Below are 51975 nucleotides of genomic sequence, written 5' to 3'. Positions count from 1 at the left end.
CTAGCACATGACACAGTTCCCTAGCACATGACACAGTTCCCTAGCACATGACACAGTTCCCTAGCACATGACACAGTGTCCTAGCACATGACACAGTTCCCTAGCACATGACACAGTTCCCTAGCACATGACACAGTTCCCTAGCACATGACACAGTTCCCTAGCACATGACACAGTTCCCTAGCACATGACACAGTTCCCTAGCACATGACACAGTTCCCTAGCACATGACACAGTTCCCTAGCACATGACACAGTTCCCTAGCACATGCCACAGTTCCCTAGCACATGACACAGTTCCCTAGCACATGACACAGTTCCCTAGCACATGACACAGTGTCCTGTGTCATGTGTGGATGCACAGCACCAGGATGTGTCAACACAGTTAACACAGCACCAGGATGTGTCTAGAGAGTTAACACACCACCAGGATGTGTCAACACAGTTAACACACCACCAGGATGTGTCAACACAGTTAACACACCACCAGGATGTGTCAACAGAGCTTGACACATCACCAGGATGTGTCAACAGAGCTTGACACATCACCAGGATGTGTCAACAGAGCTTCACACATCACCAGGATGTGTCAACACAGCTAAACAACACATACACTAGTCTTCCTGAACACCCATCAACATAGCGCTGGGAACCTGGCCCCCAAAGTCTGGAACATTCGCGACTATTCCTTGCACTGTGTCTGCCTGCTCTCTCTCTCGTCACCAGCTCTCACTCTCCCTCTCACCCCCTTCCCTCTCCTCTCTCACTCCCTCTCCCACCAGCTCCCACTCTCTCTCTCTCTCTCACCCCCTCCCCTCTCCTCTCTCACTCCCTCTCCCACCAGCTCCCACTCTCTCTCTCTCTCTCCCACCAGCTCCCACTCTCTCTCTCTCTCCCGGGTACAATTCCTTCTGTTCCCTTCCACGTATAATTGATTTTGGATTTAATTTGTGAGTCTCGGACTGTGGCGGAGAGTTTTATTAAAGTGGATGCCGGCTCGGAAGTGGTCGCTGGAGGTAATTGAAAGTCGGCCGGGCGCTTTGTTAAGTCTCCGCCAGATCCTTGCCAGTTCCCACTCATAAAAGTCTTGTTTAAGGCTCGATTCCAGATATGAGAAATTCCATTATGTGTCTGCTCGCTCGCTCGCGCGCGCTCGCTCTTCCTCCCTGTGTCTTCTTTATTCTTTCTCTCTTTTTTTCTCTCTCTCTTTCGCTCACTCTAGTCTTGAGTCGTCTTGTTGTTGCCCTTGTTCTCTTCTCTTGTTGTGAGTCGCGTTCTCTTCTCTTGTTGTGAGTCGCGTTCTCTTCTCTTGTTGTGAGTGGCGTTCTCTTCTCTTGTTGTGAGTCGCGTTCTCTTCTCTTGTTGTGAGTCGCGTTCTCTTCTGTCGTTGTGAGTCGCGTTCTCTTCTCTTGTTGTGAGTCGCGTTCTCTTCTGTCGTTGTGAGTCGCGTTCTCTTCTGTCGTTGTGAGTCGCGTTCTCTTCTGTCGTTGCTCTTTCCACTCTTTCCTCCTCTCAACCCCCCTTTCCTGTGGCTTTGACCCTCATGTCCCTGTCCCCCCCCTCTGCAACGGGCTTTTTCCTGGGATGTGTGGGTGTGTGTTAGAGATAAATATATGTAATAGACACGAGGAAAAATAAATTGGTTAGAAAGGCGGGGTCCAAGAGCTAATAGCGCGATTCTCCAGATACAAATAGTAAATACACTGGCAGGACAAAGTTAGGGGGGCGGGGGTGGGAGTCTTGGGGCATGAGAGGGGGGCGGCGGGGGCATGAGAGGGGGGCGGCGGGGGCATGAGAGGGGGGCGGCGGGGGCATGAGAGGGGGGCGGCGGGGGCATGAGAGGGGGGCGGCGGGGGCATGAGGGGGGGCGGCGGGGGCATGAGAGGGGGGCGGCGGGGGCATGAGGGGGGGCGGCGGGGGCATGAGGGGGGGCGGCGGGGGCATGAGAGGGGGGCGGCGGGGGCATGAGAGGGGGGGGCGGCGGGGGCATGAGGGGGGGGGCGGCGGGGGCATGAGGGGGGGGGGGCGGCGGGGGCATGAGAGGGGGGCGGCGGGGGCATGAGAGGGGGGCGGCGGGGGCATGAGAGGGGGGCGGCGGGGGCATGAGAGGGGGGCGGCGGGGGCATGAGAGGGGGGGGGGCGGCGGGGGCATGAGAGGGGGGGCGGCGGCGGGGGCATGAGAGGGGGGGCGGCGGGGGCATGAGAGGGGGGGCGGCGGGGGCATGAGAGGGGGGGCGGCGGGGGCATGAGAGGGGGGGCGGCGGGGGCATGAGGGGGGGGCGGCGGGGGCATGAGGGGGGGGCGGCGGGGGCATGAGAGGGGGGCGGCGGGGGCATGAGAGGGGGGCGGCGGGGGCATGAGAGGGGGGGCGGCGGGGGCATGAAGGGGGGCGGCGGGGGCATGAAGGGGGGCGGGTGTAACCGGGGCCAGTCTTTAACCTCACCTACTGGTTAAATGCTATTATTAAGTCAATCCTACAGACCAGAGTTGTGTTGTGTAACCTTCAGTTCAACTCCTGGAGATCTAAACGTTTGGTCATTTAGATATCACGGTTCGAGGATAGTATATCTATAGATGCTACACTGTAAACTCTGAGTTAGCCGCCACCACCTGCCAGGTCTACCCACTGGGTAATCCCCCCAGTTGACGGTGAAGCAGGATGCCGTCACTCTCGCATAAACCATGAAAATGGATCCCCGGTTATCAGTAAAGGAAGGATAATACTTACGTTAAGTGTGGAATTAAATCAAAGAACAAAGGGATTATCTGAAGTGTTAAATAACTGCTTGCAGAGGGTGGTAGTCCCAAGCTAGTCCCAAGTATGGGGCTTGAGCCCATCAACAGCTCGCAGAGGGTGGTAGTCCCAAGCTAGTCCCAAGTATGGGGCTTGGGCCCATCAACAGCTTGCAGAGGGTGGTAGTCCCAAGCTAGTCCCAAGTATGGGGCTTGGGCCCATCAACAGCTTGCAGAGGGTGGTAGTCCCAAGCTAGTCCCAAGTATGGGGCTTGAGCCCATCAACAGAAACTATAATAACAGTTGGGGGGAAATTCTACTAAACACCATAAATTCTAAACAAAATTTATTAAACACAGATTATCAATGAAAATAAAAAATAACGCGCGCTATCTGAACACTTCCTGCAGTGAATATATTCCTAACTGAGACAATGGGTAATTGACTACAACAAATAATGTGGATTCTACAACTGCAATAACTCAGACCTTAAGATACCACAGCCAGGCCTGGATGTTGTGCCTCGGCTCCAGGGAAGCAGTCCGCCTCCAGCTGCTGACCAGTCCACACTGACTTAGTTCTCCACTGACCTCTGTGACGCTGACCTTAGCTCAGTTGCCAAATTAATCTTTGAGGAAGATTACTAACTAGAATCCTGTAGTCGTTACTGATGGTGACTTATTATTCCAAAACAGTTGGGAATTACCTAGATACTTGAGGCAGGCTAATTACAATATTCAATGGCACTGGCATTTCACTAATTTACCTCAATTAAGAAGCAAGCTGGTAGGTACATATGTTCCCAGTAACGAGTGACCATATTCTTACTAAAGTCACATGCTTCTTTGATAACATACCAGGCTTATTCTTTATTCTCAATTGACCTTACTTTTAACATAAGTAGTTAACCATGACTGATTATTCCTACTAATTCTTTAATACATGAGTGATCATCCTAGTTTGATGACGCCACACTCAACTACCAACTCCATTTTTTTTCAACGGGCGAATCTTCCCTTCTAGTGAACAACAACATTACATGTTAGATCTATGGTCTTCTATATTAATAGTTCTGCTGTTACACGGGGGCAGTCGTGGGGCATGAGAGGGGGGGGGGGGCGGGGGCATGAGAAGGGGGGGGGGGGGGCAGGAGTCGTGGGCATGATGGCAGGAGAGGGTCTGAGAGAATCACTTTTGGCTTTGTTGACCGTGTGTCTTATTGCCTGGTGGGGGAGGCGCGCCCCCCACGGCTTGTGGGGGAGGCGCGCCCCTCCCACCGCTTGTGGGGAAGGCGCGCCCCCCCCCCCACCGCTTGTGGGGGGGGGGACGCTGGGAAGAGGGAGAGGTGTAGATGGAGAGAGGGAGAGAGAGATATGATGGGAGGAGAGAGGGAGAAGAGAGGTTGGGAGGAAAGATGGCGATGAGATTGAAGCAAAGTGGGAAAGGATTGGTGGATAACAGCAGAGAGATGAGAGGGTAGAGTGAGACATAGAGGCCGGGGGAGGCAGAGAGGGACCCAACAACACAAGAATATAACAAACTGCGGAAGACCTATTGACCCATCCGAGACGGGTCCTAATTTTATCCACCCAGACTCGTCCACAATCCAAATCCACTCATCCACATCCACGTCTAACCTTCTCTTGAAACAACTCAGGGATGCCACGGATGTATCTTACCCGGTAATTGGTTCATAAATTAACAACTTCCTTGTTTCCTAACCAGTATTTACCCAGGTCTTTGTTGAATGTACACCTCCCCAATTTATACCCATCATTTAGTGTTCTATTCTGTGTATATTTTTAACATTTCTTTAATATCTCCTTTGTGTTCCTCTTTTGGGTCTTCGTATACTTGTCACGTCTCCCCTTACTCTTCGTTATTGTAGGAACAGGCTTCCTTCCCCTCGGTCATTCACCTGGGGTCTGGGAGACTCGAACCCCGGACCCCAGTCTTGTGAGGCAGAGGCTCTATCCACTCAGCCATGAGTAGTCTCAATAAGGAAAGATTTCAGAAGAAGCAGCCTGTTGCCAAACTGGAAATTTCTATTTTGTCCTCATTACTATTGAGGCTTAAAGGTGTTAGTACTCCACGCCCGCGTCATCCACGCCCGCGTCATCCACGCCCGCGTCATCCACGCCCGCGTCATCCACGCCCGCGTCATCCACGCCCGCGTCATCCACGCCCGCGTCATCCACGCCCGCGGTCATCCACGCCCGCGGTCATCCACGCCCGCGGTCATCCACGCCCGCGGTCATCCACGCCCGCGGTCATCCACGCCCGCGGTCATCCACGCCCGCATCATCCATGCCCGCGTCAATTTTCGTCACTTTCTCTTCATAAAGAAGGTTTTAATTGCGGGAACACTATGTGATCCATGTGTGAGGGCGTGCAAGTGAGGTGCCGCCCACTCTGTACTACACACACTCACAACCATCATGTCAATGGCGCCTCACAACCACACTATAAACCTCAATTATTATTATACGTCTTGTTGATAAAACTGTTAAACCCCCGCTATACTATTTGCCTTTTTCGGTACAATATATGCCTTGATATCTTGACTTTAGATATCAAATATTCTAGAGACCCCCCAGATCTTTTTTGCCATTAACATTTCACCATTTTAACATTGTCCAGCTGATGTTTGTTAACTATTACTATGACCCAAGTCCTCAACTCTACATTTGTTCACCATTAAACCACAGCTGTTAACTCGGAGAGGTTCTATATATAATGTTGTTGTGATTTTCACCTGAATATGCTTCCCGCCTTCTCTTTGTATCGTCTGCACGTTAATGGTATTGAGTAGTGTATGAAAGTTGTTCATCTGTATGGTAAACAAGAGAGGTGGTGGGAGACACTCCCCTACCTCGCTCTATTCAACCTGCCTCTGCCCCTCTCTATCCCACTTGCCTCTGCCCCTCCCTATCCCATCTGCCTCTACCCCCTCAGTGTTCACCCCCTCCACCTCAGTGTTCACCCCCCCCCCTCCAGCATCACAAGATGCTTCCTGCCTCCCAACAAGTATCACTCTCGGTTCCGTGACATTCAATTTCATATCGTTAGCATATTTTCTTGTTAAGTTCTCTCCACTGCAGTCATTGTCCTCGTAAAGTCTGGTATATATTGGCGGGCCTCTGGGCCCCTCTCTGCGGGCCCCTGGGGCCCTCTCTGCTCTCTTGGCCCCCCCACTGTAAATGGCAGTCATTTATACTCGATTTCAGTTCGACAGTTTTTGACTTAACAGCTTCCAATTCATTTTCTGACAGTTTTCAGTTCGATAGCTTTCATCTCGACAGTTTTCAATGCAAAACATTTATATATATATTTCTTGTGGTTTATAGTTTTAGAAATCTTTAGGTTCAGCTGTTATCAGTATAATCATAGACAGGTTGATGAATGTCAGTTTAATCTTTGTCAGTTTAGTAATTGTCAGCTTAATCTTTGTCACTAAAAAAGACCGCATTTGTATTGATTCTTATTTTTCTTTAATTTGTGTAATTAAACGTTTCGTCAACAATTATTGTACCTTAAATTTGGATATAATTATGAACTAAGGCGAGCTGGAACTAAGATAACCTGGAATTAAGGCGACTTAGAACTGAAAAAACTGGAAATAATAAAACCTGGAATTAAACAAACCTTAAGGTTAGGAAACCTGAAACTTGACAAACCTGCAACAACCCGGAAATTTCCAACTTAGGAAAAACTGGAACTAAGAACACTTTGGTCAAAGATTATTTCGAACTAAGAACAGTACGCACATCAACCGAAACTTTTCAATACAACTTAGTGACTTAATAATGTTCTTAATCGTCAACTTTGCAAGTTTCGAAGCTTCAGTGGTGTCAAACAAGTGTGCTTCCAGTTACAGGGGCAACATGACCACACTATTATGTATTTTAGGATAAAAAAACGACAAATTTGGTATATATAAACACACATATGGACGAGTATATTGGAAAACAAGATAGGGTTAGCAGGCTGCAAATTTAAGGTGTTAGTACCTATTGCTTTTCAAAATGGTGCCTTCTCCTCCTCCTTCCTCCTCTTCTTTCTCTTCTTCCTCCTCCTCTTCTTTCTCTTCTTCCTCCTCGTCTTCTTTCTCTTCTTCCTCCTCTCCTTCTTTCTCTTCTTCCTCCTCGTCTTCTTTCTCTTCTTCCTCCTCGTCTTCCTCCTCTTTTTCCTCCTCTTCTTCTTCCTCCTCCTTCCTCCTCCTGTTACTCCTCCTCCTCACCTTTTTGTATGATTCATTATTGCTCAAACATGTATATTTCGAGATAAGGGCTGTGTCCTGCAGTGTCCTGCTGTGTCCTGCAGTGTCCTGCTGTGTCCTGCAGTGTCCTGCTGTGTCCTGCAGTGTCCTGCTGTGTCCTGCAGTGTCCTGCTGTGTCCTGCTGTGTCCTGCAGTGTATTGCTGTGTCCTGCTGTGTCCTGCTGTGCCCTGCTGTGTATTGCTGTGTCCTGCTGTGTCCTGCAGTGTATTGCTGTGTCCTGCTGTGTCCTGCAGTGTCCTGTGTCCTGCAGTGTATTGCTGTGTCCTGCAGTGTCCTGCAGTGTCCTGCTGTGTCCTGCAGTGTCCTGCAGTGTCCTGCTGTGTCCTGCAGTGTCCTGCTGTGTCCTGCAGTGTCCTGTTGTGTCCTGCAGTGTATTGCTGTGTCCTGCTGTGTCCTGCAGTGTCCTGCTGTGTATTGCTGTGTCCTGCTGTGTCCTGCAGTGTATTGCTGTGTCCTGCAGTGTCCTGCTGTGTATTGCTGTGTCCTGCTGTGTCCTGCAGTGTATTGCTGTGTCCTGCAGTGTATTGCTGTGTCCTGCTGTGTCCTGCTGTGTACTGCTGTGTCCTGCTGTGTCCTGCTGTGTCCTGTGTCCTGGTGTGTCCTGCTGTGTACTGCTGTGTACTGCTGTGTCCTGCTGTGTATTGCTGTGTCCTGCTGTGTCCTGCAGTGTATTGCTGTGTCCTGCTGTGTACTGCAGTGTCCTGCTGTGTATTGCTGTGTCCTGCTGTGTCCTGCAGTGTATTGCTGTGTCCTGCAGTGTCCTGCTGTGTATTGCTGTGTCCTGCTGTGTCCTGCAGTGTATTGCTGTGTCCTGCAGTGTATTGCTGTGTCCTGCTGTGTCCTGCTGTGTACTGCTGTGTCCTGCTGTGTCCTGCTGTGTCCTGTGTCCTGGTGTGTCCTGCTGTGTACTGCTGTGTCCTGCTGTGTATTGCTGTGTCCTGCTGTGTCCTGCAGTGTATTGCTGTGTCCTGCTGTGTACTGCTGTATACTGCTGTGTCCTGTGTCCTGGTGTGTCCTGCTGTGTCCAGCTGTGTACAGCTGTGTCCAGCTGTGTACTGCTGTGTACTGCTGTGTACTGCTGTGTACTGGTGTGTCCTGCTGTGTCCTGCTGTGTCTTGGTGTGTCCTGCTGTGTCCTGCTGTGTACTGCTGTATACTGCTGTGTCCTGCTGTGTACTGCTGTATACTGCTGTGTCCTGTGTCCTGGTGTGTCCTGCTGTGTCCTGTGTACTGCTGTGTCCTGCTGTGTATTGCTGTGTCCTGCTGTGTATTGCTGTGTCCTGCTGTGTACTGCTGTATACTGTTGTGTCAGGTGTCCTGGTGTGTCCTGCTGTGTCCAGCTGTGTACTGCTGTGTCCAGCTGTGTACTGCTGTGTACTGCTGTGTACTGGTGTGTCCTGCTGTGTCCTGGTGTGTCCTGCTGTGTCCTGGTGTGTCCTGCTGTGTCCAGCTGTGTACTGCTGTGTCCAGCTGTGTACTGCTATGTACTGCTGTGTACTGCTGTGTACTGCTGTGTCCTGGTGTGTCCTGGTGTGTCCTGCTGTGTCCTGGTGTGTCCTGGTGTGTCCTGCAGTGTCCAGCTGTGTACTGCTGTGTCCAGCTGTGTACTGCTGTGTACTGCTGTGTACTGCTGTGTACTGGTGTGTCCTGCTGTGTCCTGGTGTGTCCTGCTGTGTCCTGGTGTGTCCTGGTGTGTCCTGCAGTGTCCAGCTGTGTACTGCTGTGTCCAGCTGTGTACTGCTGTGTACTGCTGTGTCCTGGTGTGTCCTGGTGTGTCCTGCTGTGTCCTGCTGTGTCCTGGTGTGTCCTGGTGTGTCCTGCTGTGTCCTGCTGTGTCCTGCTGTGTCCTGGTGTGTCCTGCTGTGTCCTGCTGTGTCCTGGTGTGTCCTGGTGTGTCCTGCTGTGTCCTGGTGTGTCCTGCTGTGTCCTGCTGTGTCCTGGTGTGTCCTGGTGTGTCCTGCTGTGTCCTGCTGTGTCCTGCTGTGTCCTGGTGTGTACTGCTGTGTACTGCTGTGTCCTGGTGTGTCCTGGTGTGTCCTGCTGTGTCCTGCTGTGTCCTGGTGTGTCCTGCTGTGTCCTGCTGTGTCCTGGTGTGTCCTGGTGTGTCCTGGTGTGTCCTGCTGTGTCCTGGTGTGTCCTGCTGTGTCCTGCTGTGTCCTGCTGTGTCCTGGTGTGTCCTGGTGTGTACTGCTGTGTACTGCTGTGTCCTGGTGTGTCCTGCTGTGTCCTGCTGTGTCCTGGTGTGTCCTGCTGTGTCCTGCTGTGTCCTGGTGTGTCCTGCTGTGTCCTGCTGTGTCCTGCTGTGTCCTGCTGTGTCCTGCTGTGTCCTGCTGTGTCCTGGTGTGTCCTGCTGTGTCCTGCTGTGTCCTGGTGTGTCCTGGTGTGTCCTGCTGTGTCCAGCTGTGTCCAGCTGTGTCCTGGTGTGTCCTGGTGTGTCCTGCAGTGTCCAGCTGTGCACTCCCTGCTGAGCCGTGAGCACCCGTTGACTCCCCCTCACCATTCTCGTGTTCTTGACCATGTTTTATTGTCGTATTCTTGACCTCTTTCTTTCATTCACTTTACTATTCTTCCAGTTTCTTCCCTATTCTCTCTTTCATTCTATTCTCTTCCATCCTCTGCTATCCTCCCCCTAAGCGCCTTTCGTTTTCTTCCCTCTCTTTCTTACCCTCTCTCTCCCCGTCTTATCCCCCTCTCTCCTCTTCCACTCAAGATCAAGAAGAACAAGAACAACAAACTACAACAAGAACAACAAACTACAACAAGAACAACAAGAACTACAACAAGAACAACAAGAACTACAACAAGAACAACAAGAACTACAACAAGAACAACAAGAACTACAACAATAACAGCAAGAACAAGAACTGCAACAAGAACAAACTACAATAAGAACAGCTACAACAAGAACAGCTACAACAAGAACAGCTACAACAAGAACAAACTACAACAAGAACAGCTACAAGAAGAACAAACTACGACAAGAACAGCTACAACAAGAACAAACTACGACAAGAACAGCTACAACAAGAACAAACTACGACAAGAACAGCTACAACAAGAACAAACTACGACAAGAACAGCTACAACAAGAACAGCTACAACAAGAACAAACTACAACAAGAACAGCTACAACAAGAACAAACTACAACAAGAACAAACTACGACAAGAACAGCTACAACAAGAACAAACTACGACAAGAACAAACTACAACAAGAACAGCTACAACAAGAACAAACTACAACAAGAACAGCTACAACAAGAACAAACTACAACAAGAACAGCTACAACAAGAACAAACTACAACAAGAACAGCTACAACAAGAACAAACTACAACAAGAACAGCTACAACAAGAACAGCTACAACAAGAACAAACTACGACAAGAACAGCTACAACAAGAACAAACTACAACAAGAACAGCTACAACAAGAACAAACTACAACAAGAACAGCTACAACAAGAACAAACTACAACAAGAACAGCTACAACAAGAACAAACTACGACAAGAACAGCTACAACAAGAACAAACTACGACAAGAACAAACTACAACAAGAACAGCTACAACAAGAACAAACTACGACAAGAACAGCTACAACAAGAACAAACTACGACAAGAACAAACTACAACAAGAACAGCTACAACAAGAACAGCTACAACAAGAACAAACTACAACAAGAACAGCTACAACAAGAACAAACTACGACAAGAACAGCTACAACAAGAACAAACTACGACAAGAACAGCTACAACAAGAACAAACTACGACAAGAACAGCTACAACAAGAACAGCTACAACAAGAACAAACTACAACAAGAACAGCTACAACAAGAACAAACTACAACAAGAACAAACTACGACAAGAACAGCTACAACAAGAACAAACTACAACAAGAACAGCTACAACAAGAACAAACTACAACAAGAACAGCTACAACAAGAACAAACTACGACAAGAACAGCTACAACAAGAACAAACTACGACAAGAACAGCTACAACAAGAACAAACTACAACAAGAACAGCTACAACAAGAACAAACTACAACAAGAACAGCTACAACAAGAACAAACTACAACAAGAACAAACTACGACAAGAACAGCTACAACAAGAACAAACTACGACAAGAACAAACTACAACAAGAACAGCTACAACAAGAACAAACTACAACAAGAACAGCTACAACAAGAACAAACTACAACAAGAACAGCTACAACAAGAACAAACTACAACAAGAACAGCTACAACAAGAACAAAACTACGACAAGAACAGCTACAACAAGAACAAACTACAACAAGAACAGCTACAACAAGAACAAACTACAACAAGAACAGCTACAACAAGAACAAACTACAACAAGAACAGCTACAACAAGAACAAACTACAACAAGAACAGCTACAACAAGAACAAACTACGACAAGAACAGCTACAACAAGAACAAACTACGACAAGAACAAACTACAACAAGAACAGCTACAACAAGAACAAACTACGACAAGAACAGCTACAACAAGAACAAACTACGACAAGAACAAACTACAACAAGAACAGCTACAACAAGAACAGCTACAACAAGAACAAACTACAACAAGAACAGCTACAACAAGAACAAACTACGACAAGAACAGCTACAACAAGAACAAACTACGACAAGAACAGCTACAACAAGAACAAACTACGACAAGAACAGCTACAACAAGAACAAACTACAACAAGAACAGCTACAACAAGAACAGCTACAACAAGAACAGCTACAACAAGAACAGCTACAACAAGAACAAACTACGACAAGAACAGCTACAACAAGAACAAACTACAACAAGAACAGCTACAACAAGAACAAACTACAACAAGAACAGCTACAACAAGAACAAACTACAACAAGAACAGCTACAACAAGAACAACTACAACAAGAACAGCTACAACAAGAACAAACTACGACAAGAACAGCTACAACAAGAACAAACACGACAAGAACAGCTACAACAAGAACAAACTACGACAAGAACAAGCTACAACAAGAACAAACTACAACAGAACAGCTACAACAAGAACAAACTACAACAAGAACAGCTACAACAAGAACAAACTACGACAAGAACAGCTACAACAAGAACAAACTACAACAAGAACAGCTACAACAAGAACAAACTACGACAAGAACAGCTACAACAAGAACAAACTACAACAAGAACAGCTACAACAAGAACAGCTACAACAAGAACAGCTACAACAAGAACAAACTACGACAAGAACAGCTACAACAAGAACAAACTACAACAAGAACAGCTACAACAAGAACAAACTACAACAAGAACAGCTACAACAAGAACAAACTACGACAAGAACAGCTACAACAAGAACAAACTACAACAAGAACAGCTACAACAAGAACAAACTACAACAAGAACAGCTACAACAAGAACAAACTACGACAAGAACAGCTACAACAAGAACAAACTACAACAAGAACAAACTACAACAAGAACAGCTACAACAAGAACAAACTACAACAAGAACAGCTACAACAAGAACAAACTACGACAAGAACAGCTACAACAAGAACAAACTACGACAAGAACAGCTACAACAAGAACAAACTACAACAAGAACAAACTACAACAAGAACAGCTACAACAAGAACAGCTACAACAAGAACAAACTACAACAAGAACAAACTACGACAAGAACAGCTACAACAAGAACAAACTACAACAAGAACAAACTACAACAAGAACAGCTACAACAAGAACAAACTACAACAAGAACAAACTACGACAAGAACAGCTACAACAAGAACAAACTACGACAAGAACAGCTACAACAAGAACAAACTACAACAAGAACAAACTACGACAAGAACAAACTACAACAAGAACAGCTACAACAAGAACAGCTACAACAAGAACAGCTACAACAAGAACAGCTACAACAAGAACAAACTACGACAAGAACAAACTACAACAAGAACAGCTACAACAAGAACAAACTACAACAAGAACAGCTACAACAAGAACAAACTACGACAAGAACAAACTACAACAAGAACAGCTACAACAAGAACAGCTACAACAAGAACAAACTACAACAAGAACAGCTACAACAAAAACAGCTACAACAAGAACAGCTACAACAAGAACAAACTACGACAAGAACAAACTACAACAAGAACAGCTACAACAAGAACAGCTACAACAAGAACAAACTACGACAAGAACAAACTACAACAAGAACAGCTACAACAAGAACAGCTACAACAAGAACAAACTACAACAAGAACAGCTACAACAAGAACAAACTACAACAAGAACAGCTACAACAAGAACAAACTACAACAAGAACAGCTACAACAAGAACAGCTACAACAAGAACAGCTACAACAAGAACAAACTACAACAAGAACAGCTACAACAAGAACAAACTACAACAAGAACAGCTACAACAAGAACAAACTACGACAAGAACAGCTACAACAAGAACAAACTACAACAAGAACAAACTACAACAAGAACAGCTACAACAAGAACAAACTACAACAAGAACAGCTACAACAAGAACAAACTACGACAAGAACAGCTACAACAAGAACAAACTACAACAAGAACAGCTACAACAAGAACAAACTACAACAAGAACAGCTACAACAAGAACAGCTACAACAAGAACAAACTACAACAAGAACAGCTACAACAAGAACAAACTACGACAAGAACAGCTACAACAAGAACAAACTACGACAAGAACAGCTACAACAAGAACAAACTACAACAAGAACAGCTACAACAAGAACAAACTACGACAAGAACAGCTACAACAAGAACAAACTACAACAAGAACAGCTACAACAAGAACAAACTACAACAAGAACAGCTACAACAAGAACAAACTACGACAAGAACAGCTACAACAAGAACAAACTACGACAAGAACAGCTACAACAAGAACAAACTACAACAAGAACAGCTACAACAAGAACAAACTACGACAAGAACAGCTACAAACAATGATTAAAACAGTAAAGAATTTCCACATTGTCGGAAGTGGAGTTTGTGTGCCCAAGTTTGGAGGCCCTCCAAACTTGGGCAAATAAGTCAAAGGACGCCCCATTATCAGGCATTAAGCTTTGGTAATTTCAGATAAGAACTTGGAGAGCGGCTCAAGTTTTAAAAGCTTATCTGGGAAGTAAACGTTAATTTTGCAAGTCCTGGTTCGGGGACGGGAATAAAGATGGAAGGGGGAGGTGGGAAGGATGAATGGAAGAGGAGAGCTAGGAGAACGGTGTGTTTGGGAGGGAGAGAAAGCGGGAGAGGGAGGGGGAAGTGAGAGAGAGAAGAGATAAGGGGAGGGAGAGAGAAGGGCAGATCAGAAAGGAAGAGAGGGGGAGAGAGAGAGCATGGGAATAAGAGATACAGAGACAAGGTTAGGATTAGAATAGGTGGAAGAAGAGAGAGGAGGAGTGAAGACAATCTCTCGCATGATGCATTGTCTAGCCTTGCTGCGCTCTCTCTCTCTCTCTCTCTCTCTCTCTCTCTCTCTCTCTCTCTCTCTCTCTCTCTGAGGGGGAGGGGTAATGGTGGGGGAGGGAGAAGGGGTAGCGGGTAATACATCTGTACACTGCTAAACGGACTCTGAACCAATATACCCTGGAGATACAGAACGTGTAGGAGGCGACATATACACGTCCTCCGGGCCTCACGTCCTGCTTGCCTCACGTCCTGAGGGCCTCACGTCCTGCGGGCCTCACGTCCTGCTTGCCTCACGTCCTGCGGGCCTCACGTCCTACTTGCCTCACGTCCTGCGGGCCTCACGTCCTGCGGGCCTCACGTCCTGCGGGCCTCACGTCCTGCGGGCCTCACGTCCTGCGGGCCTCACGTCCTGCGGGCCTCACGTCCTGCGGGCCTCACGTCCTGCGGGCCTCACGTCCTGCGGGCCTCACGTCCTGCGGGCCTCACGTCCTGGGGCACCCACCACAAACCCCTAGAACTGTGAATCAAAGGAAAACCCTCAGTGTTGAGCCGGCAAGAGTGAAGGATGAAAAATACATCAACACAAAATTGAACACGAAATTGTTGATAGAAATCGGATGAATTCAGACGCAGGAATTAGATCTGACTAAATCATTTTTTTGAGACTGGGTTGATGATGTATTGAACTAGTTACCGGGTGCTATAATAGGGATCGCTGCATTGTTTCAAGAGAAGGTTAAACACGTGTATGAATGACTTTGGGTGGATATAAAGAGGAGCTGACTCGTATAGGCCCACATAGGCCTTCTGAAGGTTTCTTAATACGTGTGTGTATGGCCTGTCTGCTTACTAAGGTCATGCCGCAGTGAAGATGGTGCAGACAATTTTCCGGTTTTGTAACCGAGTAGTACGTCACTTGTATCTTACAGTCTGGCCTGGTACACCTTGTAATCTTACCCCGCTCTGTTGGCATGATTATGATGTCTCCCTCACCTTGTTCTGTTGTTCCCTCACCTTGTTCTGTTGTTCCCTCACCTTGTTCTATTGTTTCCTCACCTTGTTCTGTTGTTCCCTCACCTTGTTCTGTTGTTCCCTCACCTTGTTCTGTTGTTCCCTCACCTTGTTCTATTGTTCCCTCACCTTGTTCTATTGTTCCCTCACCTTGTTCTGTTGTCCCCTCACCTTGTTCTGTTGTTCCCTCACCTTGTTCTATTGTTCCCTCACCTTGTTCTATTGTTCCCTCACCTTGTTCTATTGTTCCCTCACCTTGTTCTGTTGTTCCCTCACCTTGTTCTGTTGTTCCCTCACCTTGTTCTATTGTTCCCTCACCTTGTTCTGTTGTTCCCTCACCTTGTTCTGTTGTTTCCTCACCTTGTTCTGTTGTTCCCTCACCTTGTTCTGTTGTTCCCTCACCTTGTTCTGTTGTTCCCTCACCTTGTTCTATTGTCCCCTCACCTTGTTCTGTTGTTCCCTCACCTTGTTCTATTGTCCCCTCACCTTGTTCTGTTGTTCCCTCACCTTGTTCTGTTGTTCCCTCACCTTGTTCTATTGTTCCCTCACCTTGTTCTGTTGTTCCCTCGCCTTGTTCTATTGTCCCCTCACCTTGTTCTGTTGTTCCCTCACCTTGTTCAACTGTTCCCTCACCTTGTTGTATTGTCCCCTCACCTTGTTCTGTTGTTCCCTCACCTTGTTCTGTTGTTCCCTCACCTTGTTCTATTGTTCCCTCACCTTGTTCTGTTGTTCCCTCGCCTTGTTCTATTGTCCCCTCACCTTGTTCTGTTGTTCCCTCACCTTGTTCTATTGTTCCCTCACCTTGTTGTATTGTCCCCTCACCTTGTTCTATTGTCCCCTCACCTTGTTGTATTGTCCCCCCCCCCATGTACTGCCGTAACAGGTGTCCCCCCCCCATGTACTGCCGTAACAGGTGTCCCCCCCCCATGTACTGCCGTAACAGGTGTCCCCCCCCCATGTACTGCCGTAACAGGTGTCCCCCCCCCATGTACTGCCGTAACAGGTGTCCCCCCCCCCCATGTACTGCCGTAACAGGTGTCCCCCCCCCCATGTACTGCCGTAACAGGTGTCCCCCCACCTTCACTCTACCACAAGACTGGCCATGACGGGTGGAGATCCGCGCCTCACCCCGTCACCCCAGACCCCCTGGCAACCTGTCCCAGTAATGTGACCATAACCAATGTCTCTACCTCTCGTGCCTCTCATCCAACCTCTGGCTAATTGTGGATATGTTGACCTCCAGCTCTGCACCCCTGGTTCCCTTGCTCTCAGATGAGCTGTAGGTGATTCGGTACACCGGTTTACACTTTTGTTCGTCTCGGTTCAATGTATGTTTATATTATAGGGTGTGAGCGGGGACACCGGACTAGGGAAGTCCACGGACTCCATTATAACGTGTTCGATCACCTGAAGTCTTTTCATAGTATGGTGCTGGAGCCTGAAGGCTGTTCCTTCAGTCTGGAGGATGACTCGACAATGTCAACCTGTTCTCGATGGTACACATGTCCATCAGTGGATGAAGCATCCTGGTAGTGAACACACTTGACCCCTCTGAGCCACTTTAAGCCGGCTCATCAGGAGCCGGCACTCAAGTTCGTCACTTTAGGCCGGCTCGTTATTAACACATTCAGGTACATCTGCGTTTGTGCAGCTGCCCTAGACTATATGTATGAAGTCCGTGTGTGTGTGTGTGTGTGGTTGGGAGTTGGTTCAGAAAAGTCTACGGTGTCCGCCGGCCCAGTTTTAATATGATTAGTGTCCTTGGCCTTGGCTGACACTAGTACTCATCATCTAGGCGAGTACCAGAGTGAGCGCCAAGATGGAGGACACGAGTCTTAGTAAAACCGGGTTCGCAGACTCCGTAGACTTTTCTCAGCCAGCTCTTCCCCCAGCAATCATAATGAGACAGACATTGCAGCCAAATTAGCGTGTAACAAGTTTGAAGTTGAATTAGATCTAGGTATCCCCATCTCTGCTGTCAAAACTGTATTGGTCCAAACATTCAGATCTGATAGGAAAGAACTTACTGACTCCCAACGACCTGAAAGTACTAGTATAAAAAGCTATGATTTGTTCAGATCTGAAACCTACATCTATGGACAGCACAAAACGTCCACTAGACTGTGCGACACAGTGGTTGCAAGGATCAGGTTGGGTTACCGTTACCTGTGGCAGGTGGCTGCAGGTGACGGGTCTCCCAATCCTGAGCACTCCAGTTGCAAACTCTGTGAGCAGGAACTACGGCATGATCTCCCGCACTACATCACTGAATGCCCAGTTATTAGACCTTTCAGACCAGTTGGCATGAGGTACCTGGAGCTTTGCAATTACTTTATTCACTCTCGTATTCTTGAAGATATCCTCACAGTATACCCAAAATTTGCCAGTGCAGGCTATTAAACACATGGCTCTGTATGACTAACCATCCTGCGAGATGGGGACTTGTATTACCACTGCTACCTTATTCAATCTTATGTTGTTGATATCCTCAAAATGCATCCGGAGTCTGCCAGTGCAGACCGCTTATCACATGCCTCTGTATGACTAACCATCCTGTGTGATGGGGATTTTATAGCATCACCTAGTTAGCTTTTTTTTGACACACTGTACTCCACTTCATATAGTCTAGGGTAGCTGCACTAATGCAGATGTACCTCATAACTTAATAAAAAAAAAAAAAAAAAAAAAAAGCAACAGGATCAGGTTGGGTTTCCGGCCGTTACCTATGGCAGGTGGCTACAGGTGACGGATCTCCCAATCCTGAGCACTCCAGGTGCAAACTCTGTGAACAGGAACTGCGGCATGATCTCCCACACTACATCACTGAATGCCCAATTATTAAACCATTCAGACCCGTTGGCATGAGGTACCTGGAGCTTTGCAATAACTTTATTCACTCTCGTGTTCTTGAAGAGATCCTTATATTGCATCCAGAGCCTGCCAGTGTAGACCACTTATCACATGCCTCTGTATGACTACACATCCTGTGTCATGGGGATTTTGGCATCACGTAGGTAGCTTTGTGACACACACTGTACTCCCCTTCATATAGTCTAGGGCAGCTAGTTCTTGACACACACTGTACTCCCCTTCATATAGTCTAAGGCAGCTAGTTCTTGACACACACTGTACTCCCCTTCATATAGTCTAGGGCAGCTAGTTCTTGACACACACTGTACTCCCCTTCATATAGTCTAGGGCAGCTAGTTCTTGACACACTGTATTCCCCATCATATAGTCTAGGGCAGCTAGTTCTTGACACACACTGTATTCCCCATCATATAGTCTAGGGCAGCTAGTTCTTGACACACACTGTATTCCCCTTCATATAGTCTAGGGCAGCTAGTTCTTGACACACACTGTACTCCGCTTCATATAGTCTAGGGCAGCTAGTTCTTGACACACACTGTACTCCGCTTCATATAGTCTAGGGCAGCTAGTTCTTGACACACACTGTACTCCCCTTCATATAGTCTACGGCAGCTAGTTCTTGACACACACTGTACTCCGCTTCATATAGTCTAGGGCAGCTAGTTCTTGACACACACTGTATTCCCCATCATATAGTCTAGGGCAGCTAGTTCTTGACACACACTGTACTCCCCTTCATATAGTCTACGGCAGCTAGTTCTTGACACATACTGTATTCCCCATCATATAGTCTAGGGCAGCTAGTTCTTGACACACACTGTACTCCCCTTCATATAGTCTACGGCAGCTAGTTCTTGACACACACTGTACTCCCCTTCACATAGTCTAGGGCAGCTAGTTCTTGACACACACTGTACTCCCCTTCACATAGTCTAGGGCAGCTAGTTCTTGACACACACTATACTCCCCTTTCATATAGTCTAGGGCAGCTAGTTCTTGACACACACTGTACTCACCTTCATATAGTCTAGGGCAGCTAGTTCTTGACACACACTGTACTCCCCTTCACATAGTCTAGGGCAGCTAGTTCTTGACACACACTGTACTCCCCATCATATAGTCTAGGGCAGCTAGTTCTTGACACACACTGTACTCCCCATCATATAGTCTAGGGCAGCTAGTTCTTGACACACACTGTACTCCCCTTCACATAGTCTAGGGCAGCTAGTTCTTGACACACACTGTACTCCCCATCATATAGTCTAGGGCAGCTAGTTCTTGACACACACTGTACTCCCCTTCACATAGTCTAGGGCAGCTAGTTCTTGACACACACTGTACTCCCCATCATATAGTGTAGGGCAGCTAGTTCTTGACACACACTGTACTCCCCTTCATATAGTCTAGGGCAGCTAGTTCTTGACACACACTGTACTCCCCTTCATATAGTCTAGGACAGCTAGTTCTTGACACACACTGTACTCCCCATCATATAGTCTAGGGCAGCTAGTTCTTGACACACACTGTACTCCCCTTCATATAGTCTAGGACAGCTAGTTCTTGACACACACTGTACTCCCCTTCATATAGTCTAGGGCAGCTAGTTCTTGACACACACTGTACTCCCCTTCATATAGTCTAGGACAGCTAGTTCTTGACACACACTGTACTCCCCATCATATAGTCTAGGACAGCTAGTTCTTGACACACACTGTACTCCCCTTCATATAGTCTAGGACAGCTAGTTCTTGACACACACTGTACTCCCCATCATATAGTCTAGGGCAGCTAGTTCTTGACACACACTGTACTCCCCTTCACATAGTCTAGGGCAGCTAGTTCTTGACACACACTGTACTCCCCTTCATATAGTCTAGGGCAGCTAGTTCTTGACACACACTGTACTCCCCTTCATATAGTCTAGGGCAGCTGCAGATGTTCCTAAATGTGTTTATAAATAAAACCCAAAAACTTATACAACAAGACTTTATTTGTATCTTGACACTGTCCCAGCTCTCACACTGCGTCGCGTGACGGTCGTAACACGTGACTACTGCGTCGCGTGACGGTCGTAACACGTGACTACTGCGTCGCGTGACGGAAGAGCTCGTCACCGTCACCTGTCGCTACTCGCATCTTCTCTGACTCCCTTTCTTATCCCATTCATCCCCCTGTCTCCTTGCTACTCCCCCCCCTCCACCCCCTATCCCCTTCCCACTTCCCCTACATCCTCCGCCACCACCCCCTCCCTATTCCTTTCGTCGACGTGTGCCTCTGCCCCTTCCTAATCCTCCCCCTTCCCACTTCCCCTCTCCTGCTTTCTTCTCCCTCCTTTCTCCCTTCTCGCCACTTTTCCTAAGCCCTCCCCGTCTCCACACGTTTCTTCCCCACCTCTCCTTCCCCCTCCCGTCTCTGCCCCTCCTGTCTCTCTCCCCCTCTTTGCTTTCTAAAGCCCCCGCCCCCCCCTCCAGGAGCGGCTTTGCCTCAGGTATATCTCATGCATCTGCTTAGAGGCCTTACGCCGCGTGGGAACCCGACGTCTGGCCACCACGTGACTGATAAGAAACCGATATAAGCGGGCCGGCCAGGGGAGGGGGGATGGGGCTTTACTCCCCCCCCTCCTTCCCTACTCCCGCGTCTTATAGTTTTAAGTCTCTTCCTTTCTCCTCAGTCCCTCCCTCGCTCACTCCCTCGAGGTACTGGTGTGTACTCTTCCCGTTTTCTAAGATGTTTGATTTGTGTATGTTGTTGTTTGTGAGAGTTGTTTGTGTAGTGTGTTAACGACCCGGTAGTTACACTCTTAACTTTCACTCCTCTTTCTTCTTAATTTTCCCCTTTCCCTTCTCATGCCCCAATCCCCGCCTCTCCTCACGCCCCCAATCCCCGCCCCCTTCACAGTTCTGGTACCCTCCCCCCTCAGTTCCCCTCCACCCTCCTCCTCAGTTCCCCTCCCCCTTCAGTTCCCCTCCCCCCTCAGTTCCCCTCCCCCCCCTCCCCCAGAAAGGAGGGGGTCCCTCTAGGGGGGCTCGCAGCTCCAGATTGATATTTACGTATTCATCATAGCGGGGTGTGGGCCCCCTTCTTTATAGGCGTTGTGAGGTGCGGTTTATAGGTGCGTCCGCCCCCCCCCTCCCGGGGTTACTGACCCCCACCCCCCGCCTTACCCCCTCTCACCCCACACTCCGCTGTGGGAGCGGGGCGTCTCATCTTGGGCCACCAGCTGTGGGAGCGGGGCGTCTCATCTTGGGCCACCAGCTGTGGGAGCGGGGCGTCTCATCTTGGGCCACCAGGTATGGGAGCGGGGCGTCTCATCTTGGGCCACCAGCTATGTGAGCGGGGCGTCTCATCTTGGGCCACCAGCTGTGGGAGCGGGGCGTCTCATCTTGGGCCACCAGCTATGGGAGCGGGGCGTCTCATCTTGGGCCACCAGCTGTGGGAGCGGGGCGTCTCATTTTGGGCCACCAGCTGTGGGAGTGGGGCGTCTCATCTTGGGCCACCAGCTGTGGGAGCGGGGCGTCTCATCTTGGGCCACCAGCTGTGGGAGTGGGGCGTCTCATCTTGGGCCACCAGCTATGGGAGCGGGGCGTCTCATCTTGGGCCACCAGCTGTGGGAGCGGGGCGTCTCATCTTGGGCCACCAGCTGTGGGAGCGGGGCGTCTCATCTTGGGCCACCAGCTATGGGAGCGGGGCGTCTCATCTTGGGCCACCAGCTATGGGAGCGGGGCGTCTCATCTTGGGCCACCAGCTGTGGGAGCGGGGTGTCTCATCTTGGGCCACCAGCTGTGGGAGCGGGGCGTCTCATCTTGGGCCACCAGCTGTGGGAGCGGGGCGTCTCATCTTGGGCCACCAGCTGTGGGAGCGGGGCGTCTCATCTTGGGCCACCAGCTGTGGGAGCGGGGCGTCTCATCTTGGGCCACCAGCTGTGGGAGCGGGGCGTCTCATCTTGGGCCACCAGCTGTGGGAGCGGGGCGTCTCATCTTGGGCCACCAGCTGTGGGAGCGGGGCGTCTCATCTTGGGCCACCAGCTGTGGGAGTGGGGCGTCAGCACTATGAAGGTCAGCACTATGAAGGTCAGCGCTAGGAAGGTCAGCGCTAGGAAGGTCAGCGCTAGGATGGTCTGCACTAGGAAGGTCAGCACTAGGAAGATCAGCGCTAGGAAGGTCAGCGCTAGGAAGGTCAGCGCTAGGAAGGTCAGCGCTAGGAAGGTCAGCGCTAGGATGGTCTGCACTAGGAAGATCAGCACTAGGAAGATCAGCACTAGGAATATCAGCACTAGGAAGGTCAGCGCTAGGAAGGTCAGCGCTAGGAAGGTCAGCGCTAGGAAGGTCAGCGCTAGGATGGTCAGCGCTAGGATGGTCTGCACTAGGAAGGTCAGCACTAGGAAGGTCAGCGCTAGGAAGGTCAGCGCTAGGATGGTCAGCGCTAGGATGGTCTGCACTAGGAAGGTCAACACTAGGAAGATCAGCACTAGGAAGGTCAGCACTAGGAAGGTCAGCGCTAGGAAGGTCAGCGCTAGGAAGGTCAACACTAGGAAGGTCTGCACTAGGAAGGTCAGCGCTAGGAAGGTCTGCACTAGGATGGTCGGCACTATTAAGGTCAGCACTAGGATGGTCTGTACTAGGATGGTCGGCCCTAGAAAGGTCAGCACTAGGATGGTCTGCACTAGGATGGTCGGCCCTAGAAAGGTCGGCACAAGGATGGTCTGCACTAGGATGGTCTGCGCTAGGAAGGTCAGCACTAGGATGGTCGGCACTAGGAAGATCAGCACTAGGATGGTCGGCACAAGGATGGTCTGCTCTAGGATGGTCTGCACTAGGATGGTCTGCACTAGGATGGTCGGCACAAGGATGGTCTGCTCTAGGATGGTCAGCACTAGGATGGTCTGCACAAGGAAGGTCTGCTCTAGGATGGTCTGCACTAGGAAGGTCTGCTCTAGGATGGTCGGCACTAGGAAGGTCTGCACTAGGATGGTCGGCACTAGGAAGGTCTGTACTAGGATGGTCGGCACTAGGAAGGTCTGCACTAGGATGGTCGGCACTAGGAAGGTCTGCACTAGGATGGTCGGCACTAGGAAGGTCTGCACTAGGATGGTCGGCACTAGGAAGGTCAGCACTAGGATGGTCTGCACTAGGAAGGTCAGCACTAGGAAGGTCAGCACTAGGATGGTCGGCACTAGGAAGGTCAGCACTGGGATGGTCTGCACAAGGATGGTCGGCACTAGGAAGGTCTGCACTAGGATGGTCGGCACTAGGAAGGTCTGCACTAGGATGGTCGGCACTAGGAAGGTCAGCACTAGGATGGTCTGCACTAGGAAGGTTAGCACTAGGAAGGTCAGCACTAGGATGGTCGGCACTAGGAAGGTCAGCACTAGGAAGGTCTGCACTAGGATGGTCGGCACAAGGATGGTCTGCACTAGGAAGGTCTGCTCTAGGATGGTCTGCTCTAGGATGGTCTGCACTATGAAAGTCAGCACTAGGATGGTCGGCATTAGGATGGTCGGCACTAGGATGGTCGGCACTAGGAAGGTCAGCACTAGGATGGTCGGCACTAGGAAGGTCAGCACTAGGATGGTCGGCACAAGGATGATCTGCACTAGGATGGTCTGTGCTAGGAAGGTCAGCACTAGGATGGTCTGCTCTAGGAAGGTCAGCACTAGGATGGTCTGCTCTAGGAAGGTCAGCACTAGGATGGTCTGCTCTAGGATGGTCTGTGCTAGGAAGGTCAGCACTAGGATGGTCGGCACAAGGATGGTCTGCACTAGGATGGTCTGCACTACGAAGCTCAGCACTAGGATGGTCTGCTCCAGGATGGTCGGCACTAGGAAGGTCAGCACTAGGATGGTCGGCACAAGGATGGTCTGCACTAGGAAGATCAGCACTAGGATGGTCTGCACTTGGAAGGTCAGCACTAGGATGGTCTGCTCTAGGATGGTCTGCACTAGGAAGGTCAGCACTAGGATGATCTGCACAAGGTTGGTCTGCACTAGGATGGTCTGCACTTGGAAGGTCAGCACTTGGAAGGTCTGCACTTGGAAGGTCAGCACTAGGATGGTTGGCACAAGGATGGTCTGCACTAGGAAGGTCTGCACTAGGATGGTCTGCACTAGGATGGTCTGCACTTGGAAGGTCTGCACTTGGAAGGTCAGCACTAGGATGGTCGGCACAAGGATGGTCTGCACTAGGATGGTCGGCACAAGGATGGTCAGCACTAGGATGGTCAGCACTAGGATGGTCTGCACTAGGATGGTCAGCACTAGGATGGTCTGCACTAGGATGGTCAGCACTAGGATGGTTAGCACTAGGATGGTCGGCACAAGGATGGTCAGCACTAGGATGGTGTGCGCTAGGAAGGTCTTCACTAGGAAGGTCAGCACTAGGATGGTCTGCTGTATGATGGTCTGCACTAGGAAGGTCAACACTAGGATGGTCTGCACTAGGAAGGTCAGCACTAGGATGATCTGCACAAGGATGGTCTGCACTAGGATGGTCTGCACTTGGAAGGTCTGCACTTGGAAAGTCAGCACTAGGATGGTTGGCACAAGGATGGTCTGCACTAGGAAGGTCTGCACTTGGATAGTCTGCACTAGGATAGTTTGCACTAGGTTGGTCCGCGCTAGGATGGTCTGCACTAGGAAGGTCAGCGCTAGGAAGGTCAGCGCTAGGAAGGTCAGAACTAGGAAGGTCAGAACTAGGAAGGTCAGCGCTAGGAAGGTCAGAACTAGGAAGGTCTGCGCTAGGAAGGTCTGCACTAGGAAGGTCAGCGCTAGGAAGGTCAGCACTAGGAAGGTCTGCGCTAGGAAGGTCTGCACTAGGAAGGTCAGCGCTAGGAAGGTCAGCACTAGGAAGGTCAGCGCTAGGAAGGTCAGAACTAGGAAGGTCAGAACTAGGAAGGTCAGAACTAGGAAGGTCTGCGCTAGGAAGGTCAGCGCTAGGAAGGTCTGCACTAGGAAGGTCTGCACTAGGAAGGTCTGCACTAGGAAGATCTGCACTAGGATGGTCAGCGCTAGGAAGGTCAGCACTAGGAAGGTCTGCACTAGGAAGGTCTGCACTAGGAAGGTCTGCACTAGGAAGATCTGCACTAGGATGGTCAGCACTAGGAAGGTCAGAACTAGGAAGGTCAGCACTAGGAAGGTCTGCACTAGGAAGGTCTGCACTAGGAAGGTCTGCACTAGGAAGATCTGCACTAGGATGGTCAGCGCTAGGAAGGTCAGCACTAGGATGGTCAGCGCTAGGAAGGTCAGCACTAGGAAGGTCTGCACTAGGAAGGTCTGCACTAGGAAGGTCTGCACTAGGAAGATCTGCACTAGGATGGTCAGCGCTAGGAAGGTCAGCACTAGGAAGGTCAGAACTAGGAAGGTCAGCACTAGGAAGGTCTGCACTAGGAAGGTCTGCACTAGGAAGATCTGCACTAGGATGGTCAGCGCTAGGAAGGTCAGCGCTAGGAAGGTCAGAACTAGGAAGGTCAGCACTAGGAAGGTCTGCACTAGGAAGGTCTGCACTAGGAAGGTCAGAGTGAAGAATTATGCTCAGAGGCAGATTTTAACATCATTGCCAAATAGTCAAATACCATGCCTCTTGATTTGCCACTCCGTAGAAAATACAACCTTCTAACTTGACCAGAAGCGTACAAACCCCAGCAACCCACCTAACCTATGGACTCGATGCGTAGAAAACGTATATATATGTACCCCGTTACTTTACCTGCCAGGTTGCTTGGTAACGTTAATTACCGTAACGTTCAGAAGACGACCTAATAGTTGAGAAGACTGTTATCACACGGGAGCCGGTCGGCCGAGCGGACAGCACGCTGGACTTGTGATCCTGTGGTCCCGAGTTCGATCCCGGGCACCGGCGAGAAACAATGGGCAGTTTCTTTCACCCTATGCCCCTGTTACCTAGCACTAAATAGGTACCTGGGTGTTAGTCAGCTGTCACGGGCTGCTTCCTGGGGGTGGAGGCCTGGTCGAGGACCGGGCCGCGGGGACACTAAAGCCCCGAAATCATCTCAAGATAACCTTACGTTAGATGTGGCGAGGCGGGGCCCAGGAGCACACGTTCAACCCTACAGCGGTACATTACTGAACCTGAAGATGGAGATACAGGGGTGGGAAAGGCGATATCCCCCCCCCCCTTCCCTTAGTGACTCCCCCCTCCCTTAATATCACCCCCTCCCCCGCTCCCTTTGTGACGCCCCACCCCCCATGTTACCCCCCCCCCGCACCAAGTGACAGCCCCACCTCCAGCGACAGTGCCTCCGTCCTCACTGGCACTCTCACCCCATGACACCTCCCCTGCCACGGATGGCACCCCTCCTCCCCCCCCCCCCTCCCCCAGCCCCATTATCCACCATAAGAATTTCCGGCCGAGTCAGTTTGAGAGAACCTGTGCTTGTTGCCGGCGGCCGCTGAGCGCCTTGATTGTTTCTAGAAGGTTTCCTCCTTCCCCCTCACCCCCCCCCCCCTGCCTCCCCTCTCCTCACGCCCCTCACCCCCCTCACCTCCCCCCACCCCCCCAAACCCCAGGCTTTCCCTCACCGTCTACACTCCCTTCTATATCGCCTCTATAATTACTTGTTGGCAACCTTTCCCGAGCGGCTTGACGGGGGGGGGGGGGTGGGGGGGGGGGGAGGGGGGAAATGGTCGGTATAACGGGGTCGCGCCACATTTAAACTCAATAATTTCAAGTTTCTGTGAACGCTCAGCTTTGTAAAACACAATGTCCAACATGACGATTGTTAATTCTTTTCAACCTTTTGCGTCCATTTTTCAGATTTATAATTCCGAGGATGATGAATATGGCTGTTGTTTTTGTTTGTTGCTTGTTGTTGTTGTTGAGGTGCGGGGGGGGGGGGTATGGAGAAGGGGGAAGGGGTTGTGTCATGTTGTGATGATCGGGGGAGGGGGGGGGGTGATGGGGCAGGGGTTTCTCCAGGGCGCGCACACGCGTGATCATGCACTCTGAGAGCTCAGAACTAACATTAGGAACACAATTAGGTTAGTACACAAACACAACAGACAGCACGCACGCGCGCGCGTCCTCCTCAGTACGCGTACCCCTCAGTCCGGGTACTAGTCTTGTTTGCCACCAGACTAGTACCCGAATGAGAGGTTTGAGCTACGAGGAGAGACTACGGGAATTAAACCTTACGTCACTGGGAGACAGCAGAGTTAGAGGGGACATGATCACCACATGCAAGATTCTCAGAGGAATTCATAGGGTAGATAAAGGTAGACTATTTAACTCAAAGGGCACACACACTAGGGGACACAGGTGGAAATTGAGTGACCAAATGTGCCATAGAGACGTTAGAAAGAATTTTTCAGTGTCAGAGTAGTAGACAAATGGAATGCATTAAGCAGTGATGTGGTGGAGGCTGACTCCATACACAGCTTCAAGTGTAGATATGATAGAGCCCAGTTTCTGTTATATGTATAAATATATAACTGCCGTTAGAAACTTCTGTAAGGAAACGTTCAGAACCTTGTATACCACTTATGTCAGACCAATACTGGAATATGGAGCCTGGAGTCCTCATCTAGTCATAGACAAAGCGAAGTTAGAAAAGGTTGAGAGGTGTGGCACCAGGCTAGTCCCCGAGCTGAGAGGTATGAACCACGATGAAAGATTACTGGAACTAAACCTCACGACACAGAAAGAAGATGTAATAGAAGAAAAATAAATTGGTTAGAAGGCTGAGTCCAAGAGCTAGATTCTGCAGCAAAATAGTAAACACAGAGGCCGGCGTGGGTATTACTACACAAGTACAGACCCGCCACCTATCCATTACCTTCCAAAAGCCAACCTTAAAGTGCAATCTCCCATTTAAGTGATCCTATCTAATCGCTTTTCATTCGAGAGGAGAATTAATTCCGTTCCCAGATATGGTCTCCTCGGCGGCCCGGCCCTCCTTTTAAAGTCTCCCCTCGGAGTCGAAAAATGAGCCCACATATTTCCCCTTTCAATATATTAACGGCTCTTCCAATAATGCCCTGCTTTTAACGCCTTTAATATCGTCCCCAATGCCTCTAACGAACCGGTTTTACGAATCTCGAGAAATTCCCTAAGGCTTCCCCCACATCAAATTCCTAATCTCCCTAGACGAAATGGAAAACTACTTCATGTTTTGGAACTCTGAGTTGATTGCTTAGCCTGACAGTCATCAGCATAAATATTTCTCCTCGTTCGGAGAGACGGCGTCTGAGTCGTATCTTTAAATATTGTGTAGTGCTTTTTGCCCTCATATTTGGCGTTTCATTTTACGTTGCCTGTGTGTTTGTGTTGGTGAGAATATAGGGGAAATATTTGATTTTGAAGGAATGTTTGGGTATACCCGATGTTCGTGGGATGAAGCCAGTGACTTGGATTAGCAATCGGACGCGGAGGCTGCACTAATGGCAAGGCGAGGCGCGCTAATCACTGAGCGCTGATTGGTGGAAACTCCGGCCCCGCTCCCTGCAATGAGACAGTGTTTTCAGCGTGTTGATTTACACTACTTATATTACTCCACTTCCCTTGGGTGTAGTCACGTCGCCAGGCCACCATAATACTCGCTAATGCACGTATATGGAAGGTAACAGTGCCAGAGACGCCTATCGATGGCGGGTGTATAGAGAAAACGGATATCTTCAAGACCAGCAGTTCTCATACATCATAGGTTGGCAGCCGTGCAACCAGAGCGTGCGGGGTTGGCGACGAATACACAAGAGGCATTTCTGAGCCGCTCTTGCAATCGTATGCAAATTAGGCTTAAATACAGCCACGCGAGGCAAAATGGACGCCTCTTAATGACTCCGGAATTGGAATGACAGGAATAGGATGGCGTTACTGCCGCCTGGATACCCTATTCCAAGAGGGAATGTGAGACGTGGGGTTCATTAGCTTTGTTGAGGAATTTGGAGTTTATGCAGAGCGAGAGACCCAGATGGATATTTTAGTGGAGGCGATGGCGCAGGCAGCTCTAGTTTGATGATGGAAATTACATTACGTGAGGCGCGCTGGTGGCCATGTTTGTGTGCTGCTTGTTTCTGCCACCAGAGGCCCTCGCGGTAATTATATTGTGGCATTTTACGGTGTGTATTGTCTGATGGGGTTATTGCCCCCCCTCTCTGGGGGGGGGTGCTGGTGCAGCCCTGGGGAGAAGTGGAGGGGGGGCGAGAGAGAGAGAGATAGAGAGAGAGGGGGAGGGAGAGAGATAGAGAGCGAGAGAGAGAGGGTCCCCCTCCCCCTGCTATGCTTTTTCCCCTATGAGAGAGAGAGAGAGAGAGAGAGAGCGAGCGAGAGCTCCCCTCAGTTGTACGTTGACTACTACGTCCCCCCCCCCTTCCCTTACTCCTATACACTCCCTCCACCCCCCCCCCCTCTCCTTGAACCTCACCCCATTCCTTCAAACCCCTCCCGAACCCTTTTCTTTTACCCCCACTCTCAGCAACCCCCCCTCCACCAACCCCCCACCCCTTTAACCTCCCCCCAACGCTCTAACCCCTCTCCCCCTTCCCATTAACCCCCCTTCCCATTAACCCCTCTCCCCCTTCCCATTAACCCCTCTCCCCCTTCCCATTAACCCCTCCCCCCCTTCCCATTAACCCCTCCCCCCCCCTTCCTCTGTGACGCCCAAGTGTCTCTGTGTAAGAAAGTTGACTTTATTCCCGAGGATATTCACACCCCGGGCTGCTGACCCTGGCACCTGAGGGCTACCAGGGAGCCCCTGGTGACCTTCCCTGGCACCCGAGGGCTACCAGGGGGCCCCTCCCGACCTTCCCTGGCACCCGAGGGCTACCAGGGGGCCCCTCCCGACCTTCCCTGGCACCCGAGGGCTACCAGGGGGCCCCTCCCGACCTTCCCTGGCACCCGAGGGGCTACCAGGGGTCCCTGGCGACCTTCCCTGGCACCCAAGGGGCTACCAGGGGTCCCTGGCGACCTTCCCTGGCACCCAAGGGGCTACCAGGGGTCCCTGGCGATCTTCCCTGGCACCCGAGGGGCTACCAGGGGTCCCCTCCCGACCTTCCCTGGCACCCGAGGGGCTACCAGGGGGCCCTGGCGACCTTTCCTGGCACCCAAGGGCTACCAGCGGTCTCCTCCCGACCTTCCCTGGCCCCCGAGGGCTACCAGGGGGGCCCTGGCACCCAAGGACTACCAGGGGGCCCTCCAGACTTTCCCTGGCACCCAAGGACTACCAGGGGGGCCCTCCCGACTTTCCCTGGCACCCAAGGACTACCAGGGGGCCCTCCCGACTTTCCCTGGCACCCGAGGGCTACCAGGGGGCCCTCCCGACTTTCCCTGGCACCCGAGGGCTACCAGGGGGCCCTCCCGACCTTCCCTGGCACCCGAGGGCTACCAGGGGGCCCTCCCGACTTTCCCTGGCACCCGAGGGCTACCAGGGGGCCCTCCCGACTTTCCCTGGCACCCGAGGGCTACCAGGGGGCCCTCCCGACCTTCCCTGGCTCCCGAGGGCTACCAGGGGGGCCCTGACACCCAAGGACTACCAGGGGGCCCTCCCGACTTTCCCTGGCACCCGAGGGCTACCAGGGGGCCCTCCCGACCTTCCCTGGCACCCGAGGGCTACCAGGGGGCCCCTGGCGACCTTCCCTGGCACCCGAGGGCTACCAGGGGGCCCCTGGCGACCTTCCCTGGCACCCGAGGGCTACCAGGGGGCCCCTCCCGACCTTCCCTGGCACCCGAGGGCTACCAGGAGGGCCCTAGTGACCTTCCCTGGCACCCGAGGGCTACCAGGAGGGCCCTGGCACCCGAGGGCTACCAGGGGGCCCTCCCGACCATCCCTGGCACCCGAGGGCTACCAGGGGGCCCTCCTGACCTTCCCTGGCACCCGAGGGCTACCAGGGGGCCCTCCCGACCTTCCCTGGCACCCGAGGGCTACCAGGGGGCCCTCCCGACCTTCCCTGGCACCCGAGGGCTACCAGGGGGCCCTCCCGACCTTCCCTGGCACCCGAGGGCTACCAGGGGGCCCTCCCGACCTTCCCTGGCACCCGAGGGCTACCAGGGGGCCCTCCCGACCTTCCCTGGCACCGGAGGGCTACCAGGGGGCCCTGGTGACCTTCCCTGGCACCCGAGGGCTACCAGGAGGGCCCTGGTGACCTTCCCTGACCCCGTTAATGAACCCCACAGGAAAGGTCGGCTGTGACCTTTCACAGGGCGCCCCCCACCCCCCATAAACAAGATGGTGCAACAGCCTCAGCGTCAGCCTGGCCATTATCGACCCAACGTCCGGGGCCTTGAAGGGGGAGTTTACCCCTCTCTCTGGTAGGGTGGCTTGGCACCTTCTTGGCCCGGGATGAGTGTGTGTTTTACCCATATCTTGAGGCGCTGAGTTCACGCTGTTTTTGTTGTTCTTGTTGTTTGTTTGTCTCCATACGTGATTGTATGGTGATTGTTGCTCGTGTTCTTGGTGATTGTTCGTGTTCTTGGTGATTGTTGTCCGTGTTCTTGATGATTGTTGTCCGTGTTCTTGGTGATTGTTGTCCGTGTTCTTGGTGATCGTTGTCCGTGTTCTTGGTGATTGTTGTTCGTGTTCTTGGTGATTGTTGTTCGTGTTCTTGGTGATTGTTCGTGTTCTTGATGATTGTTGTTCGTGTTCTTGGTGATTGTTCGTGTTCTTGGTGATTGTTGTCCGTGTTCTTGGTGATTGTTGTCCGTGTTCTTGGTGATTGTTGTCCGTGTTCTTGGTGATTGTTGTCCGTGTTCTTGGTGATTGTTGTCCGTGTTCTCGGTGATTGTTCGTGTTCTTGGTGATTGTTGTTCGTGTTCTTGGTGATTGTTCGTGTTCTTGATGATTGTTGTCCGTGTTCTTGGTGATTGTTGTTCGTGTTCTTGGTGATTGTTCGTGTTCTTGATGATTGTTGTCCGTGTTCTTGGTGATTGTTGTCCGTGTTCTTGGTGATTGTTGTCCGTGTTCTTGGTGATTGTTGTTCGTGTTCTTGGTGATTGTTCGTGTTCTTGGTGATTGTTGTTCGTGTTCTTGATGATTGGTGTTCGTGTTCTTGGTGATTGTTGTCCGTGTTCTTGGTGATTGTTGTCCGTGTTCTTGGTGATTGTTGTCCGTGTTCTTGGTGATTGTTGTCCGTGTTCTTGGTGATTGTTGTCCGTGTTCTTGGTGATTGTTCGTGTTCTTGGTGATTGTTCGTGTTCTTGATGATTGTTGTTCGTGTTCTTGGTGATTGTTCGTGTTCTTGGTGATTGTTCGTGTTCTTGGTGATTGTTGTCCGTGTTCTTGGTGATTGTTGTCCGTGTTCTTGGTTATTGTTGTTCGTGTTCTTGGTGATTGTTCGTGTTCTTGATGATTGTTGTCCGTGTTCTTGGTGATTGTTGTTCGTGTTCTTGGTGATTGTTCGTGTTCTTGATGATTGTTGTCCGTGTTCTTGGTGATTGTTGTCCGTGTTCTTGGTGATTGTTGTCCGTGTTCTTGGTGATTGTTCGTGTTCTTGGTGATTGTTGTTCGTGTTCTTGATGATTGGTGTTCGTGTTCTTGGTGATTGTTGTCCGTGTTCTTGGTGATTGTTGTCCGTGTTCTTGGTGATTGTTGTCCGTGTTCTTGGTGATTGTTGTCCGTGTTCTTGGTGATTGTTGTCCGTGTTCTTGGTGATTGTTCGTGTTCTTGGTGATTGTTCGTGTTCTTGATGATTGTTGTTCGTGTTCTTGGTGATTGTTCGTGTTCTTGGTGATTGTTGTCCGTGTTCTTGGTGATTGTTCGTGTTCTTGGTGATTGTTGTCCGTGTTCTTGGTGATTGTTGTCCGTGTTCTCGGTGATTGTTCGTGTTCTTGGTGATTGTTGTTCGTGTTCTTGGTGATTGTTCGTGTTCTTGATGATTGTTGTCCGTGTTCTTGATGATTGTTGTTCGTGTTCTTGGTGATTGTTCGTGTTCTTGGTGATTGTTCGTGTTCTTGGTGATTGTTGTCCGTGTTCTTGGTGATTGTTGTCCGTGTTCTTGGTGATTGTTGTCCGTGTTCTTGGTGATTGTTCGTGTTCTTGGTGATTGTTCGTGTTCTTGATGATTGTTGTTCGTGTTCTTGGTGATTGTTCGTGTTCTTGGTGATTGTTGTCCGTGTTCTTGGTGATTGTTGTCCGTGTTCTTGGTGATTGTTCGTGTTCTTGGTGATTGTTGTTCGTGTTCTTGATGATTGGTGTTCGTGTTCTTGGTGATTGTTGTCCGTGTTCTTGGTGATTGTTGTCCGTGTTCTTGGTGATTGTTGTCCGTGTTCTTGGTGATTGTTGTCCGTGTTCTTGGTGATTGTTCGTGTTCTTGGTGATTGTTCGTGTTCTTGATGATTGTTGTTCGTGTTCTTGGTGATTGTTCGTGTTCTTGGTGATTGTTCGTGTTCTTGGTGATTGTTGTCCGTGTTCTTGGTGATTGCTCATGTTCTCGGTCTTAATTCACTGGTTCTCAGTGAACCGTTGACCGGTACTCTCTGTTCTTACCGTTGACCGGTACTCTCTGTTCTTACCGTTGACCGGTACTCTCTGTTCTTACCGTTGACCGGTACTCTCTGTTCTTACCGTTGACCGGTACTCCCTGTTCTTACCGTTGACCGGTACTCCCTGTTCTTACCGTTGACCGGTACTCTCTGTTCTTACCGTTGACCGGTACTCTCTGTTCTTACCGTTGACCGGTACTCCCTGTTCTTACCGTTGACCGGTACTCTCTGTTCTTACCGTTGACCGGTACTCTCTGTTCTTACCGTTGACCGGTACTCCCTGTTCTTACCGTTGACCGGTACTCCCTGTTCTTACCGTTGACCGGTACTCCCTGTTCTTACCGTTGACCGGTACTCTCTGTTCTTACCGTTGACCGGTACTCCCTGTTTTTACCTTTGACCGGTACTCTCTGTTCTTACCGTTGACCGGTACTCTCTGTTCTTACCGTTGACCGGTACTCTCTGTTCTTACCGTTGACCGGTACTCTCTGTTCTTACCGTTGACCGGTACTCTCTGTTCTTACCGTTGACCGGTACTCCCTGTTCTTACCGTTGACCGGTACTCCCTGTTCTTACCGTTGACCGGTACTCTCTGTTCTTCTTGTTGACCGGTACTCTCTGTTCTTACCGTTGACCGGTACTCCCTGTTCTTACCGTTGACCGTTACTTCCTGTTCTTACCGTTGACCGGTACTCTCTGTTCTTACCGTTGACCGTTACTTCCTGTTCTTACCGTTGACCGGTACTCCCTGTTCTTACCGTTGACCGGTACTCCCTGTTTTTACCTTTGACCGGTACTCTCTGTTCTTACCGTTGACGGTACTCCCTGTTCTTACCGTTGACCGGTACTCCCTGTTCTTACCGTTGACCGTTACTCCCTGTTCTTACCGTTGACCGGTACTCCCTGTTCTTACCGTTGACCGGCACTCCCTGTTCTTACCGTTGACCGGTACTCCCTGTTCTTACCGTTGACCGGTACTCTCTGTTCTTACCGTTGACCGGTACTCCCTGTTCTTACCGTTGACCGGTACTCTCTGTTCTTACCGTTGACCGGTACTCTCTGTTCTTACCGTTGACCGGTACTCCCTGTTCTTACCGTTGACCGGTACTGTTGTTGTTGTCTTTGTTTTGTTGCTTTTTGTTTAGTCATTAACAAATCTGTGTTTTTTTCGTGTATTTTATTGTTTTTGTTCATGTTAATGCTTTTCCTGTGTTTGATGTCGTTGTTAACGGAAGCTCTGTCGTTGTTAACGGAAGCTCTGTCGTTGTTAACGGAAGCTCTGTCGTTGTTAACGGAGGCTCTGTCGTTGTTAACGGAGGCTCTGTCGTTGTTAACGGAGGCTCTGTCGTTGTTAACGGAGGCTCTGTCGTTGTTAACGGAAGCTCTGTCGTTGTTAACGGAAGCTCTGTCGTTGTTAACGGAAGCTCTGTCGTTGTTAACGGAAGCTCTGTCGTTGTTAACGGAGGCTCTCTCGTTGTTAACGGAGGCTCTGTCGTTGTTAACGGAAGCTCTGTCGTTGTTAACGGAGGTTCTGTCGTTGTTAACGGAAGCTCTGTCGTTGTTAACGAAGGCTCTGTCGTTGTTAACGGAAGCTCTGTCGTTGTTAACGGAAGCTCTGTCGTTGTTAACGGAAGCTCTGTCGTTGTTAACGGAGGCTCTGTCGTTGTTAACGGAAGCTCTGTCGTTGTTAACGGAAGCTCTGTCGTTGTTAACGGAAGCTCTGTCGTTGTTAACGGAAGCTCTGTCGTTGTTAACGGAAGCTCTGTCGTTGTTAACGGAGGCTCTGTCGTTGTTAGTGTTAGGCTTTTGTGTCCTTGCTGCCCCTTGTTTGTGGTCTCCTTCAAGTCCTCAGTGTTTTTGTTTGTGTTTGTTAGTGGTGTTATTGATTGGTTGTGTTGCTGTTATCTTGTAACTGCTGCTATTGCTGTTATCTTGTAGCTGCTGCTGTAGATGTTATCTTGTAGCTGCTGTTATCTTGTAGCTGCTGCTATAAATGTTAGCTTGTAACTGTTGTTGTCGTTATCTTGTAGCTGCTGCTGTTGCTGTTATCTTGTAGCTGCTGCTGTTGCTGTTATCTTGTAGCTGCTGCTGTATGTTATCTTGTAGCTGCTGCTGTTGCTGTTATCTTGTAGCTGCTGCTGTATATGTTATCTTGTAGCTGCTGCTGCTGTAGATGTTATCTTGTAGCTGCTGCTGTATATGTTATCTTGTAGCTGCTGCTGCTGTAGATGTTATCTTGTAGCTGCTGCTGTAGATGTTATCTTGTAGCTGCTGCTGTAGATGTTATCTTGTAGCTGCTGCTGCTGTAGATGTTATCTTGTAGCTGCTGCTGTTGCTGTTATCTTGTAGCTGCTGCTGTTGCTGTTATCTTGTAGCTGCTGCTATAGATGTTATCTTGTAGCTGCTGCTGTTGCTGTTATCTTGTAGCTGCTGCTGTAGATGTTATCATGTAGCTGCTGCTGTTGCTGTTATCTTGCAGCAGCTGCTGTTGCTGTTATCTTGAAGCTGTTGGTGTTGCTGTCATCTTGTAGCTGTTGCTGTTATCTTGTAGCCGTTGCTGTTATCTTGTAGCCGTTGTGTTGCTGTTGCTGTTATCTTGTAGCTGTTGTATTGGTTATCTTGTAGCTGTTGTGTTGCTGTTACCTTGTAGCTGTTGTGGTGCTGTTGCTGTGTTTTAGCTGTGTTAGTTCGTATGTTGTGTATCCTCACCTAGTTGTGCTTGCGGGGGTTGAGCTCTGCAGTTTGGTCCCGCCTCTCAACTGTCAATCAACTGGTGTACAGGTTCCTGAGCCTACTGGGCTCTATCATATCTACACTTGAAACTGTGTATGGAGTCAGCCTCCACCACATCACTGCCTAATGCATTCCACCTGTTAACTACTCTGACACTGAAAAAGTTCTTTCTAACGTCCCTGTGGCTCATGTGGGTACTCACTTTCCACCTGTGTCCCCTTGTTCGCGTACCACCCGTGTTAAAAAGTTTATCCTTATCTACCCTGTCAATTCCTCTGAGAGTTTTGTAGGTAGTGATCATGTTTCCTCTTACTCTTTTGTCTTCCAGTGTCGTAAGGTGCATTTCCCGCAGCCTTTTCACGTAACTCATGCCTCTTAGTTCTGGGACTAGCCTAGTGGCATACCTCTGAACTTTTTCCGGCTTCGTCTTGTGCTTGACAAGGTACCGGCTCCATGCTGGGGCCGCATACTCTAGGATTGGTCTTACATATGTGTTATACAAGATTCTAAATGAATCCTTACACAGATTCCTGAAGGCAGTTCTGATGTTAGCCAGCCTCGCATACGCCGCAGATGTTATTCTTTTTATGTGGGCTTCAGGAGACAGGTTTGGTGTGATATCAACTCCTAGATCTTTCTCTCTGTCCATTTCATTAAGGACTTTATCTCCTATTCTGTATCCTATGTCTGGCCTCCTGTTTCCACCGTCTAGTTTCATTACTTTACATTTACTCGGGTTGAACTTCAACAGCCATTTGTTGGCCCATTCATTCAGTCTATCCAGGTCATCTTGTAGCCTCCTACTACCATCCTCTGTTTTAATCCACCTCATAATTTTTGCATCGTCGGCAAACATTGAGAGGAACGAATCTATACCCTCTGGGAGATCATTTACATATACCAGAAACAGTATAGGTCCAAGAACTGACCCCTGCGGGACTCCACTTGTAACTTCTCGCCAATCTGAGACCTCACCCCTCACACTGACTCGTTGTCCTGTTGCTTTGGTACTCCTTTATCCAATGGAGTACCTTCCCTTTCACTCCAGCCTGCATCTCTAGCTTTCACACTAGCCTCTTGTGTGGTACTGTATCAAAGGCTTTCTGTCAATCCAAAAAAATGCAGTCTGCCCACCCTTCTCTTTCTTGCCTGATTTTTGTTTTGCCTGATCGTAGAATTCAAGTAACCCTGTGAGGCAGGCCTTGCCATACCTGAACCCATGTTGATGCTGTGTTACAAAGTTCTTTCGCTCCAGATGTTCCACTAGCTTTCTTCGCACAATCTTCTCCATCAGCTTGCATGGTATGCAGGTTAGGGACACTGGCCTGTAGTTCAGAGCCTCCTGTCTATCCCCTTTCTTGTATATCGGGACTACATTAGCTGCTTTCCAAATTTCTGACAATTCTCCTGTTGCCAGTGATTTGTTATACACTATGGAGAGTGGTAGGCACAGTTCTTTTGCTCCTTCCTTTAGTATCCAAGGGGAGATTCCATCTGGGCCTATAGCCTTTGTCACATCCAACTCTAGTAAACACTTCCTTACTTCCCCGCTGGTAATCTCAAACTATTCCAGTGGTTCCTGGTTAACTATTCCCTCTCTTATCTCTGGAATTTCTCCTTGCTCTACGGTGAAGACCTCCTGGAATTTCTTATTCAGTTCCTCACACACTTCCTTGTCGTTTGTAGTGAAGCCTTCTGCCCCTATCCTTAATTTCATAATCTGTTCCTTTACTGTTGTTTTTCTCCTGATGTGGCTGTGGAGCAATTTAGGCTGAGTCTTTGCCTTGCTTGCGATGTCATTTTCGTATTGTCTTTCTGCCTCTCTTCTCATCCTGACATATTCATTCCTGGCATTCTAGTATCTTTCTCTGCTCTCAAGTGTCCTGTTATTCCTATAGTTTCTCCATGCCCTTTTACTTTGCTGCTTAGCTAGCCTACATCTGTGATTAAACCATGGGTTTCTCATCTTCATTTCTCTGTTTTCCTTTTGGACTGGGACAAACTTGTTTGCGGTTTCCTTGCACTTCTGCGTGATGTAGTCCATCATATATTGGGCCGTCTTTCCCCTGAGCTCTGTTTCCCATGCTATCTGTTAGGAATTTTTTTATCTCCTCATTGTTTCCCTTTCGGTGTGTCCTCATAGTTGAGGACACATACACACACGTGTGTGTGTATTCACCTAGTTGTGTTTGCGGGGGTTGAGCTTTGCTCTTTCGGCCCGCCTCTCAACTGTCAATCAACTGTTTACCAACTACTATTTTTCCACACCACACACACACACACACACACACACCAGGAAGCAGCCCGTGACAGCTGACTAACTCCCAGGTACCTATTTACTGCTAGGTAATAGGGGCATTCAGGGTGAAAGAAACTTTGCCCATTTGTTTCTGCCTCGTGCGGGAATCGAACCCGCGCCACAGAATTAAGAGTCCTGCGCGCTATCCACCAGGCTACGAGGCCCCCGTGCGTGCGTGCGTGCGTACGTACGTACGTACGTACGTGCGTGTTTACACTGGGGGTGGGGGGATGGGTTATGGGGGGAGGGTGGGGTTGGCAGGAGCGCCAGAAGTCGTATCTCTTAACAAGTTCGCAGCGCGGCCTTAAGCCTCATATATTTCCTTCTTGCGGTAAGTGCAAATATGATTTTGCACGCCTGAAATATTTTGAATTATATAATCGCGAGACTGTGAGGTACAGGTCCTGTACACAGTACTGGACTGTGAGGTACAGGTCCTGTACACAGTACTAGACTGTGAGGTACAGGTCCTGTACACAGTACTGGACTGTGAGGTACAGGTCCTGTACACAGTACTGGACTGTGAGGTACAGGTCCTGTACACAGTACTGGACTGTGAGGTACAGGTCCTGTACACAGTACTGGACTGTGAGGTACAGGTCCTGTACACAGTACTGGACTGTGAGGTACAGGTCCTGTACACAGTACTGGACTGTGAGGTACAGGTCCTGTACACAGTACTGGACTGTGAGGTACAGGTCCTGTACACAGTACTAGACTGTGAGGCACAGGTCCTGTACACAGTACTGGACTGTGAGGTACAGGTCCTGTACACAGTACTGGACTGTGAGGTACACGTCCTGTACACAGTACTGGACTGTGAGGTACAGGTCCTGTACACAGTACTGGACTCTGAGGTACAGGTCCTGTACACAGTACTGGACTGTGAGGTACAGGTCCTGTACACAGTACTGGACTGTGAGGTACAGGTCCTGTACACAGTACTAGACTGTGAGGCACAGGTCCTGTACACAGTACTGGACTGTGAGGTACAGGTCCTGTACACAGTACTGGACTGTGAGGTACAGGTCCTGTACACAGTACTGGACTGTGAGGTACAGGTCCTGTACACAGTACTAGACTGTGAGGTACAGGTCCTGTACACAGTACTAGACTGTGAGGTACAGGTCTTGTACACAGTACTGGACTGTGAGGTACAGGTCCTGTACACAGTACTAGACTGTGAGGTACAGGTCCTGTACACAGTACTGGACTGTGAGGCACAGGTCCTGTACACAGTACTAGACTGTGAGGCACAGGTCCTGTACACAGTACTGGACTGTGAGGCACAGGTCCTGTACACAGTACTGGACTGTGAGGTACAGGTCCTGTACACAGTACTGGACTGTGAGGTACAGGTCCTGTACACAGTACTGGACTGTGAGGTACAGGTCCTGTACACAGTACTGGACTGTGAGGTACAGGTCCTGTACACAGTACTGGACTGTGAGGTACAGGTCCTGTACACAGTACTAGACTGTGAGGTACAGGTCCTGTACACAGTACTGGACTGTGAGGTACAGGTCCTGTACACAGTACTGGACTGTGAGGTACAGGTCCTGTACACAGTACTGGACGTGCAAGGGTTTGCTCCACTCATATTAGTCATTTTATATATTTGTCTATATTAAATTTTTAAGTATAAATATGACTACAATAATATGACCACATTAATATGACCACATTAAGGAATAAGTGTGACTACATCACTTTGTATTCGTGTGCGAAACACTGATTTTGTCATATATGGTTTGTTGAACCATGATGACACATGTTTGTTCAATGTGTGTGTGTTGAACCATGATGACACATGTTTGTTCAATGTGTGTGTGTTGAACCATGATGACACATGTTTGTTCAATGTGTGTGTGTTGAACCATGATGACACATGTTTGTTCAATGTGTGTGTGTTGAACCATGATGACACATGTTTGTTCAATGTGTGTGTGTTGAACCATGATGACACATGTTTGTTCAATGTGTGTGTGTTGAACCATGATGACACATGTTTGTTCAATGTGTGTTGAACCATGATGACACATGTTTGTTCAATGTGTGTGTGTTGAACCATGATGACACATGTTTGTTCAATGTGTGTGTGTTGAACCATGATGACACATGTTTGTTCAATGTGTGTGTGTTGAACCATGATGACACATGTTTGTTCAATGTGTGTGTGTTGAACCATGGTGACACATGTTTGTTCAATGTGTGTGTGTTGAACCATGATGACACATGTTTGTTCATTGTGTGTGTGTTGAACCATGGTGACACATGTTTGTTCAATGTGTGTGTGTTGAACCATGATGACACATGTTTGTTCAATGTGTGTGTGTTGAACCATGGTGACACATGTTTGTTCAATGTGTGTGTGTTGAACCATGGTGACACATGTTTGTTCAATGTGTGTGTGTTGAGCCATGGTGACACATGTTTGTTCAATGTGTGTGTGTTGAGCCATGGTGACACATGTTTGTTCAATGTGTGTGTGTTGAACCATGATGACACATGTTTGTTCAATGTGTGTGTGTTGAACCATGATGACACATGTTTGTTCAATGTGTGTGTGTTGAACCATGATGACACATGTTTGTTCAATGTGTGTGTGTTGAACCATGATGACACATGTTTGTTCAATGTGTGTGTGTTGAACCATGATGACACATGTTTGTTCAATGTGTGTGTGTTGAACCATGATGACACATGTTTGTTCAATGTGTGTGTGTTGAACCATGATGACACATGTTTGTTCAATGTGTGTGTGTTGAACCATGATGACACATGTTTGTTCAATGTGTGTGTGTTGAACCATGATGACACATGTTTGTTCAATGTGTGTGTGTTGAACCATGATGACACATGTTTGTTCAATGTGTGTGTGTTGAACCATGATGACACATGTTTGTTCAATGTGTGTGTGTTGAACCATGATGACACATGTTTGGTCAATGTGTGTGTGTTGAGCCATGGTGACACATGTTTGTTCATTGTGTGTGTGTTGAACCATGGTGACACATGTTTGTTCAATGTGTGTGTGTTGAACCATGATGACACATGTTTGTTCAATGTGTGAGTGTTGAACAATGATGACACATGTTCAATGTGTGTGTGTTGAACCATGGTGACACATGTTTGTTCAATGTGTGTGTTGAACCATGATGACACATGTTTGTTCAATGTGTGTGTTGAACCATGATGACACATGTTTGTTCAATGTGTGTGTGTTGAACCATGATGACACATGTTTGTTCATTGTGTGTGTGTTGAACCATGGTGACACATGTTTGTTCAATGTGTGTGTGTTGAACCATGATGACACATGTTTGTTCAATGTGTGTTGAACCATGATGACACATGTTCAATGTGTGTGTGTTGAACCATGGTGACACATGTTTGTTCAATGTGTGTGTTGAACCATGATGACACATGTTTGTTCAATGTGTGTGTTGAACCATGATGACACATGTTTGTTCAATGTGTGTGTGTTGAACCATGATGACACATGTTTGTTCAATGTGTGTGTGTTGAACCATGATGACACATGTTTGTTCAATGTGTGTGTGTTGAACCATGGTGACACATGTTTGTTCAATGTGTGTGTGTTGAACCATGATGACACATGTTTGTTCAATGTATGTGTGTTGAACCATGGTGACACATGTTTGTTCAATGTGTGTTGAACCATGATGACACATGTTTGTTCAATGTGTGTGTGTTGAACTATGATGACACATGTTTGTTCAATGTGTGTGTGTTGAACCATGATGACACATGTTTGTTCAATGTGTGTGTGTTGAACCATGATGACACATGTTTGTTCAATGTGTGTGTGTTGAACCATGACGACACATGTTTGTTCAATGTGTGTGTGTTGAACCATGATGACACATGTTTGTTCAATGTGTGTGTGTTGAACCATGATGACACATGTTTGTTCAATGTGTGTGTGTTGAACCATGATGACACATGTTTGTTCAATGTGTGTTGAACCATGATGACACATGTTTCTTCAATGTGTGTGTGTTGAACCATGATGACACATGTTTGTTCAATGTGTGTGTGTTGAACCATGACGACACATGCTTGTTCAATGTGTGTGTGTTGAACCATGATGACACATGTTTGTTCAATGTGTGTGTGTTGAACCATGATGACACATGTTTGTTCAATGTGTGTGTGTTGAACCATGATGACACATGTTTGTTCAATGTGTGTGTTGAACCATGATGACACATGTTTGTTCAATGTGTGTGTGTTGAACCACGATGACACATGTTTGTTCAATGTGTGTGTGTTGAACCATGGTGACACATGTTTGTTCAATGTGTGTGTGTTGAACCATGACGACACATGTTTGTTCAATGTGTGTGTGTTGAACCATGATGACACATGTTTGTTCAATGTGTGTGTGTTGAACCATGATGACACATGTTTGTTCAATGTGTGTGTGTGTTGAACCATGATGACACATGTTTGTTCAATGTGTGTGTGTTGAACCATGATGACACATGTTTGTTTAATGTGTGTGTGTTGAACCATGGTGACACATGTTCAATGTGTGTGTGTTGAGCCATGATGACACATGTTTGTTCAATGTGTGTGTGTTGAACCATGATGACACATGTTTGTTCAATGTGTGTGTGTTGAACCATGATGACACATGTTTGTTCAATGTGTGTGTGTTGAACCATGGTGACACATGTTTGTTCAATGTGTGTGTGTTGAGCCATGTTGACATATGTTTGTTCAGTGTAATTTCCCAAGTGTAGAACCTAGGTGTAGTTCCAGGATGAGAGCTACGCTTGTGGTGTCCCGTCTTCCCAGTACTCTTTGTCGTATAATTTTCGCCCTCCTGGGCTGAGGTATGCTGAACTCTGTAATTACTATGCGAATACTGGAACACTTGATGATATATTGGACTTGTACCCAAGATTAACCATGTAATGTATCAATTATGCAATGTATGTATATGATGTAACTATATAACTTGAGCTTGTAAAAACACGTTAATCACCTTCAGTGGTTAAGTGCTTAATAACACACTAGTTTCTCTATCAGCTATCTTACCCTCTTAGAGTAAGAGAGCCATAAATGTGTGTATGTGTATGTATGTGTGTGTGTGTATGCACCTAGTTGTATTCACCTAGTTGTGCTTCCGGGGGTTGAACTCTGCTCTTTCGGCCCGCCTCTCAACTGTCCAATCAACTGTTACTAACTACTCCCCCCCCCCACACACACACACCAGGAAGCAGCCCGTAGCAGCTGACTAAGTCCCAGGTACCTATTTACTGCTAGGTAACAGGTGCATCAGGGTAAAGGAAACTCTGCCCATTTGTTTTTCCGGCGGTGCCGGGAGGGGGGGGGCGGAATCGAACCCCAAGTCCCTAGGTCCACCACCCACCGCATAACTATATGTGTGTATGTATATGTATATGTGTATGTATATGTATGTGTATAAAGTATATGTGGAAGCTGATCAGAATTACATTTCGCCTTTGTAAATGTACATTAATGACACTATGTAAAAAACACATTGAATACTTTATGTAGGGCATACGGAACTCTGTGTATCTATGTATTTATGTCAGTAGCTTAGCCAAGCATTTTAAAAGCACTACAATCACCTTCTGTGGTTGATTGTTCAATAAATCCCTGAACTATATGTTTAACACATCTCTCACCCTGTCCATGGAGGACAGAAGAAAATGTGAATATGCTGGTTAGCATTGTAAATGTGTGGCCACGTCTGTGGTAGAAAATAATTATAATAATCATATATATATATATATATATATATATATATATATATATATATATATATATATATATTTGAAACTATTTGACGGTCCACCACCTTCTCACTTACATTGTTCCAACCGTCTTCCACTCTGTTTGCAAAAGAAAAACAGTCTAATATATTTTCGGCATTTTTATTTCCTTAGTTTGAATCTATGACCTCTTGTTCGTGAAGTTGTAGGCTTCACGAATTCCACTTTGCCAGTTTTGTCGAGTCTTGCTAATATTTTGTATGTAGTGATCATATCTCTCTTTCTTCTTTTTATCCTGCAGCCTCTCCGAGATACAAACCAGGGTTTTACACAATTCCCTCATGCAGCTGAACTCGGAGAGGTAGAACAGCTTATTGACAGAGCTCGAGTGCATGGGGGAAATTGTGTACAACCCTGGCTTGTGTCTCGGAGAGGCTGCAGGATCCGTATGAGGGCAGTAGAACTCCCGGTTACAATTATTTTAACCATGTCGTGGCCCAGTCGATTAATTCGCGTCTGGGATCCTCTCAGACGTAGGTTCGAACCCTCATCACGGCCCTTGTGAATTTGTTTCTTTATTCTTATGTTCTGATGAGTTCGCCACAGCAACACACCCAACCCTAGGTGGATGTACCCCTTCCCCAGCACTTGTGAACGTCACTCTCCACTTGTTTATGCACTTCATTGTACACTTGTTTATGCACTTCATTGTACACTTGTTTATGCACTTCATTGTACACTTGTTTATGCACTTCATTGTACACTTGTTTATGCACTTCATTGTACACTTGTTTATGCACTTCATTGTACACTTGTTTATGCACTTCATTGTACACTTGTTTATGCACTTCATTGTACACTTGTTTATGCACTTCATTGTACACTTGTTTATGCACTTCATTGTACACTTGTTTATGCACTACATTGTACAGTTGTTTATGCACTTCATTGTACACTTGTTTATGCACTACATTGTACAGTTGTTTATGCACTACATTGTACAGTTGTTTATGCACTACATTGTACAGTTGTTTATGCACTACATTGTACAGTTGTTTATGCACTACATTGTACAGTTGTTTATGCACTTCATTGTACAGTTGTTTATGTAATTCATTATGCGCATCATTATACATTTTTTGCACTTGTTTGTGCATTTTCGTTATGCATTTCTTTATTCACTTCGTTATGTAGTTCACTGATTTTCGTACTTCATCATGCCGTAATTACGCATTTCATTCTGCACTTCATTATACACTTCATTATGCAATTCTGTATACACTTCATTATACACTTCATTATACACTTCATTATACACTTCATTATGCACTTCATTATGCACTTCATTATACACTTCATTATACACTTCATTATACACTTCATTATACACTTCATTATACACTTCATTATACACTTCATTATACAGTTCCTTACGCATTTGACGTGCCAGCGACATTGATATTCACTTAGATTCAAATTTGTTATTCATAAACGTTGTAGATTTTTAATTGACTTGGTTTATTGATTTATTGATTTTGTTGATTTCCTCTTGCATGTTATTTAACGTGTCGCACAGCCGGTCGGCCGAGCGGACAGCACGCGGGACTTCTGATCCTGTGGTCCAGGGTTCGATCCCGGGCGCCGGCGAGAAACAATGGGCAGAGTTTCTTTCACCCTATGCCCCTGTTACCTAGCAGTAAAATAGGTACCTGGGTGTTAGTCAGCTGTCACGGGCTGCTTCCTGGGGGTGGAGGCCTGGTCGAGGACCGGGCCGCGGGGACACTAAAAGCCCCGAAATCATCGCAAGATAACCTCAAGATGTTTATTGCTTATGAAACATGCACTCACAGTTCTTCAAAATCTCGGTGATATTTCAAATAAAAGTGACATTCTTATTGGCTGTTTTATTGAAAGTAAATATTTGTATTGGCTGCTCATTTTGAAGTTAATCTTGTAAGAGGCGGGTCATTTTGAAGTTAATCTTGTAACAGGCTGGTCATTTTGAAGTTAATCTTGTAAGAGGCGGGTCATTTTGAAGTTAATCTTGTAACAGGCGGGTCATTTTGAAGTTAATCTTGTAAGAGGCGGGTCATTTTGAAGTTAATCTTGTAAGAGGCGGGTCATTTTGAAGTTAATCTTGTAAGAGGCGGGTCATTTTGAAGTTAATCTTGTAAGAGGCGGGTCATTTTGAAGTTAATCTTGTAAGAGGCGGGTCATTTTGAAGTTAATCTTGTAACAGGCGGGTCATTTTGAAGTTAATCTTGTAAGAGGCGGGTCATTTTGAAGTTAATCTTGTAACAGGCGGGTCATTTTGAAGTTAATCTTGTAACAGGCGGCTCGTTTTGAAGTTAATCTTGAAACAGGCGGGTCATTTTGAAGTTAATCTTGTAACAGGCGGGTCATTTTGAAGTTAATCTTGTAACAGGCGGGTCATTTTGAAGTTAATCTTGTAAGAGGCTGTTGGAGGCGAGGCTTGGGGCCCGGCTAACGGGTGGCGGGTCAGGTCTTGCTGTTAATTATTCAAATTGAGGCACACGTCTTGGGGAGCGCTACTTAAAGTGGATAGAGTGATGGGTCGCCAGTCCTCGACCCCTCGCTGCCGGCCGCGTGTCTGGGGGCCGCGTGTCTGGGGGCCGCGTGTCTGGGGGCCGCGTGTCTGGGGGCCGCGTGTCTGGGGGCCGCGTGTCTGCGGGCCGAGTCATTACCATTTACCACCCGATATTATCGGAGTCGTAACTAAGCTGTCATTTTTTATGTACCTTACCTTGAGGTGTTTTCGGGGCTTAGCGTCCCCGCGGCCCGGTCGTCGACCAGGCCTCCTGGTTGCTGGACTGGTAAACCAGGCTATTGGACGCGGCTCCTCGCAGCCTGACGTATGAACTGGTTGATTAGATATCAACCAGGTATCCTTTGGAGGTGTTTATCCAAGTTCTCTCTTGAACACTGTGAGGGGTCGGCCAGTTATGCCCCTTATGTGTAGTGGAAGCGTGTTGAACAGTCTCGGGCCTCTGATGTTGATAGTTCTCTCTCAGAGTACCTGTTGCACCTCTGCTCTTCAACGGGGGTATTCTGCACATCCTGCCATGCCTTCTGGTCTCATGTGGTGTTATTTCTGTGTGCAGGTTTGGGACCAGCCCCTTTACTATTTTCCACGTGTAAATTATTATGTAACTCTCCTGCCTGCGCTCTAGTGAATACAGATTTAGGCATTTCAGTCGCCTAAACTATCCCAATAGTTTAGATGTTTTACTGAGTGGATTCTAGCAGTAAAGGATCTCTGCACGCTCTCCAGGTCAACAATCTCTCCAGCTTTGAAAGGGGCTGTCATTGTGCAGCAGTACTCCACTCTAGAGAGCACAAGCGTCTTGAAGAGTATCATCATCGGTATAGCATCTCTAGTGTGAAAAGTTCTTGTTATCCAACCTGTCATTTTTCTTGCAGTTGTGACGGCTACTTTATTGTGTTCTTTAACGGTAAGGTTTTCCGACATGAGTACACCCAGATCCTTTACATTGCTTTTTCGTTCTATGTTATGATTTGACTGCGTTTTGTACGTGGTTTCTGCTTTTATATATTAATTTTTTCCATAGCGCATGAGCTGGAACTTATCTTCGTTAAACACCATATTATTTTCTGTAGCGCATAGAAAGACCTGATCTACATCTGACTGGAGGTTTGCCGTGTCCTCTATGTTGTCTACTCTCATGAAGATCCTAGTGTCATCTGCAAAGGATGATACAGTGCTATAGGTTGTGTCCTTGTCTATGTCCGATATGAGGATGAGAAGAGGTACTGGAGCAAACACAGTACCCTGGGGGGGCTGTACTGGGGCAGCACAGTACCCTGGGGGACTGTACTGGGGCAGCACAGTACCCTGGGGGGCTGTACTGGGGCAGCACAGTACCCTGGGGGACTGTACTGGGGCAGCACAGTACCCTGGGGGGCTGTACTGGGGCAGCACAGTACCCTGGGGGACTGTACTGGGGCAGCACAGTACCCTGGGGGGCTGTACTGGGGCAGCACAGTACCCTGAGGGACTGTACTGGGGCAGCACAGTACCCTGGGGGACTGTACTGGGGCAGCACAGTACCCTGGGGGGCTGTACTGGGGCAGCACAGTACCCTGGGGGACTGTACTGGGGCAGCACAGTATCCTGGGGGGACTGTACTGGGGCAGCACAGTATCTTGGGGGGACTGTACTGGGGCAGCACAGTACCCTGGGGGGCTGTACTGGGGCAGCACAGTACCCTGGGGGACTGTACTGGAGCAGCACAGTATCCTGGGGGGACTGTACTGGGGCAGCACAGTATCCTGGGGGGACTGTACTGGGGCAGCACAGTATCCTGGGGGGACTGTACTGGGGCAGCACAGTACCCTGGGGGTCTGTACTGGGGCAGCACAGTACCCTGGGGGTCTGTACTGGGGCAGCACAGTACCCTGGGGGACTGTACTGGGGCAGCACAGTACCCTGGGGGACTGTACTGGGGCAGCACAGTATCCTGGGGGACTGTACTGGGGCAGCACAGTATCCTGGGGGGACTGTACTGGGGCAGCACAGTACCCTGGGGGGACTGTACTGGGGCAGCACAGTACCCTGGGGGACTGTACTGGGGCAGCACAGTATCCTGGGGGGACTGTACTGGGGCAGCACAGTACCCTGGGGGACTGTACTGGGGCAGCACAGTATCCTGGGGGGACTGTACTGGGGCAGCACAGTACCCTGGGGGGCTGTACTGGGGCAGCACAGTACCCTGGGGGACTGTACTGGGGCAGCACAGTATCCTGGGGGGACTGTACTGGGGCAGCACAGTACCCTGGGGGACTGAGCTCTTCACGGTTGATGGTCCGGATTCTATTTTGTTGACTATTACACATTGGGTTCTGTTAGTCAGGAAATTGTAGATCCATCTGCCTATTTTTCCGGTAATTCTTTCGGCACGCATTTTGTGTGCAACAACACCATGGTCGCATTTGTCGAAGGCTTTTGCGAAATCTGTGTAAATTACATCAGCGTTTTGTTTGTCTTCTATAGCATCTAATGCTATATCATAGTGGTCCAGCAACTGCGACAGGCAAGAGCGCCCTGTTCTGGAACCATGTTGTCTGGGGCTATGGAGACGCTGTGATTCTATGTGTTTTGTGATCTTACTTCTTAGCACTCTCTCAATTATTTTTATGATGTGTGATGTTAGTGCTATCGGTCTGTAATTTTTTTGCCTCTGCCTTATTTCCTCCTTTACGGAGTGGTGTTATCTCTGCTGTCTTTAGTATGTCAGGGATAACACCAGGGATGTACTTGACTAATATGTCATTCATTAATTAACATATTGTATTTATTGTATATGAGGTCAGTGTCCATCTGTACTGGTCTCCCTGGAGGCCTCCCCCTCGGCTCCCAGCACTCATCCCAGTATACGGAAAGTTTTAGCTGAAATACTAATATATATATATACACATATATTAATTATTACATACATTAATATATTACAAAATTATATTGTCTATTTCCAACTATTTCCAAATGTATTCAGTACTGGTAAGAGGTTGGTTACCCTGACTGACAACCAAGCCAGGTTACTCATAAACCATGTTCCCGGTCCATACCGGTCCCCCCCCCCTGTACCCAACCGGTCCACACCAAGGACCCAACCCGGTCCACAACTTAACTCCTACATCCAAGCCCTAAAATAAGGATTCTGTTGAAGTCGTTTCACTGGGTCAGTCTGGCCATAATCACCCGTCCTCACACTACACTCCAGCAAGAGTTCGGTTGCTCGGTGGATAGAGGTGGTCCATCCCTGCTGTTGGAGGGATGGTCGTGTCCTGCACTTGAGGGCTTGTGTCCCCACCCCAAGGTCGAGGCCTTGACTGCCTTGGACTACCTGTCATGTCTCCGCCATGACAAGATGTGACAACTGTCAATCAGTCATCTCAAGACAACTGTCCATTGCTCCCCCCATGAATCACGTGATCAACTAATGTCTCACCCACACCCTAAGACGCCCCAGTCATCGTCTCCAGATTGAACTGAAATAATAATAATAATAATTTTTATTTAGGTAAGGTACATACATAAAGAGATTTTACAAAGTTTGTTGGCTTTATAGATAGAGCTAGTACATACAATGCCTAAAGCCACTATTACGAGTCTATTAAATTAAAGTCTATTAAATGACTCTCTCTCAACCCATATGGCACACCTGGTCAGAGGTGTGACCTGACCTCGGGCAGTTATCAACCAGGTCAAATTGTGTGACCTCCCAAAAGGTATCTGACTTCAATGACCAAAAAGCACTTCAGGAAATGGAGAAACGACGACGTTTGGATCCGTTCTGGGTCGTTACCGAGTCGTGTCTTGAGGATAAGGGAGTCGTGTCTTGAGGATAAGGGAGTCGTGTCTTGAGGATAAGGGAGTCGTGTCTTGAGGATAAGGGAGTCGTGTCTTGAGGATAAGGGTCCACGACGGACCGGAACGTCGACGTTTCTTCGTTTTCTGATGTGTGGTTTGGTCATCTCCTCTTCAGCCCCGTTATTGGGACTCATCGTTTGACCTGACCTCCGTTTAACGCCGTGACACACCATTGACTCCAGTGAATAAGTGTAACACAATTGAGTCATTTACTCAATCACATTACCCATAACAAATTCATTACTCACAATCACATTATTCATAACAAATTCACAAAGACCTGAAAGTTGTAGCATTAAATATTATGATAGATATCGTGAGGAGACATTCACATATGGGACTAATAGAACAAGAACCCGGCAATGTGATGTTATAGTGGCCAGAATACGCCTGGGATATAGACGTATCTGGCAGCTTTCTCAAAACCCAAATGTCGAGTACACAATGTGTCAACTTTGTGAAAGAGAAAACATGCACTCTCTTGAACATTATATTGTAGAATGTCCCATATTGACTGACTTTTGCCCTCCTGGGCTGAGGTATGCTGAACTCTGTAACTATTATATGAGTACTGGAACACTTGATGATATATTGGACTTGTACCCAAGATTAACCATGTAATGTATCAATTATATAATGTATGTATGTGATGTAACTATATAACCTGAGCTTGTAAAAGCACCTTCATCACCTTCAGTGATTAAGTGCTTAATTGCACACTAGTTTCTCTATCAGCTATCTCACTCTGTCAGAGTAAATGAGACAAATGTATGTGAATGCATGTGTGTGTGTGTGTATATATGTATGTGTATGTGTGTGTGTGTATGTATATGTATGGGTATAAAGTATATATAGAAGCTGATCAGAATTACATTTCACCTTTGTGAACGTACATTAATGACACTATGTAAAAGACACATCTAACACTTTATGTAGGGCATACGTAAATCTGTGTATTTATGTATTTACGTATGTA

The 51975-nt window shown here is 48.3% G+C and overlaps 2 protein-coding genes across 2 annotated transcripts; one reads left to right on the top strand and one right to left on the bottom strand.

The window, feature by feature from the left end:
* The first annotated feature begins 988 nt into the window (after positions 1–988).
* On the top strand, positions 989–14024 carry LOC138362769 (homeobox protein 2-like). The gene is made up of 3 exons (XM_069321323.1): positions 989–1015; positions 4811–5080; positions 9864–14024. Exons 1-3 carry the CDS (start codon positions 989–991, stop codon positions 14022–14024), a joined length of 4458 nt encoding a protein of 1485 aa, XP_069177424.1.
* Positions 14025–34980: 20956 nt separating this feature from the next.
* Positions 34981–44984, bottom strand: LOC138362767 (hepatitis A virus cellular receptor 1-like). Its single transcript, XM_069321322.1, has 2 exons — positions 44910–44984; positions 34981–35637 (listed from the first exon to the last, which is right to left on the bottom strand). Exons 1-2 carry the CDS (start codon positions 44982–44984, stop codon positions 34981–34983), a joined length of 732 nt encoding a protein of 243 aa, XP_069177423.1.
* Positions 44985–51975: the final 6991 nt, after the last annotated feature.

This window comes from Procambarus clarkii, chromosome 9 (genome assembly GCF_040958095.1).
Source record: "Procambarus clarkii isolate CNS0578487 chromosome 9, FALCON_Pclarkii_2.0, whole genome shotgun sequence".
NCBI classification, from domain to species: domain Eukaryota; kingdom Metazoa; phylum Arthropoda; class Malacostraca; order Decapoda; family Cambaridae; genus Procambarus; species Procambarus clarkii.
This window is presented reverse-complemented; position numbering and strand designations above follow the sequence as displayed.

Bases quoted from the DNA above. Each gene is read 5' to 3' on its own strand.
- LOC138362769 (XM_069321323.1), top strand. From the start codon at position 989: ATGCCGGCTCGGAAGTGGTCGCTGGAG. The intron at 1,016-4,810 runs GTAATTGAAAGT...TGAGGCTTAAAG, and splicing joins CTCGGAAGTGGTCGCTGGAG to GTGTTAGTACTCCACGCCCG. The intron at 5,081-9,863 runs GTTTTAATTGCG...CAACAATAACAG, and splicing joins ACTTTCTCTTCATAAAGAAG to CAAGAACAAGAACTGCAACA.
- LOC138362767 (XM_069321322.1), bottom strand. From the start codon at position 44,984: ATGCACTCGAGCTCTGTCAATAAGCTGTTCTACCTCTCCGAGTTCAGC. The intron at 35,638-44,909 runs GTTTGTATCTCG...AAAAACACTGAG, and splicing joins GGGAATTGTGTAAAACCCTG to GACTTGAAGGAGACCACAAA.